A 72,089-nucleotide genomic window follows, 5' to 3' on the forward strand; every position below is an offset into this window, starting at 1 on the left:
ATATATACACACACACACCAATATATACACACAGTATATATACACACACAGTATATATACACACACCTATATATACACACACACATACACACAGTATATATACACACACACCTATATATATACACACATACACACAGTATATACACACAGTATATTAACACATACACATGCACAGTATATATACACACACACCTATATATACACACACACTTACACAGTATATACACACATACACAGTATATATACACATACACATGCACAGTATATATACACATACACAGTATATATATACACACACCTATATACACACCTATATACACACACACATGCACAGTATATATATACACACACACATGCACAGTATATAAACGCGCGCGCGCGAGCACGTGGTGTGTATTTTAATCTTCGCGGGTGGGCAGCAGTGTGATTATCGACGGGGTTTTTGTTGTTGTTGCATCGTGTGAATGCGGAGGGTTCTGCCGGGTCCGAGGGGGTCTGAGGCTCCCTTCGCGAAGAGAGAGAGAGGTGGGTGGGTGAGGAAGAGGAGGCCAATGTCACTCCGTTCCCACCACCGCCACGTCAGAGCCTGCATGCCGGCGATCGCGTTTCTCCCCCCTCCCCCTGCTTGTCCCCCCCCCCACCCCGCATTAGATTCGGATTTCTGATTATTATTACAGCGATGATGATAACAATAACTACGGCGTCTGTAGCACCTTTAATACAATCTCAACGCACTTGAATAGCGACGGGGGGGGGGTGGGTAAGAGTGGCTACGTTAATTTCGTAAAAACCCTACCGATATAGAAACGCAGTCCAGCAGCAACCGTGCCATCGCGGTTCGGTTCCAGCTCGGCGAGTGGAAAAACCACACGCGTACCGTGCTGGCCTCGCGTTGGCCCGGCTCTGACGCAGCAGTCGGGGGTGGGGGGAAGAAAAAAATCCCGTACCATGCTGAGCCCAATGCTGGCTCGGCTCGGATGTGGCAGGTTCGATTCCCGGACCCCTGGCGTTGTTGATGTCTCTCGTCCATGTGGATTCTGCTCATGTTCTCGCTCTGTCTCTGTCGCTCTCTCGCCGCGGTCGGTGGTCGTCGCGTGGATTGTTTCTTCTCTCCGGATCGCTGCTCGGGGTTTTCCCCCCTCCTCCTCCTCCTCCTCCGCAGTTAGCGTCGACATGCGCTCAGATCATTTGACTGCCCTCCATGAATTACCGGCATGCGATGATGATGACGACGACGACGGCGATGTAGGCCCGCCGCGACGAGGACCTATCGTCACGTTGCGGCCAGGTCGCCTCTGAAGATGAGCTCACGGCTCGGTGGCCTATACCTGGTGAATAATAATAATATAGTTTAGTGTCTTTGTTCGTTCATGCAAGCAATGAAGTAGGCTCAACCTTGCTGGGCTCTTTGCATCGCGAGGCCAGGCCTGCGTGAGCCCCACCCACCCACCCACTCCGCCGCCCCCACCCGTGCCTGCCTCTGTGACGTCAACACCTCACGTGACTTCTGCACGTGCAGGGCACTCTTTGCTATGAACTCGGGGGGTGGAGTGAGGTGAGAGGGGAGAGGTAGGAGAGTGAGTGGAGCGGAGTGGAGCGAGATGAGAGGGGAGAGGTAGGAGAGTGAGTGGAGGGGAGTGGAGCGAGATGAGAGGTAGGAGAGTGCGTGGAGGAGGGTTGAGCGAGATGAGAGGGGAGAGGTAGGAGAGTTGAGTGGAGGGGGGTGGAGTGAGATGAGAGGGGAGACCCCTGTCATTACCTCCCGTGGCCACTAGTCCACTCACACCTCATCGTGGCTCTATTGTCATTACATAAGGAATACTGGGAACGGGAATCGACATAGTTTTGTAACGATTCAAGGCTCTATTAAGCAGGAATCAACCGATTTTTAAGGATACCAAGCTCGATCGATGCTTGATCCATGCTCGATCACATAGCTGTGATATGTAGAATATATATTTTTTATCGTTAAAGTGATTCCTGTCACGTGATTTGTGGATTGCAAAAGCCCACATTGGAGAGTGCCCCCTTGACACTGATTGGATTCATTTTACATTAACAATAATGTATTATTCATTCTGTCGCAGATTCATTCCTGTTACACATATAACAAGAATGAATCCGATAAATATGATCATAGGTTTCCCCCTTTTTTCTGGCAGCAAAACAGCCGTGTTAAGATGTCAAAACACCGAACTGAAACCCTTTTACAAGGAATCGTGTTACTGCGTTAACCACAATACTTGTGGTCAGAATTCAAACAACAAAAAAACCACAACTCTGACAATATCTGTGGCATTGTCCTTGAGACTGATTGGTCCACACCAGAGACAGCTTTCTTTCGAGCCCAGTCTCAAAACTGTGTTAGACCAGAGGACGCCAGAAGGGGAAAAAAACTATTCCTATTCTCACTTTTTGGTACTGGCGGAGGAGGCCCCCCATGAAGAATGAATCCAGTTACACGTGTAACAGGAATTAATCTGTTACACGTGTGTAGTGACTGAATCGGAGACACTAAAGAGTTGGATGGCACCGTTTATTAACACGCACCAACGGGTTAACACTTCCACATAATCCGTCTAGAGTCGAGACAGTACAGTTGGCAGACTGCCTGAATGGCGACGCCGAGATGGTGAAGACGACGACAAGAACGGCGAAGACTCCGGCGGCAGCACGCCGGGGATCCCGCTCCAAACGACGACAGCCCCCAGGTCACCCTCTCATGGGCGGGGGGCCCCTCTTATACTGTCAGCGTGGCCTGGCTCCGCCCCCGGCCACGCCCCCTTTCTAGAACCTACCAGCGGGTTCCTGGTGTGCCCCTTCCGTGACCTTTCCCCCAGATCCTCCTCTGGTGTGTCACGTGGCCCGCTGACGTCAGGGCTGCTGTAAGCCGCAGAAACCCCTTCCCCGGCAGCAGCCAGCACTATGTTGCTACGTCGCTAATTCTGTGTCGCTACACATGGAACAGGAATGAATCCGTTACACATGGAACAGGATAAAATGAATCCGCGACGGAATGAATGATAAGTTATTGTTTATATTGTAGGCCCGTATATGGAGTCATCGAGCGTGGCTTTGCCCGTATAAGGAATACTGGAACGGGAATCGACGTAGTTTTGTAATGATCCAATGCTCGATCCAATGCTCGATCCATGCTCGATCCATGCTCGAACACAGCCGTGATACGTGGAATTATATTTTTTTAAAGTCATTCCTGTCACGTGATTTCTGATTCTAAAGAGACGATGTGTGGATCGAAAAAGCTCCGCATTAGGCCGCCCCTTGACGCTGATTGCATTCCTTCTTACATTAACAATAATGCATCATTCATCCTGTCGCGCATTCATTTTAATCCTGTTAGTACGGCGCGTCTCGGGCCATCAAAGGGGGGCACTTTGCCACGCTCCACCAAAAAAGAGAGCAAAAACGCCACCCTCACCTAACGTGCTTTTCCGAGCCGTCTGCAATGCAGCACCCATCACCTCTCTGTGTACCTGGGAGCCCAGCCTTCATTGTGTGCTCTTACCTTGTGTGCTCACACCTCTGTACCATTTCACCGCAGCACTTTACCATTGCGATTATCGTCGTCGTGCTCGTTTAACCATTAAGTCCTCACCGAGTCTTGTGACTCCTGATTCAGGTGGGTCCTGCCAAGCTTGTTCGCAGTTTAGGGGGGGGGGAGGGAGTTGGCGATGTTGTTAACGCTCTTGTGTGTGTGAGAGAGAGAGTGAGAGAGCGTGAGAGAGATTCCCAATCGGGTGATTTGGAAGTGATTTTTTTGTATTAATCGGTGGGATTTATTGGCCCATACTGGTTACATTGTATTGAGTTTTTTTAGCTATGTATGTATGTTGAACTTCTTTGGCACCGTACGTAGCCAACCGTGCTTATCGGAGCGATGAGAGGATTCCCGAGGAAACCGATGCAGAACAGATGGGGGAAAGAATACAAACTCCACTCACTTGCTACAGAACAGGGGGAGATCACACAAACTCCACTCACACGCTACAGAACAGGGGGAGATCATACAAACTCCACTCACGCTGCAGAACAGGGGGAGATCACACAAACTCCACTCACTCCCACTGTAGAACAGGGGGAGATCACACAAACGCCACTCGCTCGCTCTCAATCTACAGAACAGGGGGAAGGGCGTACAAACTCCATGCAGAAAGACGCCCGAGTCCGAAGTCGAACCCGGGTGCCTTCTTGCTGCGAGGCACTGAGTGGCGCCCCCGACTCCAGCCCCCGCCCGCTTGGTCGTCATCAGCTGTACAGCACTCCCTCCGTTTTGACCGCCACGTACAATTCCTGAAACACTTCCTCCCATCATTCCCTTACCTCCCAAACCTAGCCCGCACCCCCCACCCACTCCCCCCCCCCCCCCTTCGCTCGCAGATCCCTCGACCTCCCCCCTCGGTGAAGGCTTCGGCCAGGTTCGGCGCGTGCGCGCGGCGGTTCCGTCTGCTCGGCGCTCCGCGGGGAGGCTTTGCGCGTGCTCTCCGACGAGCCTCGATGTTGCGGCGCGACCGCCTATACAACTATCCCCCCACTCCGCCGCCGCCGAAAGCCCAGCGGTGGGCCCCCCCCCCCCCCCCGAACCGGCGTCTCCCGAGGACCCTTTGCGCCTCTTTTAAATCCGCCACGCGCGGCCCTGTATGGAAAGGGTTGGGGAGATGGGTCGTGGTGGTGGTGGAGGAGGAGGTAGAGGTGGTGGTGGAGGAGGAGGTAGAGGTGGTGGTGGTGGTGGAGGAGGAGGAGGTAGAGGTGGTGGTGGAGGAGGAGGAGGTAGAGGTGGTGGTGGTGGTGGAGGTAGAGGTGGTGGTGGTGGAGGAGGTAGAGGTGGTGGTGGTGGAGGAGGAGGTGGTGGAGGAGGAGGTAGAGGTGGTGGTGGAGTAGGAGGTAGAGGTGGTGGTGGTGGTGGTGGAGGTAGAGGTGGTGGTGGAGGAGGAGGTAGAGGTGGTGGTGGTGGAGGAGGAGGTAGAGGTGGTGGTGGAGGAGGAGGAGGAGGAGGTAGAGGTGGTGGTGGTGGTGGAGGTAGAGGTGGTGGTGGAGGAGGAGGAGGTAGAGGTGGTGGTGGTGGAGGAGGAGGTGGTGGTGGTGGAGGAGGAGGAGGAGGTAGAGGTGGTGGTGGAGTAGGAGGTAGAGGTGGTGGTGGTGGAGGTAGAGGTGGTGGTGGAGGAGGAGGTAGAGGTGGTGGTGGTGGAGGAGGAGGTAGAGGTGGTGGTGGAGGAGGTAGAGGTGGTGGTGGAGGTAGAGGTGGTGGTGGAGGAGGAGGAGGTGGTGGTGGTGGAGGAGGAGGTAGAGGTGGTGGTGGTGGAGGAGGTAGAGGTGGTGGTGGTGGTGGTGGAGGAGGAGGTAGAGGTGGTGGTGGTGGTGGTGGAGGAGGTTGGTGGTGGTGGTGGAGGAGGAGGCGATACCGTAGAGGATCTTCCCAACTGTCGCAGTAGCTGTGTGCTTCATGGGAATAGCGCTGTCAATTTTTGTTTATTTCGTGACACTGTTGAGTCTTTTACTTGGTTGTCGGGTTAGGTCGCGTAAATAATGTCAATGTTCGCGTCGTGAAACCCGCCCGCCGGCCGACACAGCCGGTTCGGGGGGAGGGGGGGCGGGGGGTGGGTTGGGTAAGGTTTGCGCGTCGCCTTAAACAGAACGTGGCCAATTCGTTGCTGGTACATGCACCGCACCGGCACCGGTACGTTGGAGCGCAAAGATCCACAACGTTTACAATCTCGGGTGCGACGTTCCGCCAGCAATTAGAACCGGCGTCATCGGCCGGACAGACAGATTTGTGGTAGAAATCTTCCTGTCTCGCTCCTTAAATCGATAGATGGAGGGTAATAGACGCGATGACGTCACTCGCGAGGCCTTTTTTTATGCGTAGTGGGAGGGGATTAATGAATGCGTTCATATTACAAATGGGTGGCCATTATTTACGCGATCTAACACCCCCCCCACCACCCCCCCCAAAAAAAAACAACAACCTCTTATGGATGATGTTGGTCGCGAAAGCCTACGTGTTGAACTGTAATATTTTTTTGTTTGTTTAACATATATTTCATTTATCCACTAAAAAAAAAAACCCCAACAAACAACCAATCGCCTGGAATATTCCCCCTTGAGGTGGAACGCCTACGTCGTTTGATTGCAAGGGGTTTGTGGGAGTTTTGCCAATGCGCTGTTTGTTGTTATCTGTTGTTGTTGTTGTCTGTTGTCGCGTGTGGGGAGCGGTGGCGCAGCGGTTAGCACTACGCCGCGCTACGAACCCGGCGACCCGGGTTCGATTCCCGCTCGCGGCCAACGCCGGTGGCGATTTACCTGAGCCGGGTCCTGGGCCTCCCCTAGGTCGACTCGGCCTCAAATGAGTACCCGGTGCGGTGCGTACAAACATCGCCACTGGGGATACAAAGGCGGCCGGGCGCGTGGTGTTGGCCACCCACCGCCTCGTGTGCCCTTCCAGGCCTTCATAGGTGCTACTCGCTAACATCACTTTGCCCCAACAGTCTGTTAAGGCTACACAGCATCGCTGTGTGGGAGGCCGTCACACCATTTGAAAATCATTGGGGGTTTGGGACGGCAACGCGGAGATGGTGATTATGATGGCTTTGGGTGGGGTTCTTTTGTTGTAAGTCGGTGAAGGAGACTCGCGAAGGACGCTGCTGCTGCTTCTGGGCAGTTGGAGGCAGTCGCTCTACCGGCAACAACGGAGGGCGGAGGAGCGACGCTCACAACAACGAGCCGGGCGGATAAATTGCAGCAAGTTTGGCACGGTGCGGTGGGGTTGGGGGGGGTACAGCTTTGTGGCGCATCTACCGGTCATCGCAGTCGGCAAGCGCCCATGGCACCTGATGGGGTCTCTCCCGAGACCTCCTGCACCTAGCCTGGCACAGCAAGTTGGTACAGTGGAGGGGGGGGGGGTTCAGCTGGTGGTACATCTCAGTGAGACTTGGGAGGCACTTCTTCTATCTAACGAGCACCATCGGGACGATACACACCCTGCGTGGGTACACGCTCTCCAGTCGCTCGCCTCCACCCGACTCCGCGTCAGTTTCTCTCGCCAACACACGACGCTCGCCGTCTTGACACCGGCCGCGCCGAGCCGAGGCGGACGAGTGGAGACGATGACGAGACGGCGACGACGATCTTGAGCAGCACGGCGGGGATCCCACTCCACCAACAGCCAGCCCCGAGGTCCCCCACACAGGGGCCCCTCTTATACTCTCAGCGTGGCCTCGCTCCGCCACGGCCACGCCCCCTCTCTGGAACCTACCGGCGGGTTCCCGAGGCTTCCCGATGGGGCCCCCCCCCCCTCCTCTGTGACTTCCCCCCCCCCCCCGAGATGTCCCCCTCTCGTGTCTATCGTGGCCTGCTGACTTCAGTACCGCTGTACACCGCAGTTACCCTTTTTCGCCAGCAGCCGGCGCTGTGCCACTACACATCTGCCGGTCATCTCAGTCGGCCAACGCCCATGGCGCCTCTACTGGGGTCTGTCCCGAGACCTCCTGCTGGTCAGCGGCGAGCCTCCGACGCACTTCACACGGCAGCCTCGAAGTGCACCTGGCCTGGCACAGGCGCGGTGGTGACGTCACCGTCACTTGGTGGCGATTGGCGTGCGTTGGTTATTGGTCACCCTTTGTGTATTGTGCGGGGGGGGGAGGGGGGGGGGGGAGTCCGCACTAGCAGGGGGTTTGGCCCACACTAAAGGCCGCCAGTGGCCTCAGCAGTGGCCTCAGCAGTAGCTTTAATGGTGGCCTCAGCGGTGGCCTCAGCAGTGGCCTCAGCGGTGGCCTCAGCAGTGGCTTTAGTGGTGGCCTCAGCAGTGGCCTCAGCAGTGGCTTTAGCGGTGGCCTCAGCGGTGGCCTCAGCAGTGGCCTCAGCGGTGGCTTTAGCGGTGGCCTCAGCGGTGGCCTCAGCAGTGGCCTCAGCAGTGGCTTTAGCGGTGGCCTCAGCGGTGGCCTCAGCAGTGGCCTCAGCGGTGGCCTCAGCAGTGGCTTTAGTGGTGGCCTCAGCAGTGGCCTCAGCAGTGGCTTTAGCGGTGGCCTCAGCGGTGGCCTCAGCAGTGGCCTCAGCGGTGGCTTTAGCGGTGGCCTCAGCGGTGGCCTCAGCAGTGGCCTCAGCAGTGGCCTCAGCGGTGGCTTTAGCGGTGGCCTCAGCGGTGGCCTCAGCAGTGGCCTCAGCGGTGGCCTCAGCAGTGGCTTTAGTGGTGGCCTCAGCAGTGGCCTCAGCAGTGGTTTTAGCGGTGGCCTCAGCGGTGGCCTCAGCAGTGGCCTCAGCGGTGGCTTTAGCGGTGGCCTCAGCGGTGGCCTCAGCAGTGGCCTCAGCAGTGGCTTTAGCGGTGGCCTCAGCGGTGGCCTCAGCAGTGGCCTCAGCAGTGGCCTCAGCGGTGGCTTTAGCGGTGGCCTCAGCGGTGGCCTCAGCGGCGGCTTTAGCAGTGGCCTCAACGGTCAGCTGTGACCTCGGCGGTGGTCTCAGCGGTGGCCTCAGCGGTGGCCTCAGCAGTGGCCTCAGCAGTGGCCTCAGCGGTGGCTTCAGCAGTGGCCTCAGCAGTGGCTTTAGCAGTGGCCTCAGCAGTGGCTTTAGCAGTGGCCTCAGCAGTGGCCTCAGCGGTGGCCTCAGCAGTGGCCTCAGCAGTGGCCTCAGCAGTGGCTTTAGCGGTGGCCTTAGCGGCGGCTTTAGCAGTGGCCTCAACGGTCAGCGGCGACCTCGGCGGTGGTCTCAGCGGTGGCCTCAGCAGTGGCCTCAGCGGTGACCTCAGCAGCGGCCTCAGCGACGGCCTCAGCGGTCAGCGTTGACCTCGGCGGTGGTCTCAGCGGTGGCCTCAGCGGTGGCCTCAGCAGTGGCCTCAGCAGTGGCCTCAGCGGTGGCTTCAGCAGTGGCCTCAGCAGTGGCTTTAGCAGTGGCCTCAGCAGTGGCTTTAGCAGTGGCCTCAGCAGTGGCCTCAGCGGTGGCCTCAGCAGTGGCCTCAGCGGTGGCTTTAGCGGTGGCCTTAGCGGCGGCTTTAGCAGTGGCCTCAACGGTCAGCGGCGACCTCGGCGGTGGTCTCAGCGGTGGCCTCAACAGTGGCTTTAGCGGTGGTCTCAGCGGTGGCCTCAGCGGTCAGCGGTGACCTCGGTGGTGGCCTCAGCAGTGGCCTCAGCGGTGACCTCAGCAGCGGCCTCAGCGACGGCCTCAGCGGTCAGCGTTGACCTCGGCGGTGACCTCGGCGGTGGCCTTGCAATGAAGAACCACTGCAGGCTCGAGCAAGAAATTCGTTGAACCCGAGGTAAGTCGATCTTTGGAGTCGTTTACAGTGAACAAAGGGTGGCCCAAAAGTCATGACACGCAGGGGAATTGTACATAATTTATTTCAACAAATTTTCAAGCTGACTTCCATGAACATTAATGCATGCATTCGAATGTTTTTTCATAAATTGTAAGACTTTTTGAAGGTCAGAGTTGCCTTCTTTAGCGTGCATGCATAGCAATGTCATTTGTTAGGCTTTAGTAAAACATTACATTTTTAAATGTCAATTGAACGAGGAAGAAGGAGAAGAAAAATTGGATAACGTTAATAGGATATCAAACGGCAACTGAAATTAATACCCGAATTTAAATGTTTAATGCCAGTGTTGGAATAAATTTAATAATCGTAACAAAGTTTGTTTTGGGTTAGATCGCATTAAGTATAAATGTTCTGTCGTAACCCTTCGCCACCCGACGCAGCCAGGAAGGTTTGTCACGTAAACAACGAATTGGCCACGTTCTGTTTGTGACACGGCCCCTTACTAATTGGCTGTGGCGGGTTTAACGACACGTATAGACGCGATCTAACCCAAAAAACCCTATATTATAGTAATGTATGGTTTTGTGTATAGTCGTGCAGTGTAAAGTAGTGTATAGTGTCGTGTATAGTGTAGTGTATGGTGGTGTAATGTATAGTAGTGTAGTGTGTAGCATAGTGTATAGTAGTGTAGTGTGTAGCATAGTGTATTGTAGTGTAGTGTGTAGCATAGTGTATAGTAGTGTAGTGTGTAGCATAGTGTATAGTAGTGTATAATAGTGTATAGTAGTGTCTAGTGTAGTGTATAGTAGTGTCTAGTGTAGTGTATACTAGTGTGTAGTGTAGTGTAGAGTGTAGTAGTGTATAGTATATAGTGTAGTGTATAGTAGTGTATAGCGTAGTGTAGTGTATAGTAGTGTATAGTAGTGTAGAGTGTAGTGTATAGTATATAGTGTAGTGTATAGTAGTGTAGAGTGTAGTGTATAGTATATAGTGTAGTGTATAGTGTAGTGTATATTAGTGTATAGTAGTGTATAGTGTAGTGTATAGAAGTGTATAGTGTAGTGTATGGTAGTGTATAGTAGTGTAGTGTACAGTATAATATATCATCTAAACAGTGCCGCGCGATGCAGTGAGCATCTCTATTCGACGGCCCAGCCAACAGCCTCCTGCTGCTGCTGCGAGGCCGATGACCGCCGGAGCGTCACGTGACGACCGCCGGAGCGTCACGTGACGACCGCCGGAGCGTCACGTGACGACCGCCGGAGCGTCACGTGACGACCGCCGGAGCGTCACGTGACGACCGCCGGAGCGTCACGTGACACTCCGGCGAGCGTCACGTGACGACAGCCGGAGTGTCACGTGATGACGATGATGGTTCATATCATGGGACCTCCTTTGCCATTATCAAAATATAAGAAGAGGTTTTACCCTTCCTGGCAATAATACGGTTGCGTTAAGATGTTAAAACACCAGTCTGCATTAACCACGTGTACTTGTGGTGAACATGCAAACAAAAAAAACAAGCTCTGATATTAGAAACAGAAAACATTCTCTGATATTAGAAATAAAAAACATTCTCTGATGTTAGAAACAAAAAACATTCTCTGATATTAGAAATAAAAAAAACATTCTCTGATATTAGAAATAAAAAAACATTCTCTGATATTAGAAACAAAAAAACATTCTCTGATATTAGAAACAAAAAAACATTCTCTGATATTAGAAATAAAAAACATTCTCTGATATTAGAATAAAAACATTCTCTGATATTAGAAATAAAAAAAAACATTCTCTGATATTAGAAATAAAAAACATTCTCTGATATTAGAAACAAAAAACATTCTCTGATATTAGAAATAAAAAAAACATTCTCTGATATTAGAAATAAAAAAACATTCTCTGATATTAGAAACAAAAAACATTCTCTGATGTTAGAAACAAAAAACATTCTCTGATATTAGAAATAAAAAAAAACATTCTCTGATATTAGAAATAAAAAAAACATTCTCTGATATTAGAAACAAAAAAACATTCTCTGATATTAGAAACAAAAAAACATTCTCTGATATTAGAAATAAAAAACATTCTCTGATATTAGAATAAAAACATTCTCTGATATTAGAAATAAAAAAAAAACATTCTCTGATATTAGAAATAAAAAACATTCTCTGATATTAGAAATAAAAAAAACATTCTCTGATATTAGAAATAAAAAAACATTCTCTGATATTAGAAACAAAAAACATTCTCTGATATTAGAAACAAAAAAAAACATTCTCTGATATTAGAAACAAAAAAACATTCTCTGATATTAGAAACAAAAAAAACATTCTCTGATATTAGAAACAAAAAAACATTCTCTGATATTAGAAACAAAAAAACATTCTCTGATATTAGAAACAAAAAAACATTCTCTGATATTAGAAACAAAAAAAACATTCTCTGATATTAGAAATAAAAAACATTCTCTGATATTAGAAATAAAAAAAACATTCTCTGATATTAGAAATAAAAAAAAATATTCTCTGATATTAGAAATAAAAAAACATTCTCTGATATTAGAAATAAAAAACATTCTCTGATATTAGAAACAAAAAACATTCTCTGATATTAGAAACAAAAAACATTCTCTGATATTAGAAGTAAAAAACATTCTCTGATATTAGAAATAAAAAACATTCTCTGATATTAGAAATAAAAAACATTCTCTGATATTAGAAACAAAAAAAACATTCTCTGATATTAGAAACAAAAAAACATTCTCTGATATTAGAAACAAAAAAAACATTCTCTGATATTAGAAACAAAAAAACATTCTCTGATATTAGAAACAAAAAAAACATTCTCTGATATTAGAAATAAAAAACATTCTCTGATATTAGAAACAAAAAACATTCTCTGATATTAGAAGTAAAAAACATTCTCTGATATTAGAAATAAAAAACATTCTCTGATATTAGAAATAAAAAACATTCTCTGATATTAGAAATAAAAAAAACATTCTCTGATATTAGAAATAAAAAAAATATTCTCTGATATTAGAAATAAAAAAACATTCTCTGATATTAGAAATAAAAAAACATTCTCTGATATTAGAAACAAAAAACATTCTCTGATATTAGAAACAAAAAACATTCTCTGATATTAGAAACAAAAAACATTCTCTGATATTAGAAGTAAAAAACATTCTCTGATATTAGAAATAAAAAACATTCTCTGATATTAGAAATAAAAAACATTCTCTGATATTAGAAATAAAAAAAACATTCTCTGATATTAGAAATAAAAAAATATTCTCTGATATTAGAAATAAAAAAACATTCTCTGATATTAGAAATAAAAAAACATTCTCTGATATTAGAAACAAAAAACATTCTCTGATATTAGAAACAAAAAACATTCTCTGATATTAGAAGTAAAAAACATTCTCTGATATTAGAAATAAAAAACATTCTCTGATATTAGAAATAAAAAACATTCTCTGATATTAGAAACAAAAAACATTCTCTGATATTAGAAACAAAAAACATTCTCTGATATTAGAAATAAAAAAAACATTATATTCTTAGTTTTTTCGGTAAAGTCACGTTGAAGAGAAACAACAAAATAACAAAATATATATAAAACAATAAAAAAAAATTCTCACGACGTTTCGACCATAACTCAAACGGTCATCATCAGGTGTGTCGGTTTGCATAAATTTATTTTGAAAACGGCATATTTATTTATATATATAAAAAATAACGTTTGCGTCACGCGCAACGATTGGCTGTTTGCCAGGACTAGTCCATCTATTTTTTGAAAAGAGGAGGGGGGAGACGAAATTTGTTTTTATGTATGCTGTCTGAAAGGCACTGTAAGCGTGAACAATCAATCAAGAACTGAAATGATTTATCAAATCTTTCCAATGATTGCTAAGATAGAATCCATCTTCTCGGTTGAAATTGTCTCTGTGTTTGTATATGTGGATAGCCTCATGAACGAATCTCTCATGGAAGCCAGATGGCTTACAAAGAACCTCCGTCTTGGAAAAGTCAATGGCATGTAAGCCTACTGAATTAGAACAATGATCTGCTACGGCCGAGGTGTTGGTCCTACCGTGTTTAAGGTCTGCTTTATGTTCACGAATGCGGTCCGAGATATGGCGTTTGGTTTCTCCAATGTAACTACTACCACAGAGGCAACTTAGTTTGTAGACACCAGGGTATTGTATGTCCGGAATCACATCTTTTACAGACGGAACCAGATCACGGATTTTATGTAATGTGTTGAAACGGACCTGGATCTTGTGTTTATTCAAGATTTTGGAGATCTTTTTTGTGATCCCAGCAATGTAGGGTAAAGTGATGGTTTTGAAAGGCTCCTCAAGAGGGTTCTCCTTCATGGTTTGAGTGATAGCTTTGCGGATTGTATAGTCGGAGTAACCATTAGCCCTAAGAGCTTGGTGTACGTGCTTGTGTTCACTGCTTATGTGTTCCTGGTCGGATATGCATTGGGCTCTATGATACAGAGTCTTGATGAGAGAATTCTTCTGTGATGGATGGTGGTGGGAATCCGGTTTCAGATAAGCATCCGTATGGGTAGCTTTCCTGTAGACAGAGTGGCTCATTGAACCATCAGGTCTCTTTTTAATTAGGACATCCAAAAAAGGTATCTTGCCATCTATTTCGACTTCCATGGTAAATCTGATGGCTGGGTGTATGGAATTGATGTGGTCGAAGAATTGGTCTAGAGCAGGCCGGCCATGTGGCCAGATGACAAAAGTGTCATCCACGTACCTCTTCCATAAGGTTGGGCGCAGAGTGGCAGTCTGGATGGCGTCAGTCTCAAATTTCTCCATGAAAATGTTAGCTATAACTGGAGAAAGGGGGGAGCCCATTGGGGTGCCCTCAGTTTGTTTGTAGAAAGTTCCATTCCAAGTGAAGTATGTATTGGTTAAACAGTGTCTCACCAGGGGGGGTACCTCAGTGTTTAGTCCTTGATGAACCAAGTCTTCAATGATTGCAATGGTGTCAGGTACAGGAACCTTGGTGAATAAGGAAACTACATCAAAACTGACAAGCAGGTCGTCTGGGGACAGGGAAATACCCTTGATTGTTGATACCAGGTGAGTAGAATTTTGTACCGCAGAGGTGGTCTTTCCAGTGAAAGGACGCAGGATTTCAGACAAATAACGAGCTAGTTTGTAGGTGGGGGAGCTGATAGTAGAGACTATGGGACGAAGAGGTGTATCAACTTTATGTATTTTTGGTAAGCCGTATAATCTTGGTGGCCTGGCAGCAGAAGGTTTCAACGAAAACTGTTTAGATTGATCAATTAATGCGGTTGAATCAGAAATTATTTTGTTGGTTTGTGTGACGAGGCTGTTGGTGGGATCTCTTTTTATTTTTGTATAACTACCATCGTCGAGTAATTCTTTAATTTTGTTGTTGTATTCTATTTTATCCATGATAACAGTAGCATTGCCTTTGTCAGCTGAGAGAACTACAATATCATTCCTCTTTTTTAATTTATATAATTCAAAACGCTCATCTTTGCTGAGGTTGCTAGCTGGCATCTTAGCGTTTTTGAGGGTTGCAGCGATTTCAGATCTTGCTACGTCTGCAGCGATGTGACCCAGGCCCCTGAGAGCAACGTCTACTTGGGCAATTATATCATTAACTGGTATGTGTTTAGGTGTGACTGCAAAGTTTAGACCTTTAGCTAAAACGGATTTCAGACCATCGGAAATAGAACTGTTACTGCGATTAATTACGACTTTATTAACGTCTAACTTTTTGGTGTGTGGGTCCGGTCTTTTGTTGAATAGGAGGTTAAATTTGGAAATCAGGTTTTCCTTACATTTGGTCGACATAGTAGCAGCTGAAGAGGCAGTCATATTGTCTACATGTTCCCAATCCGATGTGGACATTATTGCCGTCAATGATAAGTGTGATTTGTAGAGTGTCTTGTCTAACTGATCTAGTTCTGTGCGTATAAGTCTGATTTTTTCTGAGATAAGAGCTAAGCTAGTTTTGAAAAGAATTCGTTTCGCATTAGAAGAAGTTACAGTAGCAGAGGTGAGTGTAAATGCGATTGGTATTACCCCAGAGTCGCGGCATCTCTTCAGGAAGGTGAGAGACTCGATCAGCTGAGCTTTCTTATCCCGGAGTTTGTTGAAGGATCTTAAAGTTATGTGAAAACCCTCCCCGTAGAGGCGATTAAATTTTGATTTAAAGCTTAGCTCTTATCTCAGAAAAAAACTAAGAATATGAATTACTGCAGTCACGAAAGCTTTAAATAAAAAAAAAACATTCTCTGATATTAGAAACAAAAAACATTCTCTGATATTAGAAATAAAAAAACATTCTCTGATATTAGAAATAAAAAACATTCTCTGATATTAGAAACAAAAAACATTCTCTGATATTAGAAACAAAAAACATTCTCTGATATTAGAAACAAAAAAACATTTTCTGATATTAGAAATAAAAAACATTCTCTGATATTAGAAACAAAAAACATTCTCTGATATTAGAAACAAAAAAACATTCTCTGATATTAGAAATAAAAAAACATTCTCTGATATTAGAAATAAAAAACATTCTCTGATATTAGAAACAAAAAACATTCTCTGATATTAGAAACAAAAAACATTCTCTGATATTAGAAACAAAAAAACATTTTCTGATATTAGAAATAAAAAACATTCTCTGATATTAGAAACAAAAAAACATTCTCTGATATTAGAAACAAAAATCATTCTCTGATATTAGAAATAAAAAAAAAACATTCTCTGATATTAGAAATAAAAAACATTCTCTGATGTTAGAAATAAAAAACATTCTCTGATATTATAAATAAAAAAACATTCTCTGATATTAGAAACAAAAATCATTCTCTGATATTAGAAATAAAAAACATTCTCTGATGTTAGAAATAAAAAACATTCTCTGATATTAGAAATAAAAAACATTCTCTGATATTAGAAACAAAAATCATTCTCTGATATTAGAAATAAAAAAAACATTCTCTGATGTTAGAAATAAAAAAACATTCTCTGATATTAGAAATTAAAAAAAACATTCTCTGATATTAGAAATAAAAAAAACATTCTCTGATATTAGAAATAAAAAACATTCTCTGATATTAGAAATAAAAAAACATTCTCTGATATTAGAAACAAAAAACATTCTCTGATATTAGAAATAAAAAACATTCTCTGATATTAGAAATAAAAAACATTCTCTGATATTAGAAACAAAAAAACATTCTCTGATATCAGAAATAAAAAACATTCTCTGATATTAGAAACAAAAACATTCTCTGATGTTAGTAACAAAAAACATTCTCTGATGTTAGAAATAAAAAACATTCTCTGATATTAGAAATAAAAAAACATTCTCTGATATTAGAAACAAAAAAACATTCTCTGATATTAGAAACAAAAAACATTCTCTGATATTAGAAATAAAAAACATTCTCTGATATTAGAAATAAAAAACATTCTCTGATATTAGAAACAAAAAAACATTCTCTGATATCAGAAATAAAAAACATTCTCTGATATTAGAAATAAAAAACATTCTCTGATATTAGAAACAGAAAACATTCTCTGATATTAGAAATAAAAAAACATTCTCTGATATTAAAAATAAAAAAACATTCTCTGATATTAGAAATAAAAAAACATTCTCTGATATTAGAAATAAAAAAACATTCTCTGATATTAGAAGTAAAAAACATTCTCTGATATTAGAAATAAAAAACATTCTCTGATATTAGAAACAAAAAAACATTCTCTGATATTGGAAACAAAAAACATTCTCTGATATTAGAAATAAAAAACATTCTCTGATATTAGAAATAAAAAACATTCTCTGATGTTAGAAACAAAAAAACATTCTCTGATATTAGAAACAAAAAAACATTCTCTGATATTAGAAACAAAAAACATTCTCTGATGTTAGAAATAAAAAACATTCTCTGATATTAGAAATAAAAAACATTCTCTGATATTAGAAATAAAAAACATTCTCTGATGTTAGAAACAAAAAAACATTCTCTGATATTAGAAACAAAAATCATTCTCTGATATTAGAAATAAAAAAAAACATTCTCTGATATTAGAAATAAAAAACATTCTCTGATGTTAGAAATAAAAAACATTCTCTGATATTATAAATAAAAAAACATTCTCTGATATTAGAAACAAAAATCATTCTCTGATATTAGAAATAAAAAACATTCTCTGATGTTAGAAATAAAAAACATTCTCTGATATTAGAAATAAAAAACATTCTCTGATATTAGAAACAAAAATCATTCTCTGATATTAGAAATAAAAAAAAACATTCTCTGATGTTAGAAATAAAAAAACATTCTCTGATATTAGAAATTAAAAAAAACATTCTCTGATATTAGAAATAAAAAAAACATTCTCTGATATTAGAAATAAAAAACATTCTCTGATATTAGAAATAAAAAACATTCTCTGATATTAGAAACAAAAAACATTCTCTGATATTAGAAATAAAAAAACATTCTCTGATATTAGAAATAAAAAACATTCTCTGATATTAGAAATAAAAAACATTCTCTGATATTAGAAACAAAAAACATTCTCTGATATTAGAAATAAAAAAAACATTCTCTGATGTTAGAAATAAAAAAACATTCTCTGATATTAGAAATTTAAAAAAACATTCTCTGATATTAGAAATAAAAAAAACATTCTCTGATATTAGAAATAAAAAAACATTCTCTGATATTAGAAATAAAAAACATTCTCTGATATTAGAAACAAAAAACATTCTCTGATATTAGAAATAAAAAAACATTCTCTGATATTAGAAATAAAAAAACATTCTCTGATATCAGAAATAAAAAACATTCTCTGATATTAGAAACCAAAACATTCTCTGATGTTAGTAACAAAAAACATTCTCTGATGTTAGAAATAAAAAACATTCTCTGATATTAGAAATAAAAAAACATTCTCTGATATTAGAAACAAAAAAACATTCTCTGATATTAGAAACAAAAAACATTCTCTGATATTAGAAATAAAAAACATTCTCTGATATTAGAAATAAAAAACATTCTCTGATATTAGAAACAAAAAAACATTCTCTGATATCAGAAATAAAAAACATTCTCTGATATTAGAAATAAAAAACATTCTCTGATATTAGAAACAGAAAACATTCTCTGATATTAGAAATAAAAAAACATTCTCTGATATTAGAAATAAAAAAACATTCTCTGATATTAGAAATAAAAAACATTCTCTGATATTAGAAATAAAAAAACATTCTCTGATATTAGAAGTAAAAAACATTCTCTGATATTAGAAATAAAAAACATTCTCTGATATTAGAAATAAAAAAACATTCTCTGATATTAGAAGTAAAAAAACATTCTCTGATATTAGAAATAAAAAAACATTCTCTGATATTAGAAATAAAAAAACATTCTCTGATATTAGAAATAAAAAACATTCTCTGATATTAGAAATAAAAAACATTCTCTGATATTAAAAATAAAAAAACATTCTCTGATATTAGAAGTAAAAAACATTCTCTGATATTAGAAATAAAAAAACATTCTCTGATATTAGAAATAAAAAAACATTCTCTGATATTAGAAGTAAAAAAACATTCTCTGATATTAGAAATAAAAAAACATTCTCTGATATTAGAAATAAAAAAACATTCTCTGATATTAGAAATAAAAAACATTCTCTGATATTAGAAACAAAAAAACATTCTTTGATATTAGAAACAGAAAACATTCTCTGATATTAGAAATAAAAAACATTCTCTGATATTAGAAACAAAAAAACATTCTTTGATATTAGAAACAAAAAAACATTCTTTGATATTAGAACCAGAAAACATTCTCTGATATTAGAAATAAAAAACATTCTCTAATATTGGAAACAAAAACATTCTCTGATGTTAGAAATAAAAAAAACATTCTCTGATATTATAAATAAAAAACATTCTCTGATGTTAGAAATAAAAAAAACATTCTCTGATATTAGAAGTAAAAAAAAACATTCTCTGATATTAGAAATAAAAAACATTCTCTGATATTAGAAACAAAAAAAAACATTCTCTGATATCAGAAATAAAAAAAACATTCTCTGATATTAGAAACAAAAAACATTCTCTGATATTAGAAACAAAAAAACATTCTCTGATATTAGAGACAAAAAACATTCTCTGATGTTAGAAATAAAAAAACATTCTCTGATATTAGAAACAAAAAAACATTCTCTGATATCAGAAATAAAAAAAACATTCTCTGATATTAGAAACAAAAAACATTCTCTGATATTAGAAACAAAAAACATTCTCTGATGTTAGAAATAAAAAACATTCTCTGATATTAGAAACAAAAAACATTCTCTGATATTGGAAACAAAAAAACATTCTCTGATATTAGAAATAAAAAACATTCTCTGATATTAGAAACAAAAATCATTCTCTGATATTAGAAATAAAAAACATTATCTGATGTTAGAAATAAAAAAACATTCTCTGATATTAGAAATAAAAAAACATTCTCTGATATTAGAAACAAAAATCATTCTCTGATATTAGAAATAAAAAAAAACATTCTCTGATGTTAGAAATAAAAAACATTCTCTGATATTAGAAATAAAAAAACATTCTCTGATATTAGAAATAAAAAAAAACATTCTCTGATATTAGAAATAAAAAACATTCTCTGATATTAGAAATAAAAAACATTCTCTGATATTAGAAATAAAAAACATTCTCTGATATTAGAAACAAAAAAACATTCTCTGATGTTAGAAATTAAAAAAAACATTCTCTGATATTAGAAATAAAAATCATTCTCTGATATTAGAAACAAAAAAACATTCTCTGATATTAGAAATAAAAAAAACATTCTCTGATATTAGAAATAAAAAACATTCTCTGATATTAGAAACAAAAAACATTCTCTGATATTAGAAATTAAAAAAACGTTCTCTGATATTAGAAATAAAAAAAACATTCTCTGATATTAGAAACAAAAAAACATTCTCTGATATTAGAAATAAAAAAACATTCTCTGATATTAGAAACAAAAAACATTCTCTGATATTAGAAATAAAAATCATTCTCTGATATTAGAAACAAAAAACATTCTGATATTAGAAATAAAAAACATTCTCTGATATTAGAAACAAAAAACAATCTCTGATATTAGAAATAAAAAACATTCTCTGATATTAGAAATTAAAAAAAAACATTCTCTGATATTAGAAATAAAAAAAACATTCTCTGATATTAGAAACAAAAAACATTCTCTGATATTAGAAATAAAAAACATTCTCTGATATTAGAAACAAAAAACATTCTCTGATATTAGAAATAAAAAAACATTCTCTGATATTAGAAATAAAAACACATTCTCTAATATTATCTGCATTGTCTTTGAAACTGGTCGGTGTGGTCAATGCAGCAACGCGATTCCTTGCAAAAGGTTGCGCGCGACGTCACGCGATGACGTCACGCGCAACACCGCGGCGCGGGTCGAGACGTCGAAGCGTGAAAGCCACAGCGCGTGGTGACGTCACTGCCAGTATTCGCGTGCATGCTATGGCGTGGCCAGTGTCGTCATCTAGACGATTAGGGGACGTCCATAAATGACGTCACGCACCTATGGTGGGGGGGAGGGGTCACACATTTGTGACGATTTGTGACGAGGGGGGTGGGTTTGAGAAATGTGACGTCATATCAAAATGCGCAAATTTAAATAAATATAGACAACACGCTCTACTTAAATTTTTATTTAAAGCTTTGGTGACTGCAGGAATTCATATTCTTGGTTCTTTCGGTAAAGTCACCACCACGTTAGAAGGGAAACAATAAAATAATACAAAATATAAAACAATAAAATTCTCACGACGTATCGACTGCAACACAAGCAATCAATCATCAGGTGTGAAAACCTGATGATGAAAATTTGAAAATGTTCTTGCTGTGGTTTTCACACCTGATGATGATTGCTTGTGTTGCAGTCAAAACGTCGTGAGAATTGTATTGTTTTATATATTTTGTATTATTTTATTGTTTCCCTTCTAACGTGGTGACTTTACCGAAAGAACCAAGAATGCGTTCTACTTAATTAAAGAGACTTTTAAGTAAATATTTTCTCCTACAACATCAGAATGCAGCGCCACATTAAATACGCACTACAATGGCAATAGTTTAAAGCGATTTGGAGCATGTTTTATTTTGGGGGGTGGGGGCAGAGCTTTATGACGTCATATTTGAGGGGGGGCGTCTGACTTTTTGTGACGCCGTGTGACGAGGAGGGGGGGGGTCAAAAATCGTCCAAAATCGCGTGACGTCATTTATGGACGGCCCCTTATCTGAACCGGTCTCTGGGCATCCCCTAGGTCAACTCGGCCTTAAACAATTAGTAGCTGCTGTAGCGGCGGTGTGTAGCAAAAATCGCCACTGGGAGGGGGGGGGGGGCAGGGAGGGAGGGGAGACAAAGGCGGCCGGGCATGGTGCTGGCCAGGCCCCCCCTCGTGTGCCACTGTGCCGGTACCAGTGTCGGATTCCAATGTGGAACAAAACGATAATTTATTTTTGCTAATGGGTAGTAAGTGTGTATTTCCTGATTGCTTATGCCTCAAAAGTAGCGACAATGGCTATTGTAGTGTGTAGGAATCTCCTGGTTACACCAGCAGCCCACAAGGGGATTATTGTGTCCGTCAGTCGTGCATCAAAAAATGGGATGGGTGGGGAGGGGCTGGGTGGGGAGGGGCTGGGTGGGGAGGGGTTGGGTGGGGAGGGGCTGGGTGGGGAGGGGCTGGGTGGAGAGGGGTTGGGTGGGGAGGGGCTGGGTGGGGAGGGTGGGGCTGGGTGGGGCTGGGTGGGGAGGGGCTGGGTGGGGCTGGGTGGGGGGTGGGAGGGGTGGGGCTTGGTGGGGAGGGGCTGGGTGGGGAGGGGCTGGGTGTGGAGGGGCTGGTCACCCCGTGGTGCCCTTATAAAACTCAACGTTTTACTTACTCACGCCGGCTTGTGCCCGCCCTCACAGTCGGGCATATTTGCGGAATACACCACGTGGTGCCGCCCGTTGACCCTGGCCATTGACCGAGCAACCCAACGTTCCTTACCAGCTCCCTCCGCAGGAGAATGTTTTATTACCCACAAACTTTGCTTGTGACCAGGGGCCGTCCATAAATGACGTCACGCGATTTTGGACGATTTTTGACCCCTCACACCCCCCCTCATCACACGGCGTCTTTATATTCTAATGTAAGGATGAGAACGTGAAATATGTTAATGTTTTACTTATTAAAATGTTTCTTGGTGTGGTTTTCACACCTGATGATGGTTGCTTGTGTTTGCAGTCGAAACGTCGTGAGAATTTCATTGTTTAATAGTTTTATTATTTTATTGTTTCCCTTCTAACGTGGTGACTTTACCCGAAAGAACCAAGAATATGAAACTGAGCAATCAAACATGGAACAATTGTTAAGTGAAATAAATAAAGTTAGAATAATATAAAGTAATAAAATTGCAATAAGGCTTTTCAAATCGCAATAAATCGCAGCCTTTGCGATTTACTAATCGCATCGTTTCAAATTACGATTTCGATTTTTAATCGATTAATCGTTCGGCCCGACTTCATCGGTGCTGCTCGCTAACAGCACTTGCCCCTGCAGTCTGTTAGAGGCTGCACGGGGGATCTTTGTCTGTGTCTGTGTGTGAGGTGCCAGCTAACAGCACTTGCCCCTGCAGCCTGTTAGAGGCTACACGGGGGATCTTTGTCTGTGTCTGTGTGTGAGGTGCTAGCTAACATCACTTGCCCCTGCAGTCTGTTAGAGGCTACACGGGGGATCTTTGTCTGTGTCTGTGTGTGAGGTGCCAGCTAACAGCACTTGCCCCTGCAGCCTGTTAGAGGCTACACGGGGGATCTTTGTCTGTGTCTGTGTGTGAGGTACTCGCTAACAGCACTTGCCCCTTCAGTCTGTTAGAGGCTGCACGGGGAATCTTTGTGTCTGTGTGTGAGGTGCGAGCTAACAGCACTTGCCCCTGCAGCCTGCTAGAGGCTACACGGGGGATCTTTGTCTGTGTGTGAGGTGCTAGCTAACAGCACTTGCCCCTGCAGCCTGTTAGAGGCTACACGGGGAATATTTGTCTGTGTCTGTGTGAGGTGCTAGCTAACAGCACTTGCCCCTGCAGCCTGTCAGAGGCTACACGGGGGATCTTTGTCTGTGTCTGTGTGTGAGGTGCTAGCTAACAGCACTTGCCCCTGCAGTCTGTTAGAGGCTACACGGGGGATCTTTGTCTGTGTCTGTGTGTGAGGTGCTAGCTAACAGCACTTTCCCCTGCAGTCTGTTAGAGGCTACACGGGGGATCTTTGTCTGTGTCTGTGTGTGAGGTGCCAGCTAACAGCACTTTCCCCTGCAGCCTGTTAGAGGCTACACGGGGGATCTTTGTATGTGTCTGTGTGTGAGGTACTCGCTAACAGCACTTGCCCCTTCAGTCTGTTAGAGGCTGCACGGGGGATCTTTGTGTCTGTGTGTGAGGTGCCAGCTAACAGCACTTGCCCCTGCAGCCTGTTAGAGGCTACACGGGGAATATTTGTCTGTGTCTGTGTGTGTGAGGTGCTAGCTAACAGCACTTGCCCCTGCAGCCTGTTAGAGGCTACACGGGGGATCTTTGTCTGTGTCTGTGTGTGAGGTGCTAGCTGACAGCACTTGCCCCTGCAGCCTGTTAGAGGCTACACGGGGGATCTTTGTCTGTGTCTGTGTGTGAGGTGCTAGCTAACAGCACTTGCCCCTGCAGTCTGTTAGAGGCTACACGGGGGATCTTTGTCTGTGTCTGTGTGTGAGGTGCCAGCTAACAGCACTTGCCCCTGCAGTCTGTTAGAGGCTACACGGGGGATCTGTGTCTGTGTGTGAGGTGCTAGCGAACAGCACTTTCCCCTGCAGTCTGTTACAGGCTACACGGGGGATCTTTGTCTGTGCCTGTGTGTGAGGTGCCAGCTAACAGCACTTGCCCCTGCAGCCTGTTAGAGGCTACACGGGGGATCTTTGTCTGTGTCTGTGTGTGAGGTACTCGCTAACAGCACTTGCCCCTTCAGTCTGTTAGAGGCTGCACGGGGGATCTTTGTGTCTGTGTGTGAGGTGCCAGCTAACAGCACTTGCCCCTGCAGCCTGTTAGAGGCTACACGGGGAATCTTTGTCTGTGTCTCTGTGTGTGAGGTGCTAGCTAACAGCACTTGCCCCTGCATTCTATTAAAGCTACACGGGGGATCTTTGTCTGTGTCTGTGTGTGTGAGGTCCTAGCTAACAGCACTTGCCCCTGCAGCCTGTTAGAGGCTACACGGGGGATCTTTGTCTGTGTCTGTGTGTGAGGTGCTAGCTGACAGCACTTGACCCTGCAGTCTGTTAGAGGCTAAACGGGGGATCTTTACCTTTGTGTCGGGATATCAAACAAAAAAATGTCCTCGTGGTGGGCGTCGTCGAGACAATGACGTCATATGCGTGCCCCCACATTGAACATGACGCCTCGACCGGAGGTGACGGAAAAACAAATGACGTCACCCCCGCTCGTCGTGACGTCATGCAGATGAACGACTTCCTCACCCGAGACGTCACACGCCGCCTCCTCCTCACCACCGCCACCGTCTGCCTCCACGGATTGGTGAAGTATGGTCAACCACCACCCACATCACCCCCCACCACCACCACAGCACCACCACCACCCACACCACCACCACACAGCACCACCACACAGCACCACCACACAGCACCACCCACACCACCACCCACACCACCACCAACCCCCACATCACCACCCGCACCCACAAAGATAAAGATCCCCCGTGTAGCCTTAACAGACTGTAGGGGCAAGTGCTGTTAGCGAGCAGCACCTATGAAGGCCGGAACGGTACACGAGGGGGTAGGTGGTCAGCACCACGCCCGGCCGCCTTTGTCTCCCCAGTGGCGATGTTTACTGCACACCGCACCAGGTACTCATTTGAGGCTGAGTCGACCTAGGGGGAGGCCCAGGACCGGTTCAGATAATCGTCACCGGTGGTGTTGGCCGTGAGCGGGAATCGAACCCGGGTCGCCAGGTTCATAGCGCAGTGTAGCGCTACACCGCTACACCACCACCACTACCACACACACCACCACACACCACCACCACCCACACCACCACCCACACACACCACCACCACTACCACACACCACACACACCACCACCACACACACCACACACACCACACACACCACCACCATCCACACACACCACCACACACACCACTACCACACACCACACACACCACCACACACCACACACACTACCACACACCACACACCACCACACACACCACCACACACACCACACACACCACCACTACCACACACACCACCACACACACCACCACACACACCACCAACAACAACACAACAACCGCCATTCGCCACTAAGTGGCGGTGACGTCACCACGACGCTTGTGCCAGGCCATGTGCACCCTGAGGCCACGTGAAGTGTCGAACGCCCGCTGGCAGGTCACGGGGCAGACCCAGGTGCCACAGGTCGACTGACTGAGATGACTGGCTGATGCACCACCTGTGCCCCCTACTGTGCCAACCTGCTGTGCTTTAGCCACCCGGCGCGCCGCTCGTTGTTGTGAGCGTCGCTCCTCCGCCCTCCGTTGTTGTTGGAGGGCGACTACCTCCAACTGCCCAGTAGCATCCTTCACGAGCCTCCTCCACAGAGGTCGATCTTGACACCGCTGGTACCAGTCATCGGCAAGTCCACTCAGCTCCACGTCCTCCTGTACCACATCACTCCATCTCTTCTCTAGCCCGTGCCGCGCCCGCTTAGCCCCCTCAATCCGGCCGAACAAAAGCTGTTTCGGCATGCGTTGGCTGGGCATGCGGGCTACATGACCCAGCCATCGCAGCCTTGCCCGCCGGAGGAGCTCACCGATGGGACCTTGCCCAGATCTTTCAAGGATTTGTGAGCTCCTCACACAATCCAGTCTGGTTAAACCCAGGATGGATCGTAGGCAGGCCAGCCTAAATGTTTCTAACTGGCGAAGATGTTCCATTAGGGGAGTCCACGTTTCGCAAGCTTAGAGAAGGGAGGGAATGACCGTGGCCGAGAAGGCCTGAAGCTTAGTGCGGAGCGACAGACCAGGTAGCTTCCACACAGCATTACGCAACCGATTAAAAGATATTGCCGCTCGACTGATTCGGAGTGAGACCTCTGCTGTTAAACTTGAGCCAGTCATAAGCACACTACCCAGGTATGGGAAACTCTCCACTCTCTCCACAACTGCCCCATCACCGATTGGGAGTTGTGGGGGTGGAGTGCCCGATGGTACAAAATACCCAGGCAGGTGCTTAGTTTTGGTGGGGCTGATGGTAAGGCCCCACCTCTTAGTGGCACGCTCCAGTCTCAGCAGCAGCGTCTCCAACTCCTCCTCTGACTGAGCAGCTATTACCAAATCATCAGCATACATAACGTGGTTGACCAATAGGGAGCCATCCCTTGACCGCACCCGGGCATCGATCAGCCTCCCATTATATCTGTACCATATGGAGATTCCCCCGGTACAGCTATTGAAGGCTTCACGAACTACGTGGTCAAAATAGATGTTAAATAATGTGGGAGCCAGAGGACATCCCTGTCGCACCCCAAGGTGTATAGGGAATGGCTCTGACTCCCGGCCACGTAGTTTTACCCGGGCCCGCTCACCATCATGAAGGTCCTTAATGATCGTGAGCAGAGGGTCAGGTACTCCAAAAGCACGAAGAACGACCCAGAGCCCAGGCCTACTGATGGTATCATAGGCCTTGACCAGGTCAATAAAGCAGAGATGTAGGTCTTGTTGGAATTCCCTACACCTCTGCTGTAGCAGACGGACAGAAAATATGGCATCTGTGCAGGACTGCCCTTTCCTGAAACCGCATTGGGGCTCCGCAAGCCTCTCCTCAGCGTGCCTGTCAAGGCGATGCTGAATAATCCTTGCCAGGACCTTTCCCGGCACACTGAGGAGTGAGATGCCCCTGTAGTTGTTACAGTCTGTGCGGTCCCCCTTCTTAAAGAGGGGGACCACCAGGGCATCCTTCCAATCCTGCAGAACCCGTCCAGCGGCCCAGACCGTTGTTATGATGTCATATAGGGCAGTCTGTGCACAAACGCCACCCTCCCTCAGCATTTCGCTTGGCAAATCATCTCTGCCCGCTGCCTTTCCTGGTCTCAGACTCCGGATCGCCTTCAGTACTTCCTCAACAGATGGCACCTCAGCCAGCCACTCACAGGGGGTGACTTCTTCCAATATTTGAGGCACCGCAGCCTCAGCAGGGTCATCCTCACTTTGTGCCACGATGTTTTCCTGGCTGAGGGATTTTCCCTCCCCCAGGACCTCACAGAAATGCGCAGCAAATCTGCAAACCTGTTCCTGGGGGTCGGAGATTGGATCACCGTTTTTTCCTCTAATGATGGTAATAGGTGTGGCGCTGCAGGTTACTTTTTTGATGGAGTTAAATAGAGATTTGTGATCACGGGCCACTGAGGCAGACTCCATCTCCTCAGCAACCCGCGACCACCACCCATCCTTACAGCGCCTCACGGCTCTCCGAACCTCCGAGCGAAGGCTGCGGTAAGCCTCCTCATTCTCTGACGTGGGATTCTGTAGCCGATGACAGTGGGCCTGTCGCTTTTTCTCAACCATCCTGAACACCTCCTCTGTCAGCCAGGGTCTCTGGGGAGGTCTGGACCGCGTACCCAAAGCAGCCATTGCAGCTGCATGAGTCACAGTCCTAAACCTCGCCCATTTACCCTCGACATCAGGAGGAGTCGGGGACGATGCCAATCCCAGCCGCAAGCGATGATGAAATTCTCGCTTGCAACTTTCATCAGATAACTGAGACCAGGCCACTTTAGGTCGGAATGGGGTCCTGGGTGTACACCCACCACCGGAGTGGAAGAATGGCAGGCGCATCTTACAGATGACTAGTCGATGGTCAGAGGGCAGATCAGCTCCACGGTAGGTCCTGGTGTCAAGGACATGGGCTCGCATCCGCTGGTCCGTCACTATGTAGTCCAGCAGATGTTCTTGCTTGGACCCGGCATGCATCCATGATGTTGTGTGGATGCGCCGATGCCGAAACAGCGTGTTGGTAATTACAAGCCCATGGGCTGCACAAAAATCTAGCAGCCTCCTACCGTTGTTATTGAGCTGATCTGGCCCATGCCCTCCAATCACTCCAGACCAGGTGCTAGTATCATGACCAACTCGGGCATTAAAGTCACCCAACATGATGACTCTATCCCGAGGGGCCACTTTAGCCAGCACCTGTGACAGGAGGTCATAGAAGGCATCTGACTCATCGGCTTTGCCTGCATCCCTCCACGGATGTTCATCTTCGGTGGGGGCATAAGTAACCACGACCACCATTCCTCGCCTCCGGTTGATGGGAAGTCGAGCCCAAAGTAGCCTGGGGCTTACAGCTTCCCACACCTCACCGCCACGCTCCCACGCCCCCTTCATTATTTTGTTCAAAAGAAGAGCCACACCCTGTTGTTTGGCAGTCTGCTGCCCCAAGTAGAGGACTGTCCACCCCTCATGGTGGCAGGAGCCAGAGCCGGTCCACCGGACCTGAATGCCGCATAGATCCAGGCGGTACCGGTCCAGCTCCCGACAGAGGAGTGGCAGCCTATCCTCCGCAGTGAGCGTTCGAACATTCCACGTGGCCACCCGTAGTGGCTTTTCGTTGTTTCTGGAGGAGCCCCGAGGGTGGATATTCAATCTCCTGGCTCCGCCAATTGGGGTTTGGCCAGGAGACGTCATAGACGCCTGGCCCCCCGGGGCCTCCGGCACAAGCTTATTAGTTACATATTTCAGTTTAACTCGTGGTTTCGTGGTAATTAATTGAAGGTGGAGGGGTTACCAGCCCCTCGCACCCGTCCAGAGCCCCCGTTTAGCCCCTGTGGTGGACACATATGCCATGAGGGGAGGAGCCAATCAAAATTGGATCTCCCCCCACAGCACTGTCCACGACAGAGTTGCCCGTCCGGCACCGCGAGGAGGTAGGGGGTTGTTTTGCCACACACACCACCACACACCACCCACACCACCACCACATGCACACGCGTGTGCACGCACAGGCATGCACACACACACACGCATCAACACAAATACACAGACAAAGATCCCCCGTGTAGCCTCTGACAGACTGTCGGGGCAAGTGCTGTTAGCTAGCACCTCACACACAGACACAGACAAAGATCCCCCGTGTAGCCTCTAACAGGCTGCAGGGGCAAGTGCTGTCAGCGAGCACCTCACACACAGACACAGACAAAGATCCCCTGTGTAGCCTCTGACAGACTGTCGGGGCAAGTGCTGTCAGCGAGCACCTTACACACAGACACAGACAAAGATCCCCCGTGTAGCCTCTGACAGACTGCAGAGGCAAGTGCTGTTAGCTAGCACCTCACACACAGACAAAGATCCCCCGTGTAGCCTCTGACAGACTGCAGGGGCAAGTGCCGTTAGCTAGCACCTCACACACAGACACAGACAAAGATCCCCCGTGTAGCCTCTGACAGACTGTTGGGGCAAGTGCTGTTAGCTAGCACCTCACACACAGACACAGACAAAGATCCCCCGTGTAGCCTCTGACAGACTGTCGGGGCAAGTGCTGTTAGCTAGCACCTCACACACAGACACAGACAAAGATCCCCTGTGTAGCCTCTGACAGACTGTCGGGGCAAGTGCTATCAGCGAGCAGCAGCACCTATGAAGGCTACCGGCACTGTGTCACACGAGGTTTGGTGGCTGGCTACCAGCACAGCGCCCGCCCGTCCGCCTTTGTCTCTCCTTCCCCCCCCCCCTCCCCCCCGGGTGGGCGATGTTTCATTTGAGACTGAGTCGACCTAGGAGAGGGCCCAGGACCGGTGCAGTTTCCATCACCGGTGCAGAGTGAACATCGTCCGGTGGGCGGAGAGACAAAGGCGGCCGGGCGTGGTGCCACCCACCTCATCGTGGGCCACGGTGGCCGGTAGCCTTCGATATGTGTCACAGCACTTGCCCCGGCAGGCTGTGACAGGCTACACGGGGGATCTTTGTCTTTTGTGATCCCCAAGGGTGCCCTGACCGTCATGGGTCATCCCCCTTTGCGAGTATTTCAAAATACAGAAATCGGTTTTACCCTTTCCGGTCACGATAACACGGTTTGCGTTAAGATGTTAAAACACCAAACAGAAACGTTGTTATTATTCTTAGTTCTTTCGGTAAAGTCACGTTGAAGGGAAAGAACAATAATAAAATATATATGAAACAATATAAAATATATATTTTATTATTTTGTTGTTTCCCTTCAACGTGACTTTACCGAAATAACTAAGAATATGAATTACTGCAGTCACGAAAGCTTTAAATCAAAATTTAGAAACGTTGTTGTAAATAATCGTGTCAATGCGTTTTAAGCACGCAGATACTTGCGGTGAACATGCAAACAAAAAAACATGGCCTGGTAGTGGATGATGATGCATTGTCATTGAAACTGATTGGTCCACACCAGAGACGGCTTTCTTTAGAGCCTGATCTCACTAACTGTATTTAGACCAGGGGTCTAAATACAGTTTCCAGTTTCGTTTATTTGGTATAGCCCCGTGTGAGCCATTCACCTCTTGAATCGGGTGCAACCGCAACAAACACAAAAACACAAACAAGAAAAACATCTTGAAGTGACTACGTGTGTGACTGTGCAAAACAGAAAATCCAGGACAAAAAACGGCAAAAAATATTCCAGAAAAAGCGTCGTGCACCACACCAACGCCGTGTGCGACAAATCCCAGTGGGATGCAAGTCAAACAACAACAACCACCACAAGACAACTTTAGATTAAGGCCATCAGTCTTAACTCCGTACTACAACAAACAAACATGACACCAGAGGTCTAACACCCCGCGCTATAAATATCCTGAAAGTGGCATTGTCTTTGTACTTCTTTGGTTCTTTCGGTAAAGTCACGTAGAATGAGAATAAAATAATAAATTGATAAAATAAAATAACACAATAATATTCTCACGACTTTTCGGCCACAACACAAGCGGCCTTCATCAGGTGAAGGGACGAGACTGTCTGGTAGGACAGCGCTGGAGTGAAAAAGCCACGTTCAGATCACGACCTTTAAGCTGTGTGAGAGGAAACAAAGCGCCTTGACAGAGGAATTAGCATATAATTTAGCATTGAAATGGCTGAGTGATTAGCTTGTGACTGGTCACAGAAATGGCTATGTTAAAAGTTAAAGCATACACATCCGCAGAGGCACCCCTTGACAAAGGAATTAGCATAGAATTTAGCATTGAAATAGCTAAGTTAAAGCATGCACATCCGCAGAGGCACCCCTTGACAAAGGAATTAGCATAGAATTTAGCATTGAAATAGCTGAGTGTCTTTGTACTGTTCGCCCTTTTCGGCGTTGTCCCCTGGTCCACATTTAAAATCGACGTCGCCAACGCGCTTTTCGGGAGCGTTTTGGCCACTGCCAGGGTCGGAGCCAGGATTTTGACTTTTTGGGGGGGTGGGCGGGAGAGCTGACTTCAATATTCTGAGACATCCAGTGTATGTTTTCCAATGGGCACCACAAATGTATAAAGCAAATTTTATTGGTGTTCTTGGTTCTTTCGGTAAAGTCACCACCACGTTGGAAGGGAAACAATAAAATAATAAAAATATATAAAACAATAAAATTCTCACGGCGTTTCGACTGCAACACAAGCAATCATCATCGGGTGTGAAAACCACCACGTTAGAAGGGAAACAATAAAATAATAAAAATATGAAACAATAAAATTCTCACGGCGTTTCGACTGCAACACAAGCAATCATTATCAGGTGTGAAAACCACCACGTTAGAAGGGAAACAATAAAATAATAAAAATATAAAACAATAAAATTCTCACGGCGTTTCGACTGCAACACAAGCAATCATCAGGTGTGAAAACCACCACGTTAGAAGGGAAACAATAAAATAATAAAAATATGAAACAATAAAATTCTCACGGCGTTTCGACTGCAACACAAGCAATCGTCATCGGGTGTGAAAACCACAGCAAGAAGAAAAATTTCCACAGCGAGAACATTTTTTCTTGCTGTGGGTTTTCACACCTGATGATGATTGCTTGTGTTGCAGTCGAAACGTCGTGAAAATGTTATAGTTCCTTGTTTTTTTCGGTAAAGGCACGTAGAAAAATAACATAATGGTGTACAACGTTTCCATTGCAACACAAGCAATCATCATCATCAGGTACAGAAGAGCTAAATTTACGAGAGAGAGGAGACGCGTAGCCGCAGATATATGCACAGACACAGATACAACGGGATACAGAGAGAGAGAAACGTGGGAGCACACTAAATCAAGCAGGTTTTTGCAAGATTTGTAAACCATATAACGCAACACAAACGGTCGGTCAAAAACAATTAACGCAAGGCCAGGTTGATTACGTTATTTCAAAGATTGCCAAATTGTAAGTTAAGTGTGAAATTTAAAATCTAAAAAAATATACAGACCGCATACACATATATAACACATCCAAGCAGAACGAGTTAGCACAGAGACACATGGAGAGAGAGACACAGGCACTGTGTGCCTGTCTCGCTCTGTACGCGACTTTACCGAAAAAAACAAAGAATAATTCCTGTAGTCACGAAAGCTCCAAATTCAAATTGTATTTTATATTTTTATTATTTTATTGTTTCCCTTCTACATGGTGACTTTACCGAAAGAGGCAAGAATATTAATCGCTGCAGTCACGAAAAGCTTTAAATCAAAATTTAATTTTAATTTGAACGCGGAGTTTATTAATAGGTCGGAGCCGCCGATGTGGCTAATAAGTTCGATAAGTTCAAAATGCTGCCGCTCAAGCAGCCTGCAGGACAGCAAGAGGTGGCAGCCTGCAGGGCAGCACACAAGGTGGCAGCACACGGTGGCAGCCTGCAGGGCAGCACACGAGGTGACAGCACAAGGTGGCAGCACAAGGTGGTAGCCTGCAGGGCAGCACACAAGGTGGCAGCACAAGGTGACACCACAAGGTGGCAGCACAAGGTGGCAGCCTGCAGCATTTTGCAGCAGCCGGATATCCGGTTATCCAGATGACCGACTTTCCCAAAATTTCAGGGGGGGCTGAGCCCCCCCCAGCCCCCCCTGTGGCTCCGCCCCCTGGCCGCTGCTATACATTTCCACGCGACAAGCCACGCGGTTGAGCCCGCCGTCATCTGCGATGGGCTGGTCGCCGCTTCTGAAAGAGAGAGAGCCGCTACTACGCAGCAGCTCAGCGTGGAGGAGGGGTGGGGGCCGGGGGGGGTGGGGGCCCTCACGTGGGCCCTCACGTGGGCCCTCACGTGGGCCCTCACGTGGGCCCTCACGTGGGCCCCCACGTGGGTAATGGTCAAAAATAGTTTCTGCCTCCACGCCGGCTACATGAACACCGGCCGTCCGTCCGTCCGTGTACTTTACCCTGCCCCCTCTCGCCGTACAGACGGTGATGGAGCCTTGCCCAAGCAAGACGCCGCCGCCGCCATCTCCTCCTCCGCAGCAGCAGCAGCATCAGCAGCAGCAGCAGCATCATCAGCAGCAGCATCATCAGCAGCAGCAGCAGCAGCGGCGCCCCTACGGCACCGACCGCCGCAGCAACCTGAAGGCCCGCGCCCGCGCCCACGCGGCCGAGAAGCCGTTCCAGTGCGGCGACTGCGGCAAGGCGTTCGCGCTGGCGGGCAACCTGCAGACGCACCAGCGCAGCCACTGCGACAGCGGCGGCGGCGGCAACAGCAGCAGCAACAACAACAACAACAACAAGCAGCCGCCGGCGACGCCGCCGCCGCCGGCGCCGCCGCCGCCGCCGCCGCCGCCGCCGCCCCCCCGCCAGGGCGGCCCCGGCGCCGAGAAGCCGTTCGAGTGCGGCGACTGCGGCAAGGCGTTCGCGGTGCCGTCGGGCCTGCGCGTGCACCGGCGCACGCACCGGGGCGAGCGGCTGTTCGTGTGCACGGTGTGCGAGAAGGCGTTCTCCCGCCTCGAGCACCTGCAGCGCCACCAGACGACGCACACGCGCGAGCGCCCGCACGCGTGCCCCGACTGCGGCCGGGCCTTCGCCCACGCCCACCACCTGCGGGGCCACCGCGCCACGCACACGGGCGAGCGCCCGCACGCCTGCGCCGACTGCGGCCGGGCCTTCGCGCAGCGCGGCAACCTGCGCACGCACCAGCGCGCCGTGCACACGGGCGAGCGCCGGCACGCCTGCGCCGACTGCGGCCGGGCCTTCGCGCAGCTCGGCAGCCTGCGGAAGCACCGCGCCGTGCACACGGGCGAACGGGCCCACGCGTGCGCCGCCTGCGGAAAGGCGTTCGCGCGCGCCGAGCACCTGCTGCGGCACCGCGCCACGCACACGGGCGAGAGGCCGCACGCGTGCGCGCAGTGCGGCCGGGCGTTCGCGCACGCGCACCACCTGCGCAGGCACCGGCAGGTGCACGCCGAGGAGGGCGCCGAGAAGGAGGAGGAGGCGGCGGAGGCGGCGGCGCTGGCGCTGAACCATCACGCGAGCGGCTGAGGCGCCGCGCTCCGGTGGCGTCCGCGGCAGGACGGCGGCTTTTCGCCAGGCCGTTCGAACGGAGGCGGCGGTGGTCGCCGCGCGGCGGTTTCGGATGCCCGCGGCCGCTTCTGCGGACCGTCTGGAACGCTCTCTCCCTTCCGGCGCGAGGGAGGCACCGGGAGCTTCGACGCACTTTGACGCCGTCGTCATCGTCGCCGTCGTCTAGATTGACAAACTCGTTTCTTCAGAACTGCTGCTGCTGCTGCTGCTTGTTGTTGTTGTTGTTGCGCGTTTAGTTCGTCGTCCTTGACACCCCCGCGCACCTCCGATTAGCCACGGTTGGCTTACGTACGGTGGTGCAAAAGAAGTGCAACCTACACATGCACACGAGGGCCCCCCCGTCCACGCTTCAGAGGGGGCTCTGGGGGGGGAGGGGAGGGGAGGGGAGGGCCCCCCCCCCCCCCCCCCCCCGAATCTTGACAAACGAAGGCCCGGTGCCAAATCATTTCGTCTTCAACGCGGGAACGCAAGTCGGGGATCGCGACGGGCGGCCATTTTGGCCGCTCGGTGCTTGCGCCGTTCGCTAAAAGCCGCGGGCCAGCGCGGTGAAGCTGTGGCCGGCGCCGCTGTGGCAAGGCCACCGCGTCGGCCAGGTGGCGGTGGCGATGATGAAGAAGATGGCGATAGCGATGGAAATGGCGATGATGGAGATGATGATGATGATAATGATGATGAAGATGACGTTGGCGATGATGATGAAGATGGCGTTGGCGATGATGATGGCGATGGCGATGATGGAGATAATGATGATGATGATGATGAAAATGCCGCTGGCGATGATGATGATGATGATGGCGATAACGATGGAAATGGCAGTGTCGATGATGGAGATGATGATAATGATGATGAAGAAGATACCCGTGGCGATGATGATGATGAAGATGGCGGTGGCAATGATGGAGATGTTGATGATAATGATGATGAAGATGGCGGTGGCAATGATGGAGATGTTGATGATGATGAAAATGCCGCTGGCGATGATGATGGCGATAATGATGAAGATGGCGGTGGTGATGATGGAGATGATGATAATGATGATGAAGATACCCATGGCGATGATGATGAAGATGGCGATGATGGAGATGATGATGATGAAAATGGCGCTGGCGATGATGATGGCGATAATGGAGATGATGATGAAGATGGCGGTGGCGATGATGGAGATGATGATGATGAAAATGCCGCTGGCGATGATGATGGCGATAATAATGGAAATGGCGGTGGCGATAATGGAGATGATGATGAAGATGGCGGTGGCGATGATGATGGCGATAATGATGGAAATGGCGGTGGCGATAATGGAGATCATGATGAAGATGATGATGAAGATGCCGGCGGCGATAATGATGGCAATAATGATGGAAATTTTAGTGGCGATGATGATGATGATGCCGGCGGCGATGATGGAGATGGCGGTGGCGATGACTGACAACGGATTGCTCCGCTCGCACCGTCGATCGAGCACTGATGGAGCACCGTCGCGGCTCTCCGGTGCGTTTCTCTAGGCCGTGCCGCGGGCCGTTCGAAACCATGTCTGACATTTCGCGTTAGGCGCCAAAATTTCGTCTACTCACGAGCCAATTGGTTCTTCGGGAATCAAATTGGTTCTTCTGCTTGAGGCTGTGCCCAAAGCGACGGCACTCCTTTTTAAAGAGATGTAGGCGCACGTAGAATCTGTACACTTGTTGGAGGGAAAAACGGTATCGGACGTGGAAAACTGTGTACGACAACGTTATTCAACGAAATAAAAACCACTATTTTGTATCACTTTCTGTGTCTGCATACGCATCTGCAATCGACGGACGGAAGTATTGTTAGGGCCACGAAGTCGAGTTTACACACTGGTCCTTACAATTACACTAAAACTAAAACAACTTCTTGTTAGTTTAACACGTAGGCTTTCGCGACCAATATCCATAATACAGGTTGGGGGGGTTTGGGGTGAGATGGCGTAAATATATTAATGTTGTGTCGTTAAACCCGCCACCACCCGACACAGCCAATTAGTAAGGTTTGTTACGTAAACAGAACGTGCCAATTCGTTACTAGTACAGCACTAGTGTATAGTGTAGTGTTTAGTAAAGCACTAGTGTATAGTGTAGTGTTTAGTAAAGCACTAGTGTATAGTGTAGTGTTTATTGTAGTGTATAGTAGTGCATAGTCAAGTGTATAGTGTAGTGTATAGTCAAGTGTATAGTGTAGTGTATAGTGTAGTGTTTAGTGTATAGTGTAGTGTTTAGTATAGTGTTTAGTATAGTGTTTAGTATAGTATTTAGTGTAGTGTATAGTGCAGTGTTTAGTAGTGTATAGTGTAGTGTATAGTGTAGTGTTTAGTGTCGTGTATAGTAGTGTATAGTGTAGCGTATAGTGTAGTGTAGAGTGTAGCGTATAGTGTAGTGTATAGTGTAGTGTATAGTAGCGTATAGTGTAGCGTATAGTGTAGCGTATAGTGTAGTGTATAGTAGCGTATAGTGTAGTGTATAGTAGCGTATAGTGTAGTGTATAGTGTAGCGTATAGTGTTAGTATACCACCCACCGGTTGTGTTGGAGAGCAAAGCCACAGCATTTACAATCGTGAGTACGGCGTTCCGTCAGCAACACGACATTTCACCAGGAACGTTTACTGTTCACCAGGTGAAGGCCGCTGAGCTTTGGGCTCTTGTTTGCGCGGCAACTTGGCCACACGCGGTGATCCAGGGCGAGAGCCGGCAAGGATCTGGACGGACGCAGAATAAACGACACAGCAAAAAAATGGGACGGGGTTTCGTTATCGCGGCGATTTGCGGCGGGGATGCGGAAGATCAAGGGAATATGAAGATATGCCGGACGAACGAGAGAGAGAGAAGATCATCACCGCCACCGAGGGATCATGAAAAGGGGGCCGTCCGTAAATGACGTCACGCGATTTTGGACGTCACGCGGCGTCACAGAAAGTCAGACCCCCGCCCTCCCTCAAATATGACGTCACAAAGCTCTGCCCCGCCCCCCTCCCAAAAAAACATTTCCGTTTCGAAAAAATACAATGCTTCAAATCGCTTTAAACTATTGTCATTGTAGTGCTGCGTATTTAACGTGGCGCTGCACTCTGATGTTGTAGGAGTGTTGTTATCACAATTAGTGTTGTTGTAACAATTCTGTATTTTGATTTAAAGCTTTCGTGACTGCAGGGATGCATATTCTTGGTTCTTTCGGTAAAGTCACCACCACGTAGAAGGGAAACAATAAAATAGTAAAAATATAAAACAATAAAATTCTCACGACGTTTCGACTGCAACACAAGCAATCATCATCAGGTGATGATGATTATTGCAATAATCATCAGGTGATGATGATTAGGTTATGATTATTATTGCAATAATAATCATCAGGTGATGATGATTGCTTGTGTTGCAGTCGAAACGTCGTGAGGATTTTATTGTTTTATATTTTTATTATTTTATTGTTTCCCTTCTACGTGGTGGTGACTTTACCGAAAGAACCAAGAATATATAATTCTATATTTATTTAAAGTTGCGCATTTTTATGTGACGTCACATTTCTCAAACACCCCCTCCCCCCCTCGTCACACATCGTCACAAATGTCTGACCCCACCCCCCCCAAAGGTGCGTGACGTCATTTACGGACGGCCCCAAATGACAGAATCTCGTCCGCAGATGTAGAAAGAGCAAAGAAAGCATCCGAAGAAGTGGAGGGCATGAGCGGGAAAATTACGAACAAGGGGAGGGACAGTGTCGGACTATTGTAGTAGCAAAAGCAGCAAATGCTACGGACCCAGCACTTAACAAAGGGCCCCGGCGCTAAATGCTTGCAAGTTCTAGATTTAAAGCTTTCGTGACTGCAAGGATCCATACTCTTTGGTTCTATTGGGTAAAGTCACGTGGGTAAAAAATAAAATAACAAAAATCACGACGTTTCGGCCACAACACAAGCGGCCTTCATCGGGTGAAGGGACGAGACTGTCTGGAGGACAGCGCTGGTTCCATTGGGTAAAGTCACCTACGTGACTTTACCCAATAGAACCAAAGAGTATGCTTGCAAGTTACCAATTCCGCTTCAGTGATTCTTGCACTCTATTATACCAGTGACGGATTAAGCTCGTGCGGTGCCTGTCCGCATGGTGTTATAAAGGAGCCCTAAATAAAATAAAAACACACGTTAATATTGAAACACAAATGTTTTTACTTGCATAGTAAAGTAATTGGAATGTTTTCATTTGCTATACAGCAAGATAACATGACAAATCTCGAACCTTAAACGCCCCCAGTCCTTCATGAAAGTTGAAGGCAGTGTAGTACTATAGTCATTGCCTCTAAACACGTGGGGCAGATCGTCCGCAGTGGTGCAAGCTGAGCCTGTCTGCTGCTGCTGCTGCTGAGCCACTGAATGTGGAAACCCGGTCCCTAGAAAGGTTTAGTTTAGCCCGATTTGTTTTTATATATATAGTTTCGAGTTAGACTAAAATTTTAATGTAGATTGTATTATAATTCTTCTTTGGTTCTTTCGGTAAAGTCACCACGTAGAATGAGAATAAAATAATAAATTGATAAAATAAAATAACACAATAATATTCTCACGACGTTTCGGCCACAACACAAGCGGCCTTCATCAGGTGAAGGGACGAGACTGTCTGGAGGACAGCGCTGGAGTGAGAATATTATGGTGTTATTTGATTTTATCAATTTATTATTTTATTCTCATTCTACGTGACTTTACCGAAAGAACCAAAGAATATGAATCCTTGCAGTCACGAAAGCTTTAAATCGAAATGTATTATGATTGTTATTGTGATCAAACATCAAAATGGGATTTTTTGTTGCACATTTTTGTTATTTGCAGGCATAAACAAACGGTGCTTTTTCTGGAAGACTTTATTGTTATATCCTTAGTTCTTTCGGTAAAGTCACGTTGAAGGGAAACAACAAAATAATAACCAACACACCTGAAGACGACCGTTTGTGTTATGGTCGAAACGTCGTGAGAATTTTTATTGTTTTATATATTTTTTTATTATTTTGTTGTTTCCCTTCAACGTGACTTTACCGAAAGAACTAAGAATATGAATTACTCAGTCACGAAAGCTTTAAATCAAGATTTTATTGTTGATTGTCGGGGATGTTTAAATTTGCGTACGGTAAAAAAAAATTGTAATGTATCTTGTTGTTATTTTATTGTTTTGTTGCTGTTGCGTCCGAATCAAGAGCCGAATGGGCTCACAGGGTTATTCCAAATAAATGAAATGAAACTGAAACTTCCCCATAACACCTGGGGCAGATCGCCAGCAGTGGTTCAAGCACAGCCTGGCTGCTGCTGATGATGAGCCACTGAATGTGGAAACCGATGCTGCTGATCAGGTTACGTCATGTTGCAGACTTCTTTCGCACCCTACTGTGACAAACCGTGCCAACCTTGAGGCTACACACACACAGACACAACACACATTGCGTCATTCGCCACTAAGTGGCCGTGACGTCACCACGACGCTTGTGCCAGTCTAGGTGCACCTTGAGGCTACCACGTGAAGTGTCGAACGCCCGCTGGCAGGGGGTCACCGGGCAGACCCAGCAGGTGCCACGGGTCGACTGACTGAGATGACCGAGACGACTGGCTGATGCACCACCTGTGCCCCCTACTGTGTAGTGTATAGTAGTGTACACACGCACACACACGTACACACACACACGTGCACACACACAACAACCGCCATTCGCCACTAAGTGGCGGTGATGTCACCACGACGCTTGTGCCAGGCTAGGTGCACCTTGAGGTCACGTGACCGAGACGACTGGCTGATGCACCACCTGTGCCCCCTACTGTGTAGTGTATAGTAGTGTACACAGGCACACACACGTACACACACACACGTACACACACACACAACAACCGCCATTCGCCACTAAGTGGCGGTGATGTCACCACGACGCTTGTGCCAGGCTAGGTGCACCTTGAGGCCACGTGACCGAGACGACTGGCTGATGCACCACCTGTGCCCCCTACTGTGCTACGCACACACACACAGACACAACACACATTGCACTCCCAGGAGGCCGTGGCTGATGGGATGTGTCAAACGAAGACGGGGACGTGATGGGAACCTGCAGGGCCCTGTAGGGGACATCCCACAGCCCAGTGACAACCTTGCAGCAGGGGCAAGCGCTGTTTGCGAGCACCTATTAAGGGGCCGTCCATAAATGACGTCACGCACCTAGGGTGGTGGGGGGGAGGGGTCAGACATTTGTGACGATGTGTGACGATGGGGCGGGGGCGGGGGTTTGAGAAATGTGACGTCACATCAAAATGCGCAACTTTAAATAAATATAGACGACACGTTCTACTTAATTAAAAATACTTTTTAATAAATGTTTTCTCCTACAACATCAGAGTGCAGAGCCACATTAAATACGCAACTACAATGGCAATAGTTTAATGCGATTTGAAGCATATTCTTGGTTCTTTCGGTAAAGTCACATTGAAGGGAAACAATAAAATAATAAAATATATATAAAACAATAAAATTCTCACGACGTTTCACACCTGGTTTTCACACCTGATGATGACTGTTTGTGTTACAGTCGAAACGTCGTGAGAATTGTATTGTTTTATATATATTATTATTTTATTGTTTCCCTTCAACGTGACTTTACCGAAAGAACCAAGAATATGAATCACTGCAGTCACGAAAGCTTTAAATCAAGATTTGAAGCATGTTTTATTTTTTATGAGGGGGGGGCAGAGCTTTGTGACGTCATACTTGAGGGGGGTCTCACTCTTTGTGACGCCGCGTGACGTAATTTATGGACGGCCCCTAAGATCGAGCGACTCTGGAACGGCACGAGGGCTGGAACGATTTGGGGAGAAAGTCAAATTGAGATTTTTTTCCTTTCTGACACATTGCGGTTTGATTTGCGATTCCAAAAACGTTGAAGGCAAGCTTCAGTTCAATATTCGCTGTGTAATTGATGTAAAACGTGCGATAGAGGCCATTAGCACGTGATACTATCGCAATATGAGCTGCTCAATAAATTCTAAAGCAAGGATGTGAACTTTGAAGTATATGAATTGCTTGCAGCGTCTTTATGAAAATGTTTTAACTGAAGTAGAACATTTTGATTTAAAGCTTTCGTGACTGCAGTAATTCATATTCTTAGTTTTTTCGGTAAAGTCACGTTGAAGAGAAACAACAAAATAATAAAATATATATAAAACAATAAAAATTCTCACGACGTTTCGACCATAACTCAAACGGTCATCTTCAGGTGTGTTGGTTCGCATAAATTTATTTTTAATCGGCGCATTCATTTATTTATTTATAAAAAAACGTTAGCGCCACGCGCAGCGATTTGGCAGTTTACCCAGGACTAGTCCATCTATATTCTGAAAAGAGGAGGGGGGAGACGAAATTTTTTATAATGTATGCTGTCTGAAAGCCACTGTAAGTGTGAACAATCAATTAAGAACTGAAATGGTTTATCAAATCTTTCCAATGATTGCTAAGATAGAATCCATCTTCTCGGTTGAAATTGTCTCTGTGCTTGTATATGTGGATAGCCTCATGAACGAATCTCTCATGGAAGCCAGATGGCTTACAAAGAACCTCTGTCTTGGAAAAGTCAATGGCATGTGAGCCTACTGAATTAGAACAATGATCTGCTACGGCCGAGGTGTTGGTCCTACCGTGTTTAAGGTCTGCTTTGTGTTCACGAATGCGGTCCGAGACATGGCGTTTGGTTTCTCCAATGTAACTACTACCACAGAGGCAACTTAGTTTGTAGACACCAGGGTATTGTATGTCCGGAATCACATCTTTTACAGACGGAACCAGATCACGGATTTTATGTAATGTGTTGAAACGGACCTGGATCTTGTGTTTATTCAAGATTTTGGAGATCTTTTTTGTGATCCCAGCAATGTAGGGTAAAGTGATGGTTTTGAAAGGCTCCTCAAGAGGATTCTTCTTCATGGTTTGAGTGATAGCTTTGCGGATTGTATAGTCGGAGTAACCATTAGCCCTAAGAGCTTGGTGTACGTGCTTGAGTTCACTGCTTATGTGTTCCTGGTCGGATATGCATTGGGCTCTATGATACAGAGTCTTGATGAGAGAATTCTTCTGTGATGGATGGTGGTGGGAATCCGGTTTCAGATAAGCATCCGTATGGGTAGCTTTCCTGTAGACAGAGTGGCTCATTGAACCATCAGGTCTCTTTTTAATTAGGACATCCAAAAAATGTATCTTGCCATCTATTTCGACTTCCATGGTAAATCTGATGGCTGGGTGTATGGAATTGATGTGGTCGAAGAATTGGTCTAGAGCAGGCCGGCCATGTGGCCAGATGACAAAAGTGTCATCCACGTACCTCTTCCATAAGGTTGGGCGCAGAGTGGCAGTCTGGATGGCGTCAGTCTCAAATTTCTCCATGAAAATGTTAGCTATAACTGGAGAAAGGGGGGAGCCCATTGGGGTGCCCTCAGTTTGTTTGTAGAAAGTTCAATTCCAAGTGAAGTATGTATTGGTTAAACAGTGTCTCACCAGGGGGGGGTACCTCAGTGTTTAGTCCTTGATGAACCAAGTCTTCAATTATTGCAATGGTGTCAGGTACAGGAACCTTGGTGAATAAGGAAACTACATCAAAACTGACAAGCAGGTCGTCTGGGGACAGGGAAATACCCTTGATTGTCGATACCAGGTGAGTAGAATTTTGTACCGCAGAGGTGGTCTTTCCAGTGAAAGAACGCAGGATTTCAGACAAAAAACGAGCTAGTTTGTAGGTGGGGGAGCTGATAGTAGAGACTATGGGACGAAGAGGTGTATCTACTTTATGTATTTTTGGTAAGCCGTATAATCTTGGTGGCCTGGCAGCAGAAGGTTTCAACGAAAACTGTTTAGATTGATCAATTAATGCGGTTGAATCAGAAATTATTTTGTTGGTTTGTGTGACGAGGCTGTTGGTGGGATCTCTTTTTATTTTTGTATAACTACCATCGTCGAGTAATTCTTTAATTTTGTTGTTGTATTCTATTTTATCCATGATGACAGTAGCATTGCCTTTGTCAGCTGAGAGGACTACAATATCATTCCTCTTTTTTAATTTATATAATTCAAAACGTTCATCTTTGCTGAAGTTGCTAGCTGGCATCTTAGCGTTTTTGAGGGTTGCAGCGATTTCAGATCTTGCTACGTCTGCAGCGATGTGACCCAGGCCCCTGAGAGCAACATATACTTGGGCAATTATATCATTAACTGGTATGTGTTTAGGTGTGACTGCAAAGTTTAGACCTTTAGCTAAAACGGATTTCAGACCATCGGAAATAGAACTGTTACTGCGATTAATTACGACTTTATTAACGTCTAACTTTTTGGTGTGTGGGTCCGGTATTTTGTTGAAGAGGAGGTTAAATTTGGAAATCAGGTTTTCCTTACATTTGGTCGACATAGTAGCAGCTGAAGAGGCAGTCATATTGTCTACATGTTCCCAATCCGATGTGGACATTATTGCCGTCAATGATAAGTGTGATTTGTAGAGTGTCTTGTCTAACTGATCTAGTTCTGTGCGTATAAGTCTGATTTTTTCTGAGATAAGAGCTAAGCTAGTTTTGAAAAGAATTCGTTTCGCATTAGAAGAAGTTACAGCAGCAGAGGTCAGTGTAAATGCGATTGGTATTACCCCAGAGTCGCGGCATCTCTTCAGGAAGGTGAGAGACTCGATCAGCTGAGCTTTCTTATCCCGGAGTTTGTTGAAGGATCTTAAAGTTATGTGAAAACCCTCCCCGTAGAGGCGATTAAATTTTGATTTAAAGCTTTCGTGACTGCAGTAATTCATATTCTTAGTTTTTTCGGTAAAGTCACGTTGAAGAGAAACAACAAAATAATAAAATATATATAAAACAATAAAAATTCTCACGACGTTTCGACCATAACTCAAACGGTCATCTTCAGGTGTGTTGGTTCGCATAAATTTATTTTTAAATGGCGCATTTATTTATTTATAAAAAACGTTAGCGCCACGCGCAGCGATTTGGCAGTTTACCCAGGACTAGTCCATCTATATTCTGAAAAGAGGAGGGGGGAGACGAATTTTTTTATAATGTATGCTGTCTGAAAGCCACTGTAAGTGTGAACAATCAATTAAGAACTGAAATGGTTTATCAAATCTTTCCAATGATTGCTAAGATAGAATCCATCTTCTCGGTTGAAATTGTCTCTGTGCTTGTATATGTGGATAGCCTCATGAACGAATCTCTCATGGAAGCCAGATGGCTTACAAAGAACCTCTGTCTTGGAAAAGTCAATGGCATGTGAGCCTACTGAATTAGAACAATGATCTGCTACGGTCGAGGTGTTGGTCCTACCGTGTTTAAGGTCTGCTTTGTGTTCACGAATGCGGTCCGAGACATGGCGTTTGGTTTCTCCAATGTAACTACTACCACAGAGGCAACTTAGTTTGTAGACACCAGGGTATTGTATGTCCGGAATCACATCTTTTATAGACGGAACCAGATCACGGATTTTATGTAATGTGTTGAAACGGACCTGGATCTTGTGTTTATTCAAGATTTTGGAGATCTTTTTTGTGATCCCAGCAATGTAGGGTAAAGTGATGGTTTTGAAAGGCTCCTCAAGAGGGTTCTTCTTCATGGTTTGAGTGATAGCTTTGCGGATTGTATAGTCGGAGTAACCATTAGCCCTAAGAGCTTGGTGTACGTGCTTGAGTTCACTGCTTATGTGTTCCTGGTCGGATATGCATTGGGCTCTATGATACAGAGTCTTGATGAGAGAATTCTTCTGTGATGGATGGTGGTGGGAATCCGGTTTCAGATAAGCATCCGTATGGGTAGCTTTCCTGTAGACAGAGTGGCTCATTTAACCATCAGGTCTCTTTTTAATTAGGACATCCAAAAAATGTATCTTGCCATCTATTTCGACTTCCATGGTAAATCTGATGGCTGGGTGTATGGAATTGATGTGGTCGAAGAATTGGTCTAGAGCAGGCCGGCCATGTGGCCAGATGACAAAAGTGTCATCCACGTACCTCTTCCATAAGGTTGGGCGCAGAGTGGCAGTCTGGATGGCACCCCAATGGGCTCCCCCCTTTCTCCAGTTATAGCTAACATTTTCATGGAGAAATTTGAGACTGACGCCATCCAGACTGCCACTCTGCGCCCAACCTTATGGAAGAGGTACGTGGATGACACTTTTGTCATCTGGCCACATGGCCGGCCTGCTCTAGACCAATTCTTCGACCACATCAATTCCATACACCCAGCCATCAGATTTACCATGGAAGTCGAAATAGATGGCAAGATACCTTTTTTGGATGTCCTAATTAAAAAGAGACCTGATGGTTCAATGAGCCACTCTGTCTACAGGAAAGCTACCCATACGGATGCTTATCTGAAACCGGATTCCCACCACCATCCATCACAGAAGAATTCTCTCATCAAGACTCTGTATCATAGAGCCCAATGCATATCCGACCAGGAACACATAAGCAGTGAACTCAAGCACGTACACCAAGCTCTTAGGGCTAATGGTTACTCCGACTATACAATCCGCAAAGCTATCACTCAAACCATGAAGAAGAATCCTCTTGAGGAGCCTTTCAAAACCATCACTTTACCCTACATTGCTGGGATCACAAAAAAGATCTCCAAAATCTTGAATAAACACAAGATCCAGGTCCGTTTCAACACATTACATAAAATCCGTGATCTGGTTCCGTCTGTAAAAGATGTGATTCCGGACATACAATACCCTGGTGTCTACAAACTAAGTTGCCTCTGTGGTAGTAGTTACATTGGAGAAACCAAACGCCATGTCTCGGACCGCATTCGTGAACACAAAGCAGACCTTAAACACGGTAGGACCAACACCTCGGCCGTAGCAGATCATTGTTCTAATTCAGTAGGCTCACATGCCATTGACTTTTCCAAGACAGAGGTTCTTTGTAAGCCATCTGGCTTCCATGAGAGATTCGTTCATGAGGCTATCCACATATACAAGCACAGAGACAATTTCAACCGAGAAGATGGATTCTATCTTAGCAATCATTGGAAAGATTTGATAAACCATTTCAGTTCTTAATTGATTGTTCACACTTACAGTGGCTTTCAGACAGCATACATTATAAAAAAAATTCGTCTCCCCCCTCCTCTTTTCAGAATATAGATGGACTAGTCCTGGGTAAACTGCCAAATCGCTGCGCGTGGCGCTAACGTTTTTTTAATAAATAAATAAATGCGCCGTTTGAAAATAAATTTATGCGAACCAACACACCTGAAGATGACCGTTTGAGTTATGGTCGAAACGTCGTGAGAATTTTTATTGTTTTATATATATTTTATTATTTTGTTGTTTCTCTTCAACGTGACTTTACCGAAAAAACTAAGAATATGAAGTAGAACAATCAAACGCGGAACAATTGTTTTGTTAAATAAAATAAAAACCGTTCTAATAATAAATAAAACAATTTTTGCCAATCGCGTTGTTGTAAATTGCGATATCGATTTGAAATCGATTAATCGTTCAGCCCTACACCTCTCATGCCGAGGGTGTGGCCAGCACCGCCCCGGCCGTCTTTGTCTCTCCCCCCCTCCCTCGTGCTAGCGATGTTTGTTGCAGGTGTCTCATTTGAGGCTGAGTCGACCTAGGGGGGGAGGGAAGGGCAAGGGGCAATGCTAAATTATATGCTAATTCCTTTGTCAAGGCGCTTTGTTTTCTTCTCACACAGCTTAAAGGTCATAATGTTAGTTCTTTCGGTAAAGTCACGTTGAAGGGAAACAATAAAATAATAAAATATCTAAAACAATAAACAATTATATTTTATTGTTTCCCTTCAACGTGACTTTACCGAAAGAACTAAGAATATGAATTACTGCAGTAACGAAAGCTTTAAATCAAAAGCTTAAAGGTCGTGATCTAAGCGTGATTTCTCTCACTCCAGCGCTGTCCTCCAGACAGTCTCGTCCCTTCACCTGATGAAGGCCGCTTGTGTTGTGGCCGAAACGTCGTGAGAATTTTGTTATTTTATTTTCACCTACGTGACTTTACCCAATAGAACCAATGAGTAAAGGGCAAGGGGGTTGAGCAGAGCCGGTGACGTCACGCGGCGAGCGACGTGACGTCGCGCGCGCGGTGACGTCATCTCCTGGCGTCGCTTCCACGTGAAGTCACCAATAAAGTCAATAAAGAATTAAAGCTTTCGTGACTGCATAAAATTACTCGTTGGTTTTTTTTTGCGGTAAAGTCACGTATGTAGAAATACAATAAAATTATATTAAAACAAAAAACAATCACAAGCCTGTTCCCACCTACCCCCCCCCCCCCTTATGTGTATGTGCAATATGCGCTTGTTTACGGCTCTCTCTCTGGCCCCCTCCTCCCCCCAACTCTTTTTCCTATTTAAAGCTTCTGTTCATCCCTCCGAAACCCCCTCTCTCCCTCCTGGCCTCTCTGTCCGTCTTTCCTCCCTCCTTACCTCTTGGCGGACTTGGGTATATATTTATATATTTATTTATATATGTATATATTTTTATATATATACACTCAAAACTGCTCGAGAGGAGTTGTACACCCCTAGCTGCCACTGCTATTCAGTGGCCTAAAATAAAATAAAAATGTTTTGCTCGGAATGACCGCTGCAAAGTATGATCTGTATTTAGATTTAGTGTGCTGATCTTAAAGGTGCATTGAAAAAATTGATACTCCGACTGATGCTCCTGTTGTTGTGGAGTGACTCATGCAGCCAGCTATGGCTCTAGATTTTGGTGTTATAATTTATTTATGTAGTTTATTGTTAGAAATTCGGTCACAGTCCCTATGATCACTGTTACATTGGATTTATGGCTTTTATTTTGGTGATTTCGAAAAGTTTTTTTTTGTTTTGGCCATGTTTTTGTTTATTGTAGTACGGAGTTAGACTGTTGGCCTTAATCTTAGTTGTCTTGTGGTTGTTGTTATTTGACTTGCATCCCACTGGGATTTTTGCACACAGCGTTGGTGTACGGTGCTATTTCAGGAATATTTTGATATTTTTGTTCCTGTATTTTCTGTTTGCACAAAGTCACACAAAGTCACTTTAAGATGTTTTCTTGTTCATGTTTTTTGTTTGTTGCGGTTGCACCCGATTCAAGAGCCGAATGGCTCACAGGGCTATACCAAATAAATGAACTATGAACTATTTCTACTGACCGTGTACCTCGTATTTTTTCACTCTTGTCTATGCTGGTATGTGCAATCCAGAGGTTGAACACGAAATTTAACACTCTTCTGAAATTCGTGGTCCGCCAGGAAGTATCTAACTGTGTTGTTGGCCTGACTGGATGTGCTTCACATAATGTTTTTTCAGGTTTGTTGAATTCTCGTCTCTCATCTTTTTGTTGTTGTATTTACCTCCGTGATTTGTTCTTGACTCCTGATGAAGATCGCTTGCGTTGTGATCGAAACGTCGTGATTGTTTTTTTGTTTTAACATAATTTTATTGTATTTCTACATACGTTACTTTACCGAAAAAAAACAATGAGTAAGGTAAGGTCATTTACATGTTTTTTACCGGGTAAAAGGTTAAAAGGTAAAGGTGTCGACATGCCAAGGGGTAAGGTAAAGGGTAGGGTAAAGGTAGCTCGGAAGAATTACCCGGTAGGGTAAAGGTAGCGGCGATGTACTAACCCGGTAAATACGGTGCCTTGTTTACCGCTAAAAGCTCCGTGGCGCAGTCCGTGGCCTACATTTAATAAGTAATTATTTTTTTAAACTCTTTTTAAAAACACGCTGTTATGAAATATACGAGTAATGGCAGAACTGCACGACTCCAGGAAGTGGCACCGAAGTTTGCCACAACGTAAGAGGGACCCGTGGGCAATTACAGCCAACGTCAGTTGAGCGTGGACAATTAGACCCAAGCCGAAACATAACATGTAAAAAATTATGTCTAAAAATATTTTTTCTTTTATTTTTCATGATAGAATATAGTATTGTCATCAGTATGACATAAGCATACCAAGTTTGCAGTCGATACCACATTGGGAAGTGGGTTAACATTGAGTTACATGATTTGAAGATACGACAAGACAGAGTTTAAAGAAAGCGTGTAAAATTGGAATCATTGAGAGTATTCTATAGATGAATAAAGCGCTCCACCTAGCATTTACCTGTTATAAACCTTGTTCATGTGTAGTAGTACGCCAGTAATTACCCTGTAATCGGGTAATTTGTATGTGGTAAGGGTAAAAGGTCGGGTAAAGGTAGGCTCGTTGCTTTTAACCTTTTACCTTACCTGCTGAAGGGTAAAAGGTAGGGTAGAGTGATTGTATTGTGGTAAGGTTAAAGGTAGGGTAAAGGTAGGGTCGTCGTTTTTACCTTACCATGCCGAGGCCTAGCCAAAAGCACGAGACAGGAGGGTAAGAAAGTGCTGTAGCAATGTCAGAACTCCACAACTCCAGGAAGTGGCCCCGAAGCTTCCCACAACGTAAGGGGGACCGTGCCAACGTCAGTTTACCGTGGACAATTAGACCCCAGCCTAAACATAACATATACAAAAGAATGTTTACAAATATATATTTTAATTTTTAATGATAGAATATAGTACTGTCATCAGTGTGACATAAGTATAGCAAGTTTGTAGTCGATACCGCATTGAGAAGTGGGTCAAAATTGAGTTGCAAGATTTGATACAACAGACAGCGTGAGTTAATAGAAAGCGTGTAAAAGATTGTTTAAAATATATATTTTTAATGATAGAATATAGCATTATCATCAGTGTGACATAAGCATACCAAGTTTGTAGTCGATACCGCATTGGCAAGTGGGTTAACATTGAGTTACAAGATTTGAGGATACGGCAACAATGACAACAGACAGAGTGAGTTAAAATACAGCGTGTAATAAAGAGTGAGACGTCTGCTAGTGCGGGAGCCAGGTAGGAGAACCAGGTAGAAGGGAGGAGGAGCCCGGGCTAAGGGGATAACAGGTCCCTGCACGGTGGGCTGGTAGGAACATTGGAATTTTTCAAGTCGCTGCGCTGTCTATTGCTGATTTTACACCCAACAGCACGAGATTTCACTTCGTTAAAGTATTGAAAGGGGACGGACGGACGGACGCATTAATCTATTGCAGGCTGGTACACTCAGTTTACAACTTCGTTCCTACCAGTAAAAGGGGAACCTGTACGGAAGGGGAGGTGAGAGAGAGAGAGCGAGGAGCTAGGGCACAGGGAGAAAGGCTCCTGGGCCAGAGAGACAAAGGAGGCTACGGGTGGAAGAGTTCGGGGTAGCCTGGACGAAGGTCGTGGGAGTTGGGAGAGAGGGCTAATGAGTACCCGCGACGAAACTAAGAGTGCGGACGTCGGTGTGAATAAACGGCAGGCAGCCCTGAATATTCGACCGTGGTCTCCGTCTGAGTCTGCGATCCCACAGGGCATCCTGAAGCACAACGCTACACTAGAACAGCACCCCCGCCTTCTTTGGTTCTTTCGGTAAAGTCACGTAGAATGAGAATAAAATAATAAATTGATAAAATAAAATAACACAATATTCTCACGACGTTTCACTCCAGCGCTGTCCTACCAGACAGTCTCGTCCCTTCACCTGATGAAGGCCGCTTGTGTTGTGGCCGAAACGTCGTGAGAATATTATTGTTATTTTATTTTATCAATTTATTATTTTATTCTCATTCTACGTGACTTTACCGAAAGAACCAAAGAAGATGAATCATTGCAGTCACGAAAGCTTTAAATCGAAATTTAACCGCCTCTACGGGGAGGGATTCCACACATCCTTAAGATCATTCAACAGACTTCGGGATAAGAAGGCTTAACTAATCGAGTCTCTCACCTTTCTGAAGAGATGCCGCGACTCTAAGGCGCTTTGTTCCTCTCACACAGCTTAAAGGCCGTGATCTGAACGTGGCTCTTTCACTCCAGCGCTGTCCTACCAGACAGTCTCGTCCCTTCACCTGATGAAGGCCGCTTGTGTTGTGGCCGAAACGTCGTGAGAATATTATTGTGTTATTTTATTTTATCAATTTATTATTTTATTCTCATTCTACGTGACTTTACCGAAAGAACCAAAGAAGATGAATCATTGCAGTCACGAAAGCTTTAAATCGAAGCACCCCCGCCGTTGTGCTAAAGAGCAAACAGACATGCACAATCTGAGCACGACGTTTCGCCAGTAATTACAACCAGCATCAGGCAACAGCCAGATGATGCGTTGTGGCTTTGCTCTCTAACGCACCGGTGGGCGCTGTACTAGTATACTACCTACTACACATTACACTACTATACACTACACTATACACTACACATTACACTATACACTACTATACACTACACATTACACTACTATACACTACACATTACACTACTATACACTACACATTACACTACTATACACTACACATTACACTACTATACACTACATATTATACTACTATACACTACACATTACACTACTATACACTGCACTATACTATACACTACTATACACTGCACAATACTACACTATACACTGCACTATACTACACTATACACTGCACTATACTATACACTACACTACTATACATTACACTATACACTACACAATACACTAGTGCTGTACTAGCAACGAATTGGCACGTTCCGTTAACGTGACAACCCTCACCAGTTAGCTGTCGGGTGGTGGCGGGGGGTTTAACGACGCAAACATTTGTACATTTACGCGATCTAACCCAAGAAAACCCCGGATTATGGCTATTGTTACGTGTTAAACAGAGGAGTTTAATAGTAGTCTAGTGGCTAAGAGTAACCCTCCCTTACCAACACCTGTGCCAGGGGATTCTGTGCATCGAACCTCCGTTCGACTCGTTTTTATTACACGCTTTGATACTGTGTAGGAACCTCCTGGCTCCACCGGCCCACAGGGGATTATTGTGTCCGTCCGTCCGTCGTGCATCCAAAAATGGGAGGGGTCGGGCTGGGTGGAGAGGGGAGGGTGGGGAGGGGCTGGGTGGGGAGGGGAGGGTGGGGAGGGGCTGGGTGGTGAGGGGAGGGTGGGGAGGGGCTGGGTGGGGAGGGGAGGGTGGGGAGGGGCTGGGTGGTGAGGGGAGGGTGGGGAGGAGCTGGGTGGAGAGGGGAGGGTGGGGAGGGGAGGGTGGGGAGGGGCTGGGTGGGGAGGGGCTGGGTGGAGAGGGGAGGGTGGGGTAGGGCTGGGTGGGGTAGGGCTGGGTGGGGTAGGGCTGGGTGGGTTAGGGCTGGGTGGGGTAGGGCTGGGTGGGGTAGGGCTGGGTGTGGTAGGGCTGGGTGGGGTCGGGCTGGGTGGGGTAGGGCTGGGTGGGGTAGGGCTGGGTGGGGTAGGGCTGGGTGGGGTAGGGCTGGGTGGGGTAGGGCTGGGTGGGGTAGGGCTGGGTGGGGTAGGGCTGGGTGGGGTAGGGCTGGGTGGGGTAGGGCTGGGTGGGGTAGGGCTGGGTGGGGTAGGGCTGGGTGGGGTAGGGCTGGGTGGGCAAGGCAGCCACGGCACACACGAGTGGGTGGTAGGCCACCAACCACTTCCGGCTCATCTTCACGACATTTTTCCCTCCACGTGGAGAATCAACCACACGCGTTTGGAGTATGCGGCTGCCAATTCGTGGGTATTGTACTCTTTATTTTCCTCTCCACCATCCCAGGTCCTCACTCGGTCCCCACCCTTCACGCCGGCTTGTGCCCGCCCTCACAGTCGGGCATATTGTGCGGAATACACCACGTGGTGCCGCCGTTGACCCTGGCCAATGAACGTTCCTACCAGCTCCCTCCGCAGGAGAATGTGTTTTAACTCGCTGACTGTTGTTGCATCCTCAAATCTTGTAACTCAATGTTAACCCACTTCCCAACGTGGTATCGACTGTAAACTTGGTATACCTCTGTGTCATACCGATGACAATACTATATTCTATCATAAAAATGTAAAATAAATCTTTTTAAACAATATTTCTTACATGTTATGTTTCGGCTTGGGTCTAATTGTCCACGGTCGTTGGCTGTAAATCAGTGGTTCTTAACCTTGTTGGAGGTACCGAACCCCACCAGTTTCATATGCGCATTCACCGAACCCCTCTTTAGTGAAAAATAAAATGTGATTTTTTTCAAATTCAAGACATAGATGTTTTTTACTGGTACACAAAATGAGCCGTTCAAAGAATAAAACCAACACAATGCATAAACTCACAACAAATTACATACCTGGAAATCAATGTGACTTCTGCTGTTGCCGTTGAGAGATCAGTTCAGATATGCGTGGCTTCACCTTGGCAAGTGCCACTCTCATGTCATTTTCACAGCAAAGTCTGTTCCTTTTCTTCGTTTTTATGTCCAGCATCCTCGAAAAGGATTGCTCACAAAGATATGTTGTAACAAATGGTATAAAAAAATCCAGGGCTTTCTTAGCAATAACTGGATACTTGTTCATTTGTCGACACCAAAACGTTGAGAGCGTTGTTGTTCTGAAGAGTTGCTGTTGAACCTGGCTCTGCTGAATTTCAATGATTTCGTCGAGGAATTCATCATTGACATCTGCTGTTTCAACAGCAAACGTGAACGGCTGTCTCACCCATGCTGGATATGACTCTCTTGTAGGGAAATATCCGTCGAGAGACTTTGCAAGCTCATCTAAGTGCGTGGCAATTGTTTGCTTCAGTTCCGTGGATACAGAAATATCTCCGATTCCAGACACATCTTCGATCTTACTTGCACAGTCGTCCAGAAGCGGGAAGTTTGCGAAGTTATTGTTCTCTGTTCGTCGTTTCCATAACGGTAGCTTTTTTTGAAAAGCCTTCAGGTGTTCTTCCGCTTCCATGATATTGACTCCACCACCCTGCATCTGCTGATTGAGATGATTGAGAGCTGCGAATATATCAGCCATGTACGCTAAAATGAGAATGAACTCAGGATTTTTGAAGCAATCTGCATGGCAGTGTTGGTGCTCTTGCAAAAACAGGGCTAATTCCACACGCATGGCAAGAACACGATTCAGCACCTGTCCCCGGGATAACCACCGAATATTAGAATGGAGCAGAAGTACCTCAAATTCAGAGCCCATTTCTTTACACAGCTCACTGAAGATGCGGTGCCTCAGAGCACTTTTTCGCACATAGTTCACACATTCCACCACAGTTTTTAATACTTCTGCCATTTTTGGAGGTAAGGTTTTTGTTGCCAACGCATGCCTGTGCAGAATACAATGCGTCACAATGATGTGTGGTGCATCGGCCTTTACTTACGCACCAAAGCCAGACTTTCTTCCCAGCATGACTGGAGCTCCGTCCGTACAAACTGCAGAAACCATATCCCATGAAAGATTGTTGTCTCTGAAGAAGTCATCCACAAGCTTCTTCACATCGGCTGCCTTCGTTGTTGTTGTAAGAGGCTTACAAAATAAAAACTCTTCTTTTATCATGTCGTCTTTCACATAGCGTACAAAAACAGCAAGCTGGCTTAGATCAGAAACGTCTGTGGTTTCGTCGAGTTGAAGGCTGAATTTTGCCGGGCTTGAAATCAGATCCGCGACTACTTGAGCCAAGATGTCTTTACTCATGTCTTCTATTCTGTCCCTGACGGTGTCATTTGAAAGGGGAATTTGGGATAATTTACCTTCGGCCGCTGTTCCGAGTATCAGATTCGCCATCTTTAATGCAGCTGGTTTCACAAGTGTTTCACCAATGGTGTGTGGCTTGCCCTGCTTTGCGATCAGGTAAGCAACTTCGTACGATGCTGTCAGGATAGGTTTGTTAACAGGTACAAATCCAAGAGCAGGCAGAGTGGCCCTTTCATCGAATCTGGCTCTCTTCACCCTGAATTCAGCAAGTGTTGTGTTCTTGTATTCCCCGTCTCCATGCAGCTTCAAGAAGTGTTCCTTTAGTTTTGCCGGTGCAAGACTAGAGTTGCTCAACTTGGCGTTGCAAATCATGCAGATAGGACGCTCACTCCCATCACGTTCCGTGATACATGAGAATCCATGTTGTACATATTCGTCCGACCACTTTCTTCTTTTGCCCGACATAGTTAGTATGGATAAAATATTAAAGAAATCACACGACGTACGACAACAACAGTCACACGTTGACTACTGAGTACGCACTAAATTCCCCGCAGCGCTGATTGGCCAAGCAGTGTAGCATGATCATCTGCAGCCAGTGATGGCCAAGCGGGCCGTGTGTGTCATCACAAATTTACACAATAATTCAAGTGTGTCCGGACCTCCGTGGCGGGGGCTCTGCCGAACCCCTGAGATCGACTCACCGAACCCCTGGGGTTCGATCGAACCCAGGTTAAGAACCACTGCTGTAAATCATCACCACGGGTCCCCTTACGTTGTGGCAAACTTTGGGGCCACTTCCTGGAGTGGTGCAGTTCTTCCATTGCTAGTAGGGTACATTTCATTAAAGCGTGTTTTTATTTTTTAAAAATGTAAACATTACCTATCATTATAGTTTTTAATACTCGATGCAACCAGGAGCAAAGGTAGATTTTATTTATTTATATTCAAATCGGCACCGTGAAAAAAATTCAGCCGCGTCACCACCGCAAATGATACCGCTAAAAAAATCCAAATCCCCCCCCCACACACACACAAAGGTCGGTTTTAACTTCCAACCCATCAGGGAAAATAAATCTCAAGATTTAACAACAAAAAACGGGGAGGGGAACACTTCTCTACTTTGCCCGATCGCGAACGCACGCCTCAACTTTCATTAGAGATGTAATGGGCCACCCATTGAGTACGTACGCAAAAAATCTGTCAAAAACTTGAACCCTTCCCCCCTCCCTGTACGCACGCGTACTTGTTACACCCCCCCTCCCCCCCCCCGGAATCCTATAGATTGGCCGATATTTAATCCATGCAGAAACGATCAAGGATTAATACTATTAACGTGTTTAAGCAAAACAGATAGTCCACCTCCGGACTATTGAACTTATTTGAAGGCCAATGTAGACAAAAAATGATTATCAAGGCTTAACCCCCCCCTCCCCCCCTCCATGCGTACATACTAATGGATGGCCCATAAGCACGCGTGCGTGTGTACGCGTGCGCACTAAGTCCAACGGGTCATTGACGTTTTTGGGGTGAGATTGCGTGAATATATCAACGTTGTGTCGTTTAAACCCGCCACCACCCGACACAGCCAATTAGTAAGGTTTGTTACGTAAACAGAACGTTGCCATCCACAATAGGTTTTTTTGGGGTTTGATCGTGAAAATATACGAATGTTGCTGTGTCCTCAACTCCGCCACCGCCCCGACAGCCAATCGGCAAGAGGGGTTTTTGCGTCACGTAAACAGAACGCGGCCAATTCGTTACTAGTACAGCGGGCGGGCGGGCGCGTTGCTGGCGAAACGTCGTACTCTGGATGAAAGTGCTGCGCATTTGCTCTCCCAACACACCGGTGTGCTGTAACTAGTAACGGAATCTGGCTTTAACACGTAGTAGGCTTTCGCGACCAATATTATTCATAATAAAGGTTTTTTGGGTTAGATCGCGTTTATTTACAAGCGAGGGCTTTACCATTCTGGCGAATTGCCCGATGATGCTGGATGTATTTACCAGCGAAACGGCGTACTCAAACTGTAAATGTTGTGGATTCACTCTTCAACGCACCGGTGGGCTAAAGTAGTGAATTATTTGTCTTTTTGTCAACGTGACACTTTTTTTTTTGCCGATTGGCCGTGTCGGGTGGTGGAGGGTTACGACACATTTATAAATAAACGCGATCTAACCCAAAAACCTTTATTATGGAATCTGGCTCGTTCCTCTTAGCGTGGAAAACCTCACCAATCGGCTGTGTCGTTGGTGGGCTTGCGGGTTTAACGACACGTTCATATTTACGCCATCTAACCCACCACCACCGCTACTTTCGCAACCGATATTATCCGGGTGTTAGATCGCATTCGATCAAAATTCTGCCAAATCGCCTGAAGCTGGTGTCATCTAGTCACCGGCGAAACTCCTCGAATTGTAAATATTGTGGGTTTACCCTCCCGACACCCAAGCGGCGAGAGTGATCAACTCCTAACCGATCGGGGCCACGTTTTCTTTTTCACGTGACTAACGCTTACCAATTTGGCGGTGTCGGGGTTTATCGACACGCATTTGCATTTGCGCCATCTAATCATGGATAACAAAAAGCGAAACACAAAAAGCAGAATAGCATATACCACCATCCGCCATTCGGTGGCATCACCTTGGCGCCTGTGCCAGGCCAGGTGCACTTTGGGGCCATCACGTCAAGTGTCGAAGGCTCGCTGCTGGCAGGAGGAGGTCACGGGACAGATCCACACAGCTGTCAACCCCCATACGGTATACTCTCTATTCCTGTACAGGGGAAATTTAGTTTCCGGGTCCATACAGTGTACGCGGGTTTCAATACGGGCAAAAACTACTTTGAAAAAAACGTGTCAATTTGTTTGCGTTTCTCCCTCGCGACGGTGGGACTTCGTAGGATGAACGTTTAGATTTGTAAGGTCTCACCGGGGGTGACCAATAAGGTCTGAAATTGGTCTGTAATAAGATAGGGGCTGTTATTTAAGGGCACGGCACGGAGGCATTGGGTCTCTGTGTCTCTCTCTGTGTCTGTCTGTGTGTCTCCGTGTCTGTGTGTTGTCTCTCTCTGCTTGTGTCTCTCTCTCTCTGTGTCTGTGTGTCTCCGTGTCTGTGTGTTGTCTCTCTCTGCTTGTGTCTGTCTGTGTGTCTATGTTGTGTCTCTCTCTGTGTTGTCTCTCTCTGTGTCTGTCTGTGTGTCTCCGTGTCAGTGTTTTGTCTCTCTCTCAAATTTAGTTCTACCCGATGACGACTGCTTGTGTTGCAATGGAAACGTCGTGCTCTATTATTTATTAAATTTTTCTTTCTTCGTGACTTCACCGACAGAACCAAAGAGTAATTCCCCTGCAGTGACGAAAGCTTCAAATCAAGATAGGGGCACTGGATAAGGGATTGACAGCGATGGATACAAGTGGCGCCATGGGTTGACTGACCGAGATGACTGGCAGATGCACCAGCTTGTGCCCACCTGCTCTGCAAGAGTACAGGGTGCTTAAAAAATGTTAACGCTTATATGGAACTATCGTTTTTAATCGGGGGGGGGGGGGGGAGGAAAGAACGTATAATACTACACCGTAACGCGATAACAAATCTAACTTTTTATTTAAAGCTTTCGTGACTGCTGCAGGGATTCATATTCTTGGTTCTTTCGGTAAAGTCACGTAGAAGGGAAACAAGAAAATAATAAAAATATATTATTGTTTCCCTTCTACGTGACTTTACCGAAAGAACCAAGAATAACAAATGTAACGTTAACAGCTTAAAAAAAGAAGTGAAAGTCTCCCGCTCGTTTGCCATTCGTCGTCAACGCATGCCTGGAATCCCGCCCCCCCCCCCCTCCCCCACAGGTCGTCCGGTAACCCGCAGGGGGACATTTCTCTCGTGGGGTTGTCGCAAATTCTCAGAAGCGTTATGAACGTTTAGTTTTGTTTAGCTTTGAAGCGCCCTGCGTATACGCACACGCACGCAGAGCGCACAACGCACGCTTCGTGGAATCAAGCTCCGTCGTCCGGGTCCGGTTGTCGTCGTCCCGCCTCCCTCCCCTCCCTCCTCTCTCGCCCTCTCTCGCGTCCGCTGCCTCGTTTAAGACGTGTCCATCGTCACCTCGGGGCCTGCGAGACAGAGACCACGGTTGCACCGTCGCCGCACGCAGAGGCTCACGGCGTACGAGGCCCACTACACCCCCCCCCCCCGCGCCCCCACGTCGTAAATAATTAACGCTGGAGGAAATCCGATAAGCTACAAAGCTCTTCCACAATACAGGTGTGTTTTTGTTGTTGTTGGGTTAGATCGCGCAAATATATGAATGTTGTGTCGTTCAACCCGCCGCAGCCAATCGGTGAGAGGGTTTGTGTCATGCAAACAGGGCGTGGCCAATTCGTTAGGGGTACACTCTGGACGTACGGCACCTCAGTGAGACAGAGACACTGACAGTGGGGGGCAAGGGGGGGTGGGGGGCACTAGGGGGGTACTCTGAACGTACGGCACCTCAGTGAGACAGAGACACTGACAGTGGGGGGCAAGGGGGGGTGGGGGGCACTAGGGGGGTACTCTGGAAGTACGGCACCTCAGTGAGACAGAGACACTGACAGTGGGGGGCAAGGGGGGGTGGGGGGCACTAGGGGGGTACTCTGGACGTACGGCACCTCAGTGAGACATAGACACTAACAGTGGGGGGCAGGGCGAGTTGGGTGGGGGGGCACTAGGGGGGTACTCTAAACGTACGGCACCTCAGTGAGACAGAGACACTGACAGTGGGGGGCAACGGGGGGTGGGGGGCACTAGGGGGGTACTCTGAACGTACGGCACCTCAGTGAGACAGAGACACTGACAGTGGGGGGCAAGGGGGGGTGGGGGGCACTAGGGGGGTACTCTGGAAGTACGGCACCTCAGTGAGACAGAGACACTGACAGTGGGGGGCAAGGGGGGGTGGGGGGCACTAGGGGGGTACTCTGGACGTACGGCACCTCAGTGAGACAGAGACACTTACAGTGGGGGGCAGGGCGAGTTGGGTGGGGGGGCACTAGGGGGGTACACTCTGAACGTACGGCACCTCAGTGAGACAGAGACACTGACAGTGGAGGGCAAGGGGGGGGTGGGGGGCACTAGGGGGGTACTCTGGACGTACGGCACCTCAGTGAGACAGAGACACTTACAGTGGGGGGCAAGGGGGGGTGGGGGGCACTAGGGGGGTACTCTGGACGTACGGCACCTCAGTGAGACAGAGACATTGACAGTGGGGGGCAGGGGGGGGTGGGGTGGGGGGCACTAGGGGGGTACTCTGGACGTACGCATCTCAGTGAGACAGAGACACTTACAGTGGGGGGCAGGGGGGGGTGGGGTGGGGGGCACTAGGGGGTACTCTGGATGTACGCATCTCAGTGAGACAGACACTTAACAGTGGGGGGCGGGGGGGGGGGTGGGGTGGGGGGCACTAGGGGGGTACTCTGGACGTACGGCACCTCAGTGAGACAGAGACACTTAACAGTGGGGGGCACTAGGGGGGTACTCTGGACGTACGCATCTCAGTGAGACAGAGACACTTAACAGTGGGGGGCAGGGGGGGGGTGGGGTGGGGGGCACTAGGGGGGTACTCTGGACGTACGGCATCTCAGTGTGACAGACACTGACAGTGGGGGGCACTAGGGGGGTACTCTGGACGTACGTATATCGTTGAACATGAAGGCATCCTGGTACTCCTTCATGTACTGCGTGGACCGCGCCTCGTCCAGGAAGAGGGAGTAGACTCGTTTGATGTCCTCCACCTGCACCTCCGTTCCCTGCGAGACGCGGGGACAGGTTCGACGTTCTGAGACCGACCCCAGGCCCAGAGCAAATCACCACACGGCCTGCTGTGCGGAGATGTCCTTACGCACAAAAGACAGGGCAGTTGGAGGCAGTCGCCCTCCAACAACAACGGGGGGCGGAGGAGCGACGCTCACAACAACGAGCGGAGCGCCGGGTGGCTAAAGCACAGCGGGTTGGCACAGGTGGTGCGCATCAGCCAGCCACCTCGGTCATCTCAGTCAGTCGACCCGTGGCACCTGCTGGGCCCGCCCCGTGACCTCCTGCCGGCGGGCGTTCGACACTTCACGTGGCCTCAACGCGCACCTGGCCTGGCACAAGCGCCGTGGTGACGTCACCGCCACTTAAGTGGCGAATGGCGCTTGTTGTCGTTGGAACTCCTTTCGCACCGTACGTAGCCAGCCGCGCGCTAACTGGAGGCGCGACGGCGGTGGGGGGGAAGGTGGGGGGCAAGGTGGGGGGCAAGGTGGGGGGGGGGGGGGGGAGATCAACAAACTAACAGCCTGCGGGCGCCCGCCCACCTTGCGCTTGCGACACACGAGGCTGGCGGCCGTGATGAGCTGGATGGCGTAGCGGAGCGACGTCTCCATCCCAATCTTCGTGAGCACGGTGAGGGCGTCGTCATGCATCTCCACGTCCTCCTCCTCGCAGCTTAGGACACGCGGAGAGATAGACAGATACTCATCATCATCACGCATCTCCACATTCTCCTCGTAGTTGAGTACACACAGATACTCATCATCATCACGCATCTCCACATTCTCCACGTAGTTGAGTACACACAGACACACATCATCACGCATCTCCACATTCTCCTCGTAGTTGAGTACACACAGACACACATCATCATGCATCTCCACATTCTCCTCGTAGTTGAGTACACACAGACAACACATCATCACGCATCTCCACATTCTCCTCGTAGTTGAGTACACACAGACACACATCATCATGCATCTCCACATTCTCCTCGTAGTTGAGTACACACACACACACACATCATCACGCATCTCCACATTCTCCTCGTAGTTGAGTACACACACACATCATCATGCATCTCCACAATCTCCTCGTAGTTGAGTACACACAGACACACATCATCATGCATCTCCACATTCTCCTCGTAGTTGAGTACACACAGACACACACATCATCATGCATCTCCACATTCTCCTCGTAGTTGAGTACACACAGACACACATCATCATGCATCTCCACATTCTCCTCGTAGTTGAGTACACACAGACACACATCATCACGCATCTCCACATTCTCCTCGTAGTTGAGTACACACAGACAACACATCATCATGCATCTCCACATTCTCCTCGTAGCTGAGTACACACAGACACACATCATCATGCATCTCCACATTCTCCACGTAGTTGAGTACACACAGACACACATCATCATGCATCTCCACATTCTCCTCGTAGTTGAGTACACACAGACACACATCATCATGCATCTCCACATTCTCCTCGTAGTTGAGTACACACAGACACACATCATCATGCATCTCCACATTCTCCTCGTAGCTGAGTACACACAGACACACATCATCATGCATCTCCACATTCTCCTCGTAGTTGAGTACACACAGACACACATCATCATGCATCTCCACATTCTCCTCGTAGTTGAGTACACACAGACACACATCATCATGCATCTCCACATTCTCCTCATAGTTGAGTACACACAGACACACACATCATCATGCATCTCCACATTCTCCTCGTAGTTGAGTACACACAGACACACATCATCATGCATCTCCACATTCTCCTCGTAGTTGAGTACACACAGACACACATCATCATGCATCTCCACATTCTCCTCGTAGTTGAGCACACACACACACATCATCACGCATCTCCACATTCTCCTCGTAGCTGAGTACACACAGACACACATCATCATGCATCTCCACATTCTCCTCGTAGTTGAGTACACACAGACAACACATCATCATGCATCTCCACATTCTCCTCGTAGTCGAGTACACAGACACACACACATCATCATGCATCTCCACATTCTCCTCGTAGTTGAGTACACACAGACAACACATCATCACGCATCTCCACATTCTCCTCGTAGTTGAGTACACACACACACACATCATCATGCATCTCCACATTCTCCTCGTAGTTGAGTACACACAGACACACATCATCACGCATCTCCACATTCTCCTCGTAGTTGAGTACACACAGACACACATCATCACGCATCTCCACATTATCCTCGTAGTTGAGTACACACAGACACACATCATCATGCATCTCCACATTCTCCTCGTAGTTGAGTACACACAGACACACATCATCATGCATCTCCACATTCTCCTCGTAGTTGAGTACACACAGACACACATCATCATGCATCTCCACATTCTCCTCGTAGCTGAGTACACACAGACACACATCATCATGCATCTCCACATTCTCCTCGTAGTTGAGTACACACAGACACACATCATCATGCATCTCCACATTCTCCTCGTAGCTGAGTACACACAGACACATCATCATCATGCATCTCCACATTCTCCTCGTAGTTGAGTACACACACACACACATCATCATGCATCTCCACATTCTCCTCGTAGTTGAGTACACACAGACACATCATCATCATGCATCTCCACATTCTCCTCGTAGTTGAGTACACACAGACACACATCATCACGCATCTCCACATTCTCCTCGTAGTTGAGTACACACACACACATCATCATGCATCTCCACATTCTCCACGTAGTTGAGTACACACAGACACACATCATCACGCATCTCCACATTCTCCTCGTAGTTGAGTACACACACACACATCATCATGCATCTCCACATTCTCCTCGTAGTTGAGTACACACAGACACACATCATCACGCATCTCCACATTCTCCTCGTAGTTGAGTACACACAGACACACATCATCATGCATCTCCACATTCTCCTCGTAGCTGAGTACACACAGACACACACATCATCATGCATCTCCACATTCTCCTCGTAGCTGAGTACACACAGAGATACAGAGACGCACATCATCATCATCATCATGCATCTCCACATTCTCCTTCCGTCTCACCGGATGGAGAGGATCTGCTGAGTCTCACGCTCGCTGTACGGCGTGGTGGAGATGATGAGCAGCCGGTCGAGCAGGTCAATCGGCAGCCCGTGCGGGCTCTGATAGCTCGTGCCCCGGATCCTGCGCACGCCACGGTCAAGAGGTCAAGACGCGTGGGGACAGGGCCGGCATTGCTTGGGGGGGGGGGGGGGGCGGGCACAGCAGCGGTTCTCAAGAGTGTGGGGGGGTCGCCCCGGCTCACCGGCGGGTACTCGGGTCGGGTCCTCCGGGATTCGTTGCGCACGGCGACGCAAAAGCAGGTTGATCATCGGTAAATAATGACAACCGTTACGTGCGTCTTTCATAATTACAGGCTTTATCTTTTTGGGGGTTAGATCGCGTAGACGTATGAATGTGCTGCGGCGTTAAAACCCGCCACAGCCAATTAGCACGGTTTGTCACGTAAACAGAACGTGACCACGCCAGCGTTGGGAGTTATCGTCGGGGATACACGCCCATTGCCATGATCATCATGATATCATCATCACTATCACAACGCCATCACAATTCTTACCACTATCAATATCATCACCACCACCATCGTCATGACTATCACCATTATCACCATCACAATCATCACCATCACTACCCCCCCCCTCCGCCGCGTTTGGCCATAACAGACCGTCGGGGCAAGTGCTGTTAGCGAGCAGCACCTATGAAGGCTGGCACTGGCACACGAGGGGGTGGGTGGCCAGCATCACGCCCAGCTGCCCTTTGCCTTCCCGACGGCGATGTTTACTACACTACACCGCATCAGGTACTCATTTGAGGCCGAGTCGACCTAAGGGAGGCCCAGGACCGGTTCAGACAACTGTCACCGGTGTTGGCCGTGAGCAGGAATCCAACTCGGGCAACCGGGTCCGTAGCGCAGCATAGCGCGAACCACTGCGCTACACTTACCGCCACCATCACTACCTCAACAACCGGACAATAACCGTAACTAAAAGCAGGCCCACCACTATCATCATCGTCACCACCATCATCACAGAAGCAAAATTATCATCAATATCATCACCACCAGCCCAATCACCACCACCCATCATCATCATCATCACAAATGCAAAATCATCATCAATATCACCACCACCATCATCACATGCAAAATCATCAATATCACCATCACCACCAGCACCACCACCATCGTCAACATCCTCATCGTCATGCCGGCACCTGGTGATGCCGCGGTTCGTGGCCATGATGAGCACGGGAGCCATGTCGCTCTCCAGGGCTCGGTTCAGGAACGAGAAGCACTCCATGTCCAGCATGTGTACCTCGTCTATAAACAGCACCTGAGACAGTCACGGAGACAGACACGGGGACGGAGACACAGAGACACGGGTCATCAGCATGTTGTACCTCGTCTATAAACAGCACCTGAGACAGTCACGGAGACAGACACGGGGAGACACACGGGGAGACACACGGAGACACGGGGTCATCAGCATGTTGTACCTCGTCTATAAACAGCACCTGAGACAGCCACGGAGACAGACACACGGAGACACACGGAGACACGGGTCATCAGCATGTTGTACCTCGTCTATAAACAGCACCTGAGACAGACACGGGGAGACACACGGAGACAGACACGGGGAGACACGGGGAGACACACGGAGACACGGGTCATCAGCATGTGTACCTCGTCAATAAACAGCACCTGAGACAGCCACGGAGACAGACACGGGGACGGAGACACAGAGACACGGGTCATCAGCATGTTGTACCTCGTCTATAAACAGCACCTGAGACAGCCACGGAGACAGACACACGGAGACAGACACGGGGAGACACACGGAGACAGACACGGGGAGACACACGGAGACAGACACGGGGAGACACGGGGAGACACACGGAGACACAGAGACACGGGTCATCAGCATGTTGTACCTCGTCTATAAACAGCACCTGAGACAGCCACGGAGACAGACACGGGGACACACAGAGACACGGGGACACACGGAGACGCGGGGTCATCAGCATGTTGTACCTCGTCTATAAACAGCACCTGAGACACGCGGGGACAGACACGGAGACAGACACGGAGACAGACACGGAGACACACGGAGACAGACAGACACGGAGACACACGGAGACAGACACGGAGACAGACACGGGGACAGACACGGGGACAGACACGGAGACAGACACGGGGAGACAGACGGAGACACGGGGAGACAGACGGAGACACGGGTCATCAGCATGTTGTACCCAGTCTCTAAATCAGCACCGGAGACACGCGGGGGGACACGCGGAGACAGGAGACACGCGGAGACACGCTGGGACAGAGACACGGGCCATCCAGCATGTTGTACTTCGTCTATACATAGCACCCGAGACACGCGCGACGATTTGTCTGACGACGACGCTACTGCTGCCAATGTTGATCATAGTCGTGACGATGATGGTCGTGGTAGTCAACTTGGTGGCGATGTTAGCGATGATAGTTGTGATGACGCTGCTGCTGCTGCTGCTAATCATAGTGATGATGGTGGTGATGGCGGTGATATGATGATGATGATGTGATGATAGTTGTGACGACGCTGCTGGTGGTGTTAATCATAGTGACGGTGTTGGCGGTGATGACGTGATGATGATAGTTGTGACGCTGCTGTTGCTGGTGTTAATCATAGTGATGATGGTGGTGGCAGTGATGATGGTTTGTGATAGAGGTGGTGACAGTGATGATGATGTCATGATGATGACAGTTGTGACGACGCTGCTGCTGCTGCTGCTTGCTGGTGGTGTTGGCGATGTTCCTGACGATGACGATGTCTCCTCACCCCGGGGATGATGTCCGCCTTCCCCTCCTCCCTCCACTCCGCCACTTTGCTGTTGATCTGCTCCCGCACCTCGCTCTTTATTTCACCCGTGTCTCCTGCACAGATCAGCAGCAGCACCAACATCGACATCATCATCAGTAGCATCATCATCAGCAGCATCATCAGCTGCAGCAGCATCATCATCAGCTACAGTAGCATCATCAGCAGCAAACACAGGGAGACACTGGGAGTCACAAAGACACAGGGAGACACTGGGAGTCACAGAAAGACACAGGGAGACACTGGGAGTCACAAAGACACAGGAAGACACTGGGAGTCACAAAGACACAGGGAGACACTGGGAGTCACAAAGACACAGGAAGACACTGGGAGTCACAAAGACACAGGGAGACACTGGGAGTCACAGAAAGACACAGGGAGACACAGGGAGTCACAGAAAGACACAGGGAGTCACAGGGAGTCACAGAAAGACACAGGGAGTCACTGGGAGTCACAGAAAGACACAGGGAGACACTGGGAGTCACAGAAAGACACAGGGAGACACTGGGAGTCACCAAGACACAGGGAGTCGCAGGGAGACACCGAGGAGAGTCACGTACCGGAGAAGAGCGCAAGGAAGCCCTGCGTGCGCGAGTTGATGACATCCACCTCATGCAGGGACACCGTGTGCACCACCTCCTTGCGCTTCTGCAGCTCCCCCTCGGGGCACTGCACGAAGCGCGTCTACACGGGGACGACACGGGGACGACGCGGGGTCACGCGGGGTCGACGTGGGGTCACGCGGGGTCACACGTGGGGGTACACGGGGTCGACACGGGGTCACACGGGGACGACACGGGGTCACAGGTGGGGGTACACGGGGTCACACAGGGTCACGCGGGGTCACACGGGGACGACACGGGGTCACACGGGGACGACACGGGGTCACATGCGGGAGTACACGGGGTCACACGGGGACGACACGAGGTCACACGGGGACGACACGGAGTCACATGCGGGAGTACACGGGGTCACACGGGGACGACACGGGGTCACGTGTGGGGGAAGAGACAACGCTGGCAAGCCACTTCTTACACTGAAAGGGTGACCACCATACTATAGACCACCACGCTGGTATCTGTACTGAAAGGGTGATCTCCTTACTATAGACCACCACGCTGGTGTCTGTATTGAAAGGGTGATCTCCTTACTATAGACCACCACGCTGGTGTCTGTACTGAAAGGGTGATCTCCTTACTATAGACCACCACGCTGGTGTCTGTACTGAAAGGGTGATCTCCTTACTATAGACCACCACGCTGGTGTATGTACTTAAAGGGTGATCTCCATACTATAGACCACCACGCTGGTGTCTGTACTGAAAGAGTGATCTCCTTACCATAGACCACCACGCTGGTATCTGTACTGAAAGGGTGATCTCCATACTATAGACCACCACGCTGGTGTCTGTACTGAAAGGGTGATCTCCTTACTATAGACCACCACGCTGGTATCTGTACTGAAAGGGTGATCTCCATACTATAGACCACCACGCTGGTATCTGTACTGAAAGGGTGATCTCCATACTATAGACCACCACGCTGGTATCTGTACTGAAAGGGTGATCTCCATACTATAGACCACCACGCTGGTGTCTGTACTGAAAGGGTGATCTCCTTACTATAGACCACCACGCTGGTATCTGTACTGAAAGGGTGATCTCCATACTATAGACCACCACGCTGGTGTCTGTAACTGAAAGGGTGATCTCCTTACCATAGACCACCACGCTGGTGTCTGTACTGAAAGGGTGATCTCCGTACTATAGACCACCACGCTGGTGTCTGTACTGAAAGGGTGATCTCCTTACTATAGACCACCACGCTGGTGTCTGTACTGAAAGGGTGATCTCCGTACCATAGACCACCACGCCGGTGTCTGTACTGAAAGGGTGATCTCCATACCATAGACCACCACGCTGATGTCTGTATTGAAAGAGTGATCTCCATACCATAGACCACCACGCTAGTGACCTCGCGCTTCTCACCTGCGCTCCCATGGCGTCGTAGTCACGGGCACGGGTGAACGAGCGGCCCAGCTTGCTGATTTTCCCGGTCGCTTTGTCAATGGTGATGACATCGCTGAGGGAGGGGGTGGGTTAGAGGTCGGTGGTGCAGGCAAAGGGAGCAATGTGAAGGGAGACAGGGAGGGAGGGGGAGAAGGGAGGGGGAGAAGGGAGATGCGTGAATGACGATTCTGAACGATAACTTTGTATTCATTTGACCGCCCATTCGCTCGCCCACTCACTCACCCACCGGTCAACTGACCCACCGACCGGTGGTGGTGCCGGTGGTGGTGGTGGTGGCGCCGGTGGTGGTGCCAGCGGTGGTGGTGGTGACAGCGGTGGTGGTGGTGCCGGTGGTGGTGGTAATCGTGGTGGTGCCGGTGCCGTGTGGGAGCGCCTCACCCGGCCTGAACCTTCTCCCGCGTCAGCGACTCGATCATCTTGTTGCCGAGGTCGTAAATCGTCTCCATCTCGGTCGTCTTCAGCGTCAGCTTCCCCACCTTCGCCCCCTGTGGGTGTCCGCAGTGGCCGGTTCAGGTTCACAACGGCCAGGTTTGGGTTCAGGTTCACAATGGCTGGGTTTAGGTTCAGGGTTCACAATGGCTGGGTTTAGGTTCAGGGTTCACAAGGGCTGGGTTTGGGTTCAGGGTTCACAATGGCTGGGTTTAGGTTCAGGGTTCACAAGGGCTGGGTTTGGGTTCAGGGTTCACAAAGGCTGGGTTTAGGTTCAGGGTTCACAATGGCTGGATTTGGGTTCAGGTTCACAATGGCCGGGTTTAGATTCATTGTTCACAACGGCCAGGTTTGGGTTCAGGTTCACAATGGCTGGGTTTAGGTTCAGGGTTCACAAAAGCTGGGTTTGGATTCAAGTTCACAATGGCCGGGTTTAGGTTCAGGGTTGACAAGGGCTGGGTTTAGGTTCAGGGTTCACAATGGCCGGGTTTGGGTTCAGGGTTCACAATGGCTGGGTTTAGGTTCAGGGTTCACAAAGGCTGGGTTTAGGTTCAGGGTTGACAATGGCTGGGTTTGGGTTCAGGGTTCACAAAGGCTGGGTTTGGGTTCAGGGTTCACAACGGCTGGGTTTGGGTTCAGGTTCACAACGGCCGGGTTTAGGTTCAGGTTCACAACGGCCGGGTTTAGGTTCAGGGTTCACAAAGGCTGGGTTTGGGTTCAGGGTTCACAAAGGCTGGGTTTGGGTTCAGGGTTCACAAAGGCTGGGTTTGGGTTCAGGGTTCACAACGGCTGGGTTTGGGTTCAGGGTTCACAATGGCTGGGTTTAGGTTCAGGGTTCACAAAGGCTGGGTTTGGGTTCAGGGTTCACAAAGGCTGGGTATGGGTTCAGGGTTCACAAAGGCTGGGTTTGGGTTCAGGGTTCACAACGGCTGGGTCTGGGTTCAGGGTTCACAAAGGCTGGGTTTGGATTCAGGTTCACAACGGCTGGTTTTAGGTTCAGGGTTCACAAGGGCTGGGTTTAGGTTCAGGGTTCACAAGGGCTGGGTTTGGAGTCAGGTTCACAACGGCCGGGTTTAGGTTCAGGGTTCACAAGGGCTGGGATTGGATTGAGGTTCACAACGGCTGGGTTTGGATTCAGGTTCACAACGGCCGGGTTTAGGTTCAGGGTTCACAAGGGCTGGGATTGGGAAGAACTTAAAAACCTCCACTCAGAAACTGCACACCCATGGACCGTAATGACTCAGCCAAGTCAAGAATCAGTGACTATAGACACTGGGGAGCTGGTTGTGAGCCCTGGGTGTGTGTGGTGTGTATGTCATGTGTGTGTGTGGTGTGTGTGGTGTGTGTGGTGTGTGCATGTCACTCACCGTGCCAGTAGCTGGTCTATCGATCTGAATCTCTACCACCTCTCCCTCTATGATCTCAGTCTCCTCCCTGTAACATACAAAGACCAAGTCCGCAGGGTCAGAGTGAAACTCAGGGTCAGAGTGGGACTCAGGAAGACCGGTTCTCAGGGTCAGATTGAGTCACAGGGAGACCGGGTCTCAGGGTCAGTGAGCCTCAGGGAGACCGAGTCACAGGGTCAGAGTGAGCCTCAGGGAGACCGGGTCTCAGGGTCAGAGTGAGCCTCAGGGAGACCGGGCCTCAGGGTCAGAGTGAGCCTCAGGGAGACCGGGTCTCAGGGTCAGAGTGAGTCTCAGGGAGATCGGGTCTCAGGGTCAGAGTGAGCCTCAGGGAGACCGGGTCTCAGGGTCAGAGTGAGCCTCAGGGAGACCGGGTCTCAGGGTCAGAGTGAGTCCCAGGGAGACCGGGTCTCAGGGTCAGAGTGAGCCTCAGGGAGACCGGGTCTCAGGGTCAGAGTGAGTCTCAGGGAGGCCGGGTCTCAGGGTCAAAGTGAGTCTCAGGGAGACCGGGTCTCAGTGTCAGATACACGACGCCCCGCGTCCCCACATCTCACTTGATGCGCACTCCGATGGACCTCCTGAACGCTTGGGTCAGCGCCTCCGTTTTGCTCATCTCCAGGGAGAAGATTTCGCTGCCGGCGATCGCAGTGAAGGGAGTGTCAGCCCCAAGTGCTTGAGCCATGCCTGTCCACACGATAGAGACGCAGCGCTAGCCGCTGCACTACACTACCGCCACACCATCACTACCACAACAACCACACAATCACCGTAATCAAAATCAGCCCCACCATCATCATCGTCACCATCACGATCATAACCACCACCATCACGATCATAACCACTACCATCACGATCATCACCACAACCACCATCACAAATGCAAAATCAACATCAATAGCATCAACACCACCAGCACCATCACCACCATCATCATTATTATAATCATCACCACCACCATCACAAAAGCAAAATCAACATTAATATCATCATCATCATCATCACCACCACCATCATCATCATCCCGCGTGCCTCCCCGAGTGTCT

At 47.3% G+C, this 72,089-nt stretch overlaps 3 protein-coding genes across 4 annotated transcripts in view; 2 read left to right on the forward strand and 1 right to left on the reverse strand.

The window, feature by feature from the left end:
* LOC116957654 (uncharacterized) overlaps positions 1–3,211 on the forward strand; it is a 10,094-nt gene extending 6,883 nt beyond the window's left edge. Inside the window, exons 2-3 of the mRNA XM_032979961.2 lie at positions 1–1,654; positions 1,741–3,211. The exon at positions 1–1,654 is cut by the window's left edge and continues 3,307 nt beyond it. The gene's annotated coding sequence lies outside the window, so the exon portion shown is untranslated. The remainder of the gene's footprint in view (positions 1,655–1,740) is intronic.
* A 21,368-nt stretch (positions 3,212–24,579) lies between these two features.
* Positions 24,580–36,657, forward strand: LOC116957670 (uncharacterized). Of its 2 annotated transcripts, none has more exons than XM_076057333.1 (2): positions 24,580–24,929; positions 33,784–36,657. In XM_076057333.1, the coding sequence occupies exon 2, from the start codon at positions 33,790–33,792 to the stop codon at positions 34,846–34,848; it is 1,059 nt and encodes a 352-aa protein (XP_075913448.1). In that variant the 5' UTR covers positions 24,580–24,929; positions 33,784–33,789; the 3' UTR covers positions 34,849–36,657. The 2 variants fall into 2 exon arrangements, with proteins under 2 accessions (XP_075913448.1, XP_075913447.1); XM_076057332.1 differs by having other exon boundaries at positions 24,580–24,924.
* A 19,690-nt stretch (positions 36,658–56,347) lies between these two features.
* RUVBL2 (RuvB like AAA ATPase 2) overlaps positions 56,348–72,089 on the reverse strand; it is a 23,427-nt gene continuing 7,685 nt past the window's right edge. Inside the window, exons 5-15 of the mRNA XM_032979967.2 lie at positions 71,601–71,730; positions 71,011–71,077; positions 69,593–69,699; positions 69,173–69,266; positions 67,746–67,869; positions 67,147–67,241; positions 65,537–65,655; positions 64,328–64,447; positions 61,753–61,882; positions 61,092–61,206; positions 56,348–59,538 (exon numbers count right to left, since the gene is read on the reverse strand). Of these exons, the coding sequence (XP_032835858.1) occupies positions 59,510–59,538; positions 61,092–61,206; positions 61,753–61,882; positions 64,328–64,447; positions 65,537–65,655; positions 67,147–67,241; positions 67,746–67,869; positions 69,173–69,266; positions 69,593–69,699; positions 71,011–71,077; positions 71,601–71,730 (1,130 nt within the window). The 3' untranslated portion in view covers positions 56,348–59,509. The remainder of the gene's footprint in view (positions 59,539–61,091; positions 61,207–61,752; positions 61,883–64,327; positions 64,448–65,536; positions 65,656–67,146; positions 67,242–67,745; positions 67,870–69,172; positions 69,267–69,592; positions 69,700–71,010; positions 71,078–71,600; positions 71,731–72,089) is intronic.

The sequence above is a fragment of the Petromyzon marinus genome, chromosome 80 (assembly GCF_048934315.1).
Source record: "Petromyzon marinus isolate PM22_M1 ecotype Great Lakes invasive population chromosome 80, UKy_Petmar_22M1.pri1.0, whole genome shotgun sequence".
Classification (NCBI taxonomy): Eukaryota; Metazoa; Chordata; class Hyperoartia; order Petromyzontiformes; family Petromyzontidae; genus Petromyzon; species Petromyzon marinus.

Coding starts and splice junctions, on each gene's coding strand:
- LOC116957670 (XM_076057332.1), top strand. CDS start 24,751: ATGACGTCATATGCGTGCCCCCACATTGAACATGACGCCTCGACCGGA. Junction 24,925..33,783: donor CCGTCTGCCTCCACGGATTG/GTGAAGTATGGT, acceptor CTCGCCGTACAG/ACGGTGATGGAGCCTTGCCC.